Raw genomic sequence first — 72,089 nt, 5'->3', positions numbered from 1 at the left:
TGCGGGCTTGTATACAGCTTTTGGAAAAGTTACATAGTTTTCGCACAGTAAGCATTTGAAGTTTCATCTTAACTCCCATAGGAATGAATGGAAAAATGTCCATAAACTTTTGTCAAACTTTCAAACTGCTGTCACACGGTCAGTTTTCGAGCTAGAGACACCAGAACTCAAACGGTCAGACCCGAGAGTCCACGGTCCCACCACGTAAAATTATGGGCCGATAGGCCACCCGCTTCATGACCTTTGACCCCGTTTTCCATTCACGGCCTACACAGCTCCATAGAGTCCAATGTAAACTGCTGTGGGACAGTGCTCTATTAACATCCCACTACCGACAGCTTAGCAGTAAACTCTTTCACCATAAGCGTCGCCTAGTGACCCACGCGGGTTTACCGTATCGAGGACCTCGCTTTAAGCGGGAAAGACGCGGATCGGGGGACGGGGGTTTCGGCGGCGCAACATCTCGCGTTTCCTCCTGGAAATGCAGACCTCTAGTGTTACGTTTGCTGCCCTTCATTCTGAGGATCGTTCGTTCTTGTCCGGTTAACTCCGCCCACAGTTTTCGAGATATCGACTCCGTTCAAAGTTTGTTTCGTAGAGCTTCCCTGTGGGATGCGGGCTTGTATACAGCTTTTGGAAAAGTTGCATAGTTTTCGCACAGTAACCATTTGAAGTTTCATCTTTACTGCCATAGGAATGAATGGAAAAATGTCCATAAACTTTTGTCAAACTTTCAAACTGCTGTCACACGCTCAGTTTTCGAGCTAGAGACACCAGAATTCAAACGGGCAGACCCGAGAGTCCAAGGTCCCACCACGTGAAACTATGGGCCGATAGCCCACCCGCTTCATGACCTTTGACCCCGTTTTCCTTTCACGGCCTACAGAGCTCCATAGAGTCCAATGTAAACTGCTGTGGGAGAGTGCTCTCTTAACATCCCACTACCGACAGCTTAGCAGTAAACTCCTTCACCATAAGCGTCGCCTAGTGACCCACGCTGGTTTACCGTATCGAGGACCTCGCTTTAAGCGGGAAAGACGCGGATCGGGGGGCGGGGGTTTAGGCGGCGCAACATCTCGCGTTTCCTCCTGGAAATGCAGACCTCTAGTGTTACGTTTGCTGCCCTTCATTCTGAGGATCGTTCATTCCTTGTCCGGTTAACTCCGCCCACAGTTTTCGAGATATCGACTCCGTTCAAAGTTTCATTCGTAGAGCTGCCCTGTGTGATGCGGGCTTGTATACAGCTTTTGGAAAAGTTACATAGTTTTCGCACAGTAAGCATTTGAAGTTTCATCTTAACTCCCATAGGAATGAATGGAAAAATGTCCATAAACTTTTGTCAAACTTTCAAACTGCTGTCACACGGTCAGTTTTCGAGCTAGAGACACCAGAACTCAAACGGTCAGACCCGAGAGTCCACGGTCCCACCACGTAAAATTATGGGCCGATAGGCCACCCGCTTCATGACCTTTGACCCCGTTTTCCATTCACGGCCTACACAGCTCCATAGAGTCCAATGTAAACTGCTGTGGGACAGTGCTCTATTAACATCCCACTACCGACAGCTTAGCAGTAAACTCTTTCACCATAAGCGTCGCCTAGTGACCCACGCGGGTTTACCGTATCGAGGACCTCGCTTTAAGCGGGAAAGACGCGGATCGGGGGACGGGGGTTTCGGCGGCGCAACATCTCGCGTTTCCTCCTGGAAATGCAGACCTCTAGTGTTACGTTTGCTGCCCTTCATTCTGAGGATCGTTCGTTCTTGTCCGGTTAACTCCGCCCACAGTTTTCGAGATATCGACTCCGTTCAAAGTTTGTTTCGTAGAGCTTCCCTGTGGGATGCGGGCTTGTATACAGCTTTTGGAAAAGTTGCATAGTTTTCGCACAGTAACCATTTGAAGTTTCATCTTTACTGCCATAGGAATGAATGGAAAAATGTCCATAAACTTTTGTCAAACTTTCAAACTGCTGTCACACGCTCAGTTTTCGAGCTAGAGACACCAGAATTCAAACGGGCAGACCCGAGAGTCCAAGGTCCCACCACGTGAAACTATGGGCCGATAGCCCACCCGCTTCATGACCTTTGACCCCGTTTTCCTTTCACGGCCTACAGAGCTCCATAGAGTCCAATGTAAACTGCTGTGGGAGAGTGCTCTCTTAACATCCCACTACCGACAGCTTAGCAGTAAACTCCTTCACCATAAGCGTCGCCTAGTGACCCACGCTGGTTTACCGTATCGAGGACCTCGCTTTAAGCGGGAAAGACGCGGATCGGGGGGCGGGGGTTTAGGCGGCGCAACATCTCGCGTTTCCTCCTGGAAATGCAGACCTCTAGTGTTACGTTTGCTGCCCTTCATTCTGAGGATCGTTCATTCCTTGTCCGGTTAACTCCGCCCACAGTTTTCGAGATATCGACTCCGTTCAAAGTTTCATTCGTAGAGCTTCCCTGTGGGATGCGGGCTTGTATACAGCTTTTGGAAAAGTTACATAGTTTTTGCACAGTAAGCATTTGAAGTTTCATCTTTACTCCCATAGGAATGAATGGAAAAATGTCCATAAACTTTTGTCAAACTTTCAAACTGCTGTCACACGGTCAGTTTTCGAGCTAGAGACACCAGAACTCAAACGGGCAGACCCGAGGGTCCACGGTCCCAGCACGTGAAACTATGGGCCGATAGCCCACCCGCTTCATGACCTTTGACCCCGTTTTCCTTTCACGGCCTACAGAGCTCCATAGAGTCCAATGTAAACTGCTGTGGGAGAGTGCTCTCTTAACATCCCACTACCAACAGCTTAGCAGTAAACTCCTTCACCATAAGCGTCGCCTAGTGACCCACGAGGGTTTACCTACAGACGGCCTCGCTTTAAGCGGAAAAGACGCGGATCGGGGGGCGGGGGTTTAGGCGGCGCAACATCTCGCGTTTCCTCCTGGAAATGCAGACCTCTAGTGTTACGTTTGCTGCCCTTCATTCTGAGGATCGTTCATTCTTGTCCGGTTAACTCCGCCCACAGTTTTCGAGATATCGACTCCGTTCAAAGTTTCATTCGTAGAGCTTCCCTGTGGGATGCGGGCTTGTATACAGCTTTTGGAAAAGTTGCATAGTTTTCGCACAGTAAGCATTTGAAGTTTCATCTTTTCTCCCATAGGAATGAATGGAAAAATGTCCATAAACTTTTGTCAAACTTTCAAACTGCTGTCACACGCTCAGTTTTCGAGCTAGAGACACCAGAACTCAAACGGGCAGACCCGAGAGTCCAAGGTCCCACCACGTGAAATTATGGGCCGATAGCCCACCCGCTTCATGACCTTTGACCCCGTTTTCCATTCACGGCCTACACAGCTCCACATAGTCCAATGTAAACTGCTGTGGGACAGTGCTCTCTTAACATCCCACTACCAACAGCTTAGCAGTAAACTCCTTCACCATAAGCGTCGCCTAGTGACCCACGCGGGTTTACCGTGTCGAGGACCTCGCTTTAAGCGGGAAAGACGCGGATCGGGGGGCAGGGGTTTAGGCGGCGCAACATCTCGCGTTTCCTCCTGGAAATGCAGACCTCTAGTGTTACGTTTGCTGCCCTTCATTCTGAGGATCGTTCGTTCTTGTCCGGTTAACTCCGCCCACAGTTTTCGAGATATCGACTCCGTTCAAAGTTTGTTTCGTAGAGCTGCCCTGTGGGATGCGGGCTTGTATACAGCTTTTGGAAAAGTTGCATAGTTTTCGCACAGTAAGCATTTGAAGTTTCATCTTTACTCCCATAGGAATGAATGGAAAAATGTCCATAAACTTTTGTCAAACTTTCAAACTGCTGTCACACGGTCAGTTTTCGAGCTAGAGACACCAGAATTCAAACGGGCAGACCCGAGAGTCCACGGTCCCGCCACATGAAATTATAGGCCGATAGCCCACCCGCTTCATGACCTTTGACCCCGTTTTCCTTTCACGGCCTACAGAGCTCCATAGAGTCCAATGTAAACTGCTGTGGGAGAGTGCTCTCTTAACATCCCACTACCAACAGCTTAGCAGTAAACTCCTTCACCATAAGCGTCGCCTAGTGACCCACGCGGGTTTACCGTGTCGAGGACCTCGCTTTAAGCGGAAAAGACGCGGATCGGGGGGCGGGGGTTTAGGCGGCGCAACATCTCGCGTTTCCTCCTGGAAATGCAGACCTCTAGTGTTACGTTTGCTGCCCTTCATTCTGAGGATCGTTCATTCTTGTCCGGTTAACTCCGCCCACAGTTTTCGAGATATGGACTCCGTTCCAAGTTTCATTCGTAGAGCTGCCCTGTGGGATGCGGGCTTGTATACAGCTTTTGGAAAAGTTGCATAGTTTTTGCACAGTAAGCATTTGAAGTTTCATCTTTTCTCCCATAGGAATGAATGCAAAAATGTCCATAAACTTTTGTCAAACATTCAAACTGCTGTCACACGCTCAGTTTTCGAGCTAGAGACACCAGAATTCAAACGGGCAGACCCGAGAGTCCACGGTCCCGCCACGTGAAATTATGGGCCGATAGCCCACCCGCTTCATGACCTTTGACCCCGTTTTCCATTCACGGCCTACAGAGCTCCATAGAGTCCAATGTAAACTGCTGTGGGAGAGTGCTCTCTTAACATCCCACTACCGACAGCTTAGCAGTAAACTCCTTCACCATAGGCGTCGCCTAGTGACCCACGCGGGTTTACCGTACCGACAGCCTCTCTTTAAGCGGGAAAGACGCGGATCGGGGGGCGGGGGTTTAGGCGGCGCAACATCTCGCGTTTCCTCCTGGTGTTACGTTTGCTGCCCTTCATTCTGAGGATCGTTCGTTCTTGTCCGGTTAACTCCGCCCACAGTTTTCGAGATATCGACTCCGTTCAAAGTTTGTTTCGTAGAGCTGCCCTGTGGGATGCGGGCTTGTATACAGCTTTTGGAAAAGTTGCATAGTTTTTGCACAGTAAGCATTTGAAGTTTCATCTTTTCTCCCATAGGAATGAATGGAAAAATGTCCATAAACCTTTGTCAAACTTTCAAACTGCTGTCACACGCTCAGTTTTCGAGCTAGAGACACCAGAATTCAAACGGGCAGACCCGAGAGTCCACGGTCCCGCCACGTGAAATTATGGGCCGATAGCCCACCCGCTTCATGACCTTTGACCCCGTTTTCCATTCACGGCCTACAGAGCTCCATAGAGTCCAATGTAAACTGCTGTGGGAGAGTGCTCTCTTAACATCCCACTACCGACAGCTTAGCAGTAAACTCCTTCACCATAAGCGTCGCCTAGTGACCCACGCGGGTTTACCGTATCGAGGACCTCGCTTTAAGCGGGAAAGACGCGGATCGGGGGACGGGGGTTTAGGCGGCGCAACATCTCGCGTTTCCTCCTGGAAATGCAGACCTCTAGTGTTACGTTTGCTGCCCTTCATTCTGAGGATCGTTCGTTCTTGTCCGGTTAACTCCGCCCACAGTTTTCGAGATATCGACTCCGTTCAAAGTTTGTTTCGTAGAGCTGCCCTGTGGGATGCGGGCTTGTATACAGCTTTTGGAAAAGTTGCATAGTTTTTGCACAGTAAGCATTTGAAGTTTCATCTTTTCTCCCATAGGAATGAATGCAAAAATGTCCATAAACTTTTGTCAAACTTTCAAACTGCTGTCACACGCTCAGTTTTCGAGCTAGAGACACCAGAATTCAAACGGGCAGACCCGAGAGTCCACGGTCCCGCCACGTGAAATTATGGGCCGATAGCCCACCCGCTTCATGACCTTTGACCCCGTTTTCCATTCACGGCCTACAGAGCTCCATAGAGTCCAATGTAAACTGCTGTGGGAGAGTGCTCTCTTAACATCCCACTACCGACAGCTTAGCAGTAAACTCCTTCAACATAAGCGTCGCCTAGTGACCCACGCGGGTTTACCGTATCGAGGACCTCGCTTTAAGCGGGAAAGACGCGGATCGGGGGACGGGGGTTTAGGCGGCGCAACATCTCGCGTCTCCTCCTGGAAATGCAGACCTCTAGTGTTACGTTTGCTGCCCTTCATTCTGAGGATCGTTCGTTCTTGTCCGGTTAACTCCGCCCACAGTTTTCGAGATATCGACTCCGTTCAAAGTTTCATTCGTACAGCTTCCCTGTGGGATGCGGGCTTGTATACAGCTTTTGGAAAAGTTACATAGTTTTAGCACAGTAAGCATTTGAAGTTTCGTGTTTTCTCCCATAGGAATGAATGGAAAAATGTCCATAAACTTTTGTCAAACTTTCAAACTGCTGTCACACGCTCAGTTTTCGAGCTAGAGACACCAGAACTGAAACCGTCAGACCCGAGAGTCCACGGTCCCACCACGTGAAATTATAGGCCGATAGCCCACCCGCTTCATGACCTTTGACCCCGTTTTCCATTCACGGCCTACAGAGCTCCATAGAGTCCAATGTAAACTGCTGTGGGAGAGTGCTCTCTTAACATCCCACTACCAACAGCTTAGCAGTAAACTCCTTCACCATAAGCGTCGCCTAGTGACCCACGCGGGTTTACCGTATCGAGGATCTCGCTTTAAGCGAGAAACACGCGGATCGGGGGGCAGGGGTTTAGGCGGCGCAACATCTCGCGTTTCCTCCTGGAAATGCAGACCTCTAGTGTTACGTTTGCTGCCCTTCATTCTGAGGATCGTTCATTCTTGTCCGGTTAACTCCGCCCACAGTTTTCGAGATATCGACTCCGTTCAAAGTTTCATTCGTAGAGCTTCCCTGTGGGATGCGGGCTTGTATACAGCTTTTGGAAAAGTTACATAGTTTTAGCACAGTAAGCATTTGAAGTTTCAACTTTTCTCCCATAGGAATGAATGGAAAAGTGTCCATAAACTTTTGTCAAACTTTTAAACTGCTGTCACACGGTCAGTTTTCGAGCTAGAGACACCAGAACTCAAACGGGCAGACCCGAGGGTCCACGGTCCCACCACGTGAAACTATAGGCCGATAAGCGTCGCCTAGTGACCCACGCGGGTTTACCGTATCGAGGACCTCGCTTTAAGCGTGAAAGACGCGGATCGGGGGGCAGGGGTTTAGGCGGCGCAACATCTCGCGTTTCCTCCTGGAAATGCAGACCTCTAGTTATGTTGCGCCTGCTGCTTTAAGCAGCGGCGCAATCATGTTGCGCCTGCTGCTTTAAGCAGCGGCGCAATATATTGTTATCCGTAAGTCATATTATTATTATTATTATTCTTATTATTCCGCGTTTCCTTGTCCGCCTAACTAGTCCCGCAGCTTTCGAGCTATCGACTCCGTTCCACCTGGAAATCGTGCGTCCTATAGTGACGATGTGGGCTTGTATACAGCTTTCCGATACCCGCACTCGTTCGTCCGCTACACTCGTTTATCGCTCCGTTTTTCCCCAGTCATTTCTATGGAATTAATTTTCAAAGTGCTCTAACTCGGTCATTTTTCAAGCTACGGACACGGGATTTCAGACGGTCGGACCCGGGCGTACCGGCTCCCATCACTTCCGTTTTCGGAATTTTTGCACTCATCCTTCCCTTTCTATCACTCCTTCAAAATCCCTCCATTCATTTCAATGGGAGGCTCTTAGAGTGGGTGACATCATAAACTGTAGATTCCTTCTCAGAAAACGGGTTTTTCACTTTTCAGCCGAACAAATTGCCATAACTTCCTCATACTTTCACCTAGAAACTTCATTTAAATTTTAAATGGTAGAGAAACTTGTCCTTTCTAAGACCTCTAAATTTGAACATTATTGAAAATACGGTTTTTGAGTTATGAATTTTTGTTCGGCACTAGGGAGGGTTTCGGCTCCCATAGGGTTCAATGTATTTTTGGAGCAGCTCAGAGTGCGGTTTCTAAAATTTTCTCCTGTTTTTAACTCGTCATAACATACTCAATTCTCACTTAATCTGCAAATTTTTTATACCATATCGATCCCCAGACTCTCCTTGTCGCAACGGTATATACGGTTAAGTGATGTGGGGAAAACTTTCCGAGCTATAAGCATTTGTTCGGAGGGTGGGTACGCTCCCATAGGAACCCATTGAAATTATTTTTTTTCTTTTTCAATTTTCTGCCGAACATTTCACCATAACTTCCTTATACTTTCACCTACAGACTTCATTTAAACTTTAAATGGTAGAGAAATTTCCCCTTTCTCACACTTGTAAGTTTCAGACCGTTTGAGAATACCGTTCTTGAGTTATGAATTTTTGTTTGACACTTGGGAGGGTTTTCCTCCCATAGAGCTCAATGTATTTTAAGAGCGGCTCGGCACGCAGATTTTCAAAACTTTGCCTGTTTTTAACTCGTAATTACACCATCAAATCTCGCTCAAAGTGCAAAAATTTTTACACCATCTCGAGCACCAGACTCTCCTTGTCGCTACGGTATGCTTCGTTCATTTTTGGACCTGGAAAAGTTTTTGAGATATTTGAGGTTTTTTGGAAGGTGCGCAACCGGTCGAAATTCATTGAATCCTGAGTCTGTCAGTTGTATTCTGTGAGCGTGCGTGTGAGAGAGACAGAGGGGGGAGGGGGAGGGGCAGAGGCAGAGACTGACGGGGAAGAGGTGTGAGGGCCACAGAAATACACAGGCAGTCTGTAACACTTTAAAGGTCATTTTTAAGGGGGACATCTTAATTATCCAGGGTTTCTTAAGGTGGAATTTTTTAAGAATACCTCATTCACAATATACTGCCTGTCTTTTAGACATTTTAAGCTTTATTTAAAGTGGTCATTTTTAAAGGTGGACGTGTCAATACAACTGTGGGTTTCTTAAGGTGGAATTTTTATTAAGGTGGTATTTAAAATGTATTGGCCATCTTTTTTGCTTTTAAGATTCTTTTGGCCTGTAATGTGGACATTTCAATACAATTCTGGGTTTCTTAAGGTGGAATTGTTTTTAAAGGTGGAATTCAAAATGTATCGTTTTCTATTCACGCCCTACTGAGCTCCATAGAGTCCAATGTAAACTGCTGTGGGAGAGTGCTCTCTTAACATCCCACTACCAACAGCTTAGCAGTAAACTCCTTCACCATAAGCGTCGCCTAGTGACCCACGCGGGTTTACCGTATCGAGGACCTCGCTTTAAGCGGGAAAGACGCGGATCGGGGGGCAGGGGTTTAGGCGGCGCAACATCTCGCGTTTCCTCCTGGAAATGCAGACCTCTAGTTATGTTGCGCCTGCTGCTGTAAGCAGCGGCGCGATATATTGTTATCCGTAAGTCATATTATTATTATTTTTATTATTATTTTTATTATTCCGCGTTTCCTTGTCCGCTTAACTAGTCCCTCAGCTTTTGAGCTATCGACTCCGTTCCACCTGGAAATCGTGCGTCCTATAGCGACGATGTGGGCTTGTATACAGCTTTCCGATACCCGCACTCGTTCGTCCGCTACACTCGTTTTTCGCTCTGTTTTTCCCCAGTCATTTCTATGGAATTAATTTTCAAAGTGCTCTAACTCGGTCATTTTTCAAGCTACGGACACGGGATTTCAGACGGTCGGACCCGGGCGTACCGGCTCCCATCACTTCCGTTTTTGGAATTTTTGCACTCATCCTTCCCTTTCTTTTCCTCCTTCAAAATCCCTCCATTCATTTCAATGGGAGGCTCTTAGAGTGGGGGTGATGTCATCCACTGTAGTTTCAGTGGCAAAAAGCCGTTTTTTCACTTTTCAGCCGAACAATTCACCATAACTTCCTCATACTTTCACCTAGAAACTTCATTTAAATTTTAAATGGTAGAGAAACTTGTCCTTTCTAACACCTCTAAATTTCAACATTATTGAGAATACGGTTTTTGAGTTATGAATTTTTGTTCGGCACTAGGGAGGGTTTCGGCTCCCATAGGGTTCAATGTATTTTTGGAGCAGCTCAGAGTGCGGTTTCTAAAATTTTCTCCTGTTTTTAACTCGTCATAACATGCTCAATTCTCACTTAATCTGCAAATTTTTATACCATATCGATCCCCAGACTCTCCTTGTCGCAACGGTATATACGGTTAAGTGATGTGGGGAAAACTTTCCGAGCTATAAGCATTTGTTCGGAGGGTGGGTACGCTCCCATAGGAACCCATTGAAATTATTTTTTTTCTTTTTCAATTTTCTGCCGAACATTTCACCATAACTTCCTTATACTTTCACCTACAGACTTCATTTAAACTTTAAATGGTAGAGAAATTTCCCCTTTCTCACACTTGTAAGTTTCAGACCGTTTGAGAATACCGTTCTTGAGTTATGAATTTTTGTTTGACACTTGGGAGGGTTTTCCTCCCATAGAGCTCAATGTATTTTAAGAGCGGCTCGGCACGCAGATTTTCAAAACTTTGCCTGTTTTTAACTCATAATTACACCATCAAATCTCGCTCAAAGTGCAAAAATTTTTACACCATCTCGAGCACCAGACTCTCCTTGTCGCTACCGTATGCTTTGTTCATTTTTGGACCTGGAAAAGTTTTTGAGATATTTGAGGTTTTTTGGAAGGTGCGCCACCGGTCGAAATTCATTGAATCCTGAGTCTGTCAGTTGTATTCTGTGAGCGTGCGTGTGAGAGAGAGAGAGGGGGGAGGGGGAGGGGCAGAGGCAGAGACTGACGGGGAAGAGGTGTGAGGGCCACAGAAATACACAGGCAGTCTGTAACACTTTAAAGGTCATTTTTAAGGGGGACATCTTAATTATCCAGGGTTTCTTAAGGTGGAGTTTTTTAAGAATACCTCATTCACAATATACTGCCTGTCTTTTCGACATTTTAAGCTTTATTTAAAGTGGTCATTTTTAAAGGTGGACGTGTCAATACAACTGTGGGTTTCTTAAGGTGGAAATTTTATTAAGGTGGTATTTAAAATGTATTGGCCATCTTTTTTGCTTTTAAGATTCTTTTGGCCTGTGATGTGGACATTTCAATACAATTCTGGGTTTCTTAAGGTGGAATTGTTTTTAAAGGTGGAATTCAAAATGTATCGTTTTCTATTCACGTCCTACTGAGCTCCATAGAGTCCAATGTAAACTGCTGTGGGAGAGTGCTCTCTTAACATCCCACTACCAACAGCTTAGCAGTAAACTCCTTCACCATAAGCGTCGCCTAGTGACCCACGCGGGTTTACCGTGTCGAGGACCTCACTTTAAGCGGGAAAGACGCGGATCGGGGGGCAGGGGTTTAGGCGGCGCAACATCTCGCGTTTCCTCCTGGAAATGCAGACCTCTAGTGTTACGTTTGCTGCCCTTCATTCTGAGGATCGTTCGTTCTTGTCCGGTTAACTCCGCCCACAGTTTTCGAGATATCGACTCCGTTCAAAGTTTGTTTCGTAGAGCTGCCCTGTGTGATGCGGGCTTGTATACAGCTTTTGGAAAAGTTACATAGTTTTCGCACAGTAAGCATTTGAACTTTCATCTTTACTCCCATAGGAATGAATGGAAAAATGTCCATAAACTTTTGTCAAACTTTCAAACTGCTGTCACACGGTCAGTTTTCCAGCTAGAGACACCAGAACTCAAACGGGCAGACCCGAGGGTCCACGGTCCCAGCACGTGAAACTATGGGCCGATAGCCCACCCGCTTCATGACCTTTGACCCCGTTTTCCATTCACGGCCTACAGAGCTCCATAGAGTCCAATGTAAACTGCTGTGGGAGAGTGCTCTCTTAACATCCCACTACCGACAGCTTAGCAGTAAACTCCTTCACCATAAGCGTCGCCTAGTGACCCACGTGGGTTTACCGTATCGAGGACCTCGCTTTAAGCGGGAAAGACGCGGATCGTGGGGCAGGGGTTTAGGCGGCGCAACATCTCGCGTTTCCTCCTGGAAATGCAGACCTCTAGTGTTACGTTTGCTGCCCTTCATTCTGAGGATCGTTCATTCTTGTCCGGTTAACTCCGCCCACAGTTTTCGAGATATCGACTCCGTTCAAAGTTTGTTTCGTAGAGCTGTCCTGTGGGATGCGGGCTTGTATACAGCTTTTGGAAAAGTTGCATAGCTTTTGCACAGTAAGCATTTGAAGTTTCATCTTTACTCCTATAGGAATGAATATAAAAATGTCCATAAACTTTTGTCAAACTTTCAAAGTGCTGTCACACGGTCAGTTTTCGAGCTAGAGACACCAGAATTCAAACGGGTAGACCCGAGGGTCCACGGTCCCACCACGTAAAATTATGGGCCGATAGCCCGCCCGCTTCATGACCTTTGACCCCGTTTTCCTTTCACGGCCTACACAGCTCCATAGAGTCCAATGTAAACTGCTGTGGGAGAGTGCTCTCTTAACATCCCACTACCGACAGCTTAGCAGTAAACTCCTTCACCATAAGCGTCGCCTAGTGACCCACGCGGGTTTACCGTGTCGAGGACCTCACTTTAAGCGGGAAAGACGCGGATCGGGGGGCAGGGGTTTAGGCGGCGCAACATCTCGCGTTTCCTCCTGGAAATGCAGACCTCTAGTGTTACGTTTGCTGCCCTTCATTCTGAGGATCGTTCATTCTTGTCCGGTTAACTCCGCCCACAGTTTTCGAGATATCGACTCCGTTCAAAGTTTCATTCGTAGAGCTTCCCTGTGGGATGCGGGCTTGTATACAGCTTTTGGAAAAGTTGCATAGTTTTAGCACAGTAAGCATTTGAAGTTTCATCTTTTGTCCCATAGGAATGAATGGAAATATGTCCATAAACTTTTGTCAAACTTTCAAACTGCTGTCACACGCTCAGTTTTCGAGCTAGAGACACCAGAATTCAAACGGGCAGACCCGAGAGTCCAAGGTCCCACCACGTGAAATTATAGGCCGATACCCCGCCCGCTTCATGACCTTTGACCCCGTTTTCCATTCACGGCCTACAGAGCTCCACATAGTCCAATGTAAACTGCTGTGGGACAGTGCTCTCTTAACATCCCACTACCGACAGCTTAGCAGTAAACTCCTTCACCATAAGCATCGCCTAGTGACCCACGCGGGTTTACCGTATCGAGGACCTCGCTTTAAGCGGGAAAGACGCGGATCGGGGGGCAGGGGTTTAGGCGGCGCAACATCTCGCGTTTCCTCCTGGAAATGCAGACCTCTAGTTATTATAATAATAATATGACTTACGGATAACAATATATTGCGCCGCTGCTTAAAGCAGCAGGCGCAATATATTGTTATCCGTAAGTCATATTATTATTATTTTTATTATTATTTTTATTATTCCGCGTTTCCTTGTCCGCTTAACTAGTCCCACAGCTTTCGAGCTATCGACTCCGTTCCACCTGGAAATCGTGCGTCCTATAGCGACGATGTGGGCTTGTATACAGCTTTCCGATACCCGCACTCGTTCGTCCGCTACACTCGTTTTTCGCTCTGTTTTTCCCCAGTCATTTCTATGGAATTAATTTTCAAAGTGCTCTAACTCGGTCATTTTTCAAGCTACGGACACGGGATTTCAGACGGTCGGACCCGGGCGTACCGGCTCCCATCACTTCCGTTTTCGGAATTTTTGCACTCATCCTTCCCTTTCTTTTCCTCCTTCAAAATCCCTCCATTCATTTCAATGGGAGGCTCTTAGAGTGGGGGTGATGTCATCCACTGTAGTTTCAGTGGCAAAAAGCCGTTTTTTCACTTTTCAGCCGAACAAATCGCCATAACTTCCTCATACTTTCACCTAGAAACTTCATTTAAATTTTAAATGGTAGAGAAACTTGTCCTTTCTAAGACCTCTAAATTTGAACATTATTGAAAATACGGTTTTTGAGTTATGAATTTTTGTTCGGCACTAGGGACGGTTTCGGCTCCCATAGGGTTCAATGTATTTTTGGAGCAGCTCAGAGTGCGGTTTCTAAAATTTTCTCCTGTTTTTAACTCGTCATAACATGCTCAATTCTCACTTAATCTGAATTTTTTTATACCATATCGATCCCCAGACTCTCCTTGTCGCAACGGTATATACGGTTAAGTGATGTGGGGAAAACTTTCCGAGCTATAAGCATTTGTTCGGAGGGTGGGTACGCTCCCATAGGAACCCATTGAAATTATTTTTTTTCTTTTTCAATTTTCTGCCGAACATTTCACCATAACTTCCTTATACTTTCACCTACAGACTTCATTTAAATTTTAAATGGTAGAGAAATGTCCCCTTTCTCAAACTTGTAAGTTTCAGACCGTTTGAGAATACCGTTCTTGAGTTATGAATTTTTGTTCCACACTTGGGAGGGTTTTCCTCCCATAGAGCTCAATGTATTTTAAGAGCGGGTCGGCACGCAGATTTTCAAAACTTTGCCTGTTTTTAACTCGTAATTACACCATCAAATCTCGCTCAAAGTGCAAAAATTTTTACACCATCTCGAGCACAAGACTCTCCTTGTCGCTACGGTATGCTTCGTTCAATTTTGGTTGGGAAAAGTTTTCGAGCTACGGGTGATTTTTTGGAGGGTGCTCCCCGGTCGAAATTCATTGAATCATGAGTCTGTCAGTTGTATTCTGTGAGCGTGCGTGTGAGAGAGACAGAGAGGGGGGAGGGGGAGGGGCAGAGGCAGACACTGACGGGGAGAGCTGTGAGGGCCACAGAAATACACAGGCAGTCTGTAACACTTTAAAGGTCATTTTTAAGGGGGACGTCTTAATTATCCAGGGTTTCTTAAGGTGGAATTTTTAAAAAAGACCTCATTCACAATATACTGGCTGTCTTTTCAACATTTTAAGACGCGGATCGGGGGACGGGGGTTTAGGCGGCGCAACATCTCGCGTTTCCTCCTGGAAATGCAGACCTCTAGTTATGTTGCGCCTGCTGCTGTAAGCAGCGGCGCGATATATTGTTATCCGTAAGTCATATTATTATTATTATTATTATTCTTATTATTCCGCGTTTCCTTGTCCGCCTAACTAGTCCCGCAGCTTTCGAGCTATCGACTCCGTTCCACCTGGAAATCGTGCGTCCTATAGCGACGATGTGGGCTTGTATACAGCTTTCCGATACCCGCACTCGTTCGTCCGCTACACTCGTTTATCGCTCCGTTTTTCCCCAGTCATTTCTATGGAATTAATTTTCGAACTGCTCTAACTCGGTCAATTTTCAAGCTACGGACACGAGATTTCAGACGGTCGGACCCGGGCGCACCGTGACCCGTCACTTCTGTTTTCGGACCTCTCGCACTCATCCCTCTCTTTCTATTCCTCCTTGAATATCCCTCCATTCACTTGTATGGAAGACATTTAGAGTGGGTGACATCATAGACACTCTGGGTTCACTGGCCAAAACCGTTTTTTCACTTTTCAGCCGAACAATTCACCATAACGTTCTCATACTTTCACCTAAAAACTTCATTTAAATTTTAAATGATAGAGAAACTTGTCCTTTCTAGCATCTGTAAATTTGAACGTAATCGATAATACGGTTTTTGAGTTATGAATTTTTGTTCGGCACTAGGGAGGGTTTTGGCTCCCATAGAGTTCAATGTATTTTTGGAGCGGCTCAGAGTGCGGTTTCTAAATTTTTCTCCTGTTTTTAACTCGTCATAACATGGTCAATTCTCGCTCAAACTGCTAATTTTTTATACCAGCTTCTTCCTTGGACTCTCCTTGTCGCAACGGTATATGCAGTTTAGCCATTTGGGATATCTTTTCTGAGCTATAAGCATTTGTTCGGAGGGTGGGTACGCTCCCATAGGAATACATTGAAATGAATATGCCTGTCCTTTTTCGATATTCAACTTTTAGCCGAACATTTTGCCATAACTTCCTTATACTTTCACCTACAGACTTCATTTTACTTTCAAATGGTAGAGAAACTTCCCCTTTCTAAAATATGTAGATTTGAAATCATTTGAAGATACGGTTCTGGAGTTATGAAGATTTGTTTGGCAGTAGGACGTTTCGGCTCCCATAGAGTTCAATGTATTTTCAGAAAGCCAAATTTTCTCAAATTTGCCCTTTTTTAACTCATCTTTACACCATCAATTCTCGCTCAAACTGAAAAAATTTTTACACCATCTCGAGTGCCAGACTCTCCTTGTCGCTACGGTATGCTTCGTTCAATTTTGGTTGGGAAAAGTTTTCGAGGTACGGGTCATTTTTTGAAGGGTGCTCCCCGGTCGAAATTCATTGAATCATGAGTCTGTCAGTTGTATTCTGTGAGCGTGCGTGTGAGAGACAGAGGGGGGAGGGGGAGGGGCAGAGGCAGAGACTGAGGGGAAGAGCTGTGAGGGCCACAGAAATACACAGGCAGTCTGTAACACTTTAAAGGTCATTTTTAAGGGGGACGTCTTAATTATCCAGGGTTTCTTAAGGTGGAATTTTTTAAGAATACCTCATTCACAATACACTGGCTGTCTTTTCGACATTTTAAGCTTTATTTCAACTGGTCATTTTTAAAGGTGGACGTGTCAATACAACTGTGTGTTTCTTAAGGTGGTATTTAAAATGTATTGGCCATCTTTTTTTGCTTTTAAGACTCTTTTGGCCTGTGATGTGGACATTTCAATACAATTCTGGGTTTCTTAAGGTGGAATTGTTTTTAAAGGTGGAATTCAGAATGTATCGTTTTCTATTCACACCCTACTGAGCTCCATAGAGTCCAATGTAAACTGCTGTGGGAGAGTGCTCTCTTAACATCCACCTACCAACAGCTTAGCAGTAAACTCCTTCACCATAAGCGTCGCCTAGTGACCCACGCGGGTTTACCGTACCGAGGACCTCGCTTTAAGCGGTAAAGACGCGGATCGGGGGACGGGGGTTTAGGCGGCGCAACATCTCGCGTTTCCTCCTGGAAATGCAGACCTCTAGTGTTACGTTTGCTGCCCTTCATTTTGAGGATCGTTCATTCTTGTCCGGTTAACTCCGCCCAGAGTTTTCGAGATATCGACTCCGTTCAAAGTTTGTTTCGTAGAGCTTCCCTGTGGGATGCGGGCTTGTATACAGCTTTTGGAAAAGTTGCATAGTTTTCGCACAGGAAGCATTTGAAGTTTCATCTTTACTCCCATAGGAATGAATGGGAAAATGTCCATAAACTTTTGTCAAACTTTCAAACTGCTGTCACACGCTCAGTTTTCGAGCTAGAGACACCAGAATTCAAACGGGCAGACCCGAGAGTCCAAGGTCCCACCACGTGAAATTATAGGCCGATAGCCCACCCGCTTCATGACCTTTGACCCCGTTTTCCATTCACGGCCTACAGAGCTCCATAGAGTCCAATGTAAACTGCTGTGGGAGAGTGCTCTCTTAACATCCCACTACCGACAGCTTAGCAGTAAACTCCTTCACCATAAGCGTCGCCTAGTGACCCACGCGGGTTTACCGTATCGAGGACCTCGCTTTAAGCGGGAAAGACGCGGATCGGGGGGCAGGGGTTTAGGCGGCGCAACATCTCGCGTTTCCTCCTGGAAATGCAGACCTCTAGTTATGTTGCGCCTGCTGCTGTAAGCAGCGGCGCGATATATTGTTATCCGTAAGTCATATTATTATTATTTTTATTATTATTTTTATTATTCCGCGTTTCCTTGTCCGCTTAACTAGTCCCGCAGCTTTCGAGCTATCGACTCCGTTCCACCTGGAAATCGTGCGTCCTATAGCGACGATGTGGGCTTGTATACAGCTTTCCGATACCCGCACTCGTTCGTCCGCTACACTCGTTTTTCGCTCTGTTTTTCCCCAGTCATTTCTATGGAATTAATTTTCAAAGTGCTCTAACTCGGTCATTTTTCAAGCTACGGACACGGGATTTCAGACGGTCGGACCCGGGCGTACCGGCTCCCATCACTTCCGTTTTCGGAATTTTTGCACTCATCCTTCCCTTTCTTTTCCTCCTTCAAAATCCCTCCATTCATTTCAATGGGAGGCTCTTAGAGTGGGGGTGATGTCATCCACTGTAGTTTCAGTGGCAAAAAGCCGTTTTTTCACTTTTCAGCCGAACAAATCGCCATAACTTCCTCATAGTTTCACCTAGAAACTTCATTTAAATTTTAAATGGTAGAGAAACTTGTCCTTTCTGAGACCTCTAAATTTGAACATTATTGAAAATACGGTTTTTGAGTTATGAATTTTTGTTCGACACTAGGGACGGTTTCGGCTCCCATAGGGTTCAATGTATTTTTGGAGCAGCTCAGAGTGCGGTTTCTAAAATTTTCTCCTGTTTTTAACTCGTCATAACATGCTCAATTCTCACTTAATCTGCAAATTTTTTATACCATATCGATCCCCAGACTCTCCTTGTCGCAACGGTATATACGGTTAAGTGATGTGAGGAAAACTTTCCGAGCTATAAGCATTTGTTCGGAGGGTGGGTACGCTCCCATAGGAACCCATTGAAATTATTTTTTTTCTTTTTCAATTTTCTGCCGAACATTTCACCATAACTTCCTAATACTTTCACCTACAGACTTCATTTAAATTGTAAATGGTAGAGAAATTTCCCCTTTCTCAAACTTGTAAGTTTCAGACCGTTTGAGAATACCGTTCTTGAGTTATGAATTTTTGTTTGACACTTGGGAGGGTTTTCCTCCCATAGAGCTCAATGTATTTTAAGAGCGGGTCGGCACGCAGATTTTCAAAACTTTGCCTGTTTTTAACTCGTAATTACACCATCAAATCTCGCTCAAAGTGCAAAAATTTTTACACCATCTCGAGCACAAGACTCTCCTTGTCGCTACGGTATGCTTCGTTCAATTTTGGTTGGGAAAAGTTTTCGAGCTACGGGTGATTTTTTGGAGGGTGCTCCCCGGTCGAAATTCATTGAATCATGAGTCTGTCAGTTGTATTCTGTGAGCATGCGTGTGAGAGAGACAGAGGGGGGAGGGGGAGGGGCAGAGGCAGAGACTGAGGGGAAGAGCTGTGAGGGCCACAGAAATACACAGGCAGTCTGTAACACTTTAAAGGTCATTTTTAAGGGGGACGTCTTAATTATCCAGGGTTTCTTAAGGTGGAATTTTTAAAGAATACCTCATTCACAATATACTGGCTGTCTTTTCGACATTTTAAGCTTTATTTAAAGTGGTCATTTTTAAAGGTGGACGTGTCAATACAACTGTGGGTTTCTTAAGGTGGAATTTTTATTAAAGTGGTATTTAAAATGTATTGGCCATCTTTTTTTGCTTTTGGCCTGTGATGTGGAAATTTCAATACAATTCTGGGTTTCTTAAGGTGGAATTGTTTTTAAAGGTGGAATTCAAAATTTATCGTTTTCTATTCACGCCCTACTGAGCTCCATAGAGTCCAATGTGAACTGCTGTGGGACAGTGCTCTCTTAACATCCCACTACCAACAGCTTAGCAGTAAACTCCTTCACCATAAGCGTCGCCTAGTGACCCACGCGGGTTTACCGTATCGAGGACCTCGCTTTAAGCGGTAAAGACGCGGATCGGGGGGCGGGGGTTTAGGCGGCGCAACATCTCGCGTTTCCTCCTGGAAATGCAGACCTCTAGTGTTACGTTTGCTGCCCTTCATTCTGAGGATCGTTCATTCTTGTCCGGTTAACTCCGCCCACAGTTTTCGAGATATCGACTCCGTTCAAAGTTTCATTCGTAGAGCTTCCCTGTGGGATGCGGGCTTGTATACAGCTTTTGGAAAATTTGCATAGTTTTCGCACAGTAAGCATTTGAAGTTTCATCTTTTCTCCCATAGGAATGAATGGAAAAATGTCCATAAACTTTTGTCAAACTTTCAAACTGCTGTCACACGCTCAGTTTTCGAGCTAGAGACACCAGAACTCAAACGGGCAGACCCGAGAGTCCAAGGTCCCACCACGTGAAATTATGGGCCGATAGCCCACCCGCTTCATGACCTTTGACCCCGTTTTCCATTCACGGCCTACACAGCTCCACATAGTCCAATGTAAACTGCTGTGGGACAGTGCTCTCTTAACATCCCACTACCAACAGCTTAGCAGTAAACTCCTTCACCATAAGCGTCGCCTAGTGACCCACGCGGGTTTACCGTGTCGAGGACCTCGCTTTAAGTGGGAAAGACGCGGATCGGGGGGCAGGGGTTTAGGCGGCGCAACATCTCGCGTTTCCTCCTGGAAATGCAGACCTCTAGTGTTACGTTTGCTGCCCTTCATTCTGAGGATCGTTCGTTCTTGTCCGGTTAACTCCGCCCACAGTTTTCGAGATATGGACTCCGTTCAAAGTTTGTTTCGTAGAGCTTCCCTGTGGGATGCGGGCTTGTATACAGCTTTTTGAAAAGTTACATAGTTTTCGCACAGTAAGCATTTGAAGTTTCATCTTTACTCCCATAGGAATGAATGGGAAAATGTCCATAAACTTTTGTCAAACTTTCAAACTGCTGTCACACGGTCAGTTTTCGAGCTAGAGACACCAGAATTCAAACGGGCACACCCGAGGGTCCACGGTCCCAGCACGTGAAACTATAGGCCGATAGCCCACCCGCTTCATGACCTTTGACCCCGTTTTCCTTTCACGGCCTACTGAGCTCCATAGAGTCCAATGTAAACTGCTGTGGGAGAGAGCTCTCTTAACATCCCACTACCGACAGCTTAGCAGTAAACTTCTTCACCATAAGCGTCGCCTAGTGACCCACGCGGGTTTACCGTATCGAGGACCTCGCTTTAAGCGGGAAAGACGCGGATCGGGGGACGGGGGTTTAGGCGGCGCAACATCTCGCGTTTCCTCCTGGAAATGCAGACCTCTAGTGTTACGTTTGCTGCCCTTCATTCTGAGGATCGTTCATTCTTGTCCGGTTAACTCCGCCCACAGTTTTCGAGATATAGACTCCGTTTAAAGTTTGTCTCGTAGAGCTGCCCTGTGGGATGCGGGCTTGTATACAGCTTTTGGAAAAGTTACATAGTTTTCGCACAGTAAGCATTTGAAGTTTCATCCTTTCTCCCATAGGAATGAATGGAAAAATGTCCATAAACTTTTGTCAAACTTTAAAACTGCTGTCACACGGTCAGTTTTCGAGCTAGAGACACCAGAATTCAAACGGGCAGACCCGAGAGTCCACGGTCCCACCACGTGAATTTATGGGCCGATAGCCCACCCGCTTTATGACCTTTGACCCCGTTTTCCTTTCACGGCCTACAGAGCTCCATAGAGTCCAATGTAAACTGCTGTGGGAGAGTGCTCCCTTAACATCCCACTACCGACAGCTTAGCAGTAAACTCCTTCACCATAAGCGTCGCCTAGTGACCCACGCGGGTTTACCGTATCGAGGACCTCGCTTTAAGCGGGAAAGATGCGGATCGGGGGGCGGGGGTTTAGGCGGCGCAACATCTCGCGTTTCCTCCTGGAAATGCAGACCTCTAGTGTTACGTTTGCTGCCCTTCATTCTGAGGATCGTTCATTCTTGTCCGGTTAACTCCGCCCACAGTTTTCGAGATATCGACTTCGTTCAAAGTTTCATTCGTAGAGCTTCCCTGTGGGATGCGGGCTTGTATACAGCTTTTGGAAAAGTTACATAGTTTTTGCACAGTAAGCATTTGAAGTTTCATATTTTCTCCCATAGGAATGAATGGAAAAATGTCCATAAACTTTTCTCAAACTTTCAAACTGCTGTCACACGGTCAGTTTTCGAGCTAGAGACACCAGAACTCAAACGGGCAGACCCGAGGGTCCACGGTCCCACCACGTAAAATTATGGGCCGATAGCCCACCCGCTTCATGACCTTTGACCCCGTTTTCCATTCACGGCCTACAGAGCTCCATAGAGTCCAATGTAAACTGCTGTGGGACAGTGCTCTCTTAACATCCCACTACCGACAGCTTAGCAGTAAACTCCTTCACCATAAGCGTCGCCTAGTGACCCACGCGGGTTTACCGTATCGAGGACCTCGCTTTAAGCGGGAAAGACACGGATCGGGGGACGGGGGTTTAGGCGGCGCAACATCTCGCGTTTCCTCCTGGAAATGCAGACCTCTAGTTATGTTGCGCCTGCTGCTTTAAGCAGCGGCGCAATATATTGTTATCCGTAAGTCCTATTATTATTATTTTTATTATTATTTTTATTATTCCGCGTTTCCTTGTCCGCTTAACTAGTCCCGCAGCTTTCGAGCTATCGACTCCGTTCCACCTGGAAATCGTGCGTCCTATAGCGACGATGTGGGCTTGTATACAGCTTTCCGATACCCGCACTCGTTCGTCCGCTACACTCGTTTTTCGCTCTGTTTTTCCCCAGTCATTTCTATGGAATTAATTTTCAAAGTGCTCTAACTCGGTCATTTTTCAAGCTACGGACACGGGATTTCAGACGGTCGGACCCGGGCGTACCGGCTCCCATCACTTCCGTTTTCGGAATTTTTGCACTCATCCTTCCCTTTCTTTTCCTCCTTCAAAATCCCTCCATTCATTTCAATGGGAGGCTCTTAGAGTGGGGGTGATGTCATCCACTGTAGTTTCAGTGGCAAAAAGCCGTTTTTTCACTTTTCAGCCGAACAAATCGCCATAACTTCCTCATAGTTTCACCTAGAAACTTCATTTAAATTTTAAATGGTAGAGAAACTTGTCCTTTCTGAGACCTCTAAATTTGAACATTATTGAAAATACGGTTTTTGAGTTATGAATTTTTGTTCGACACTAGGGACGGTTTCGGCTCCCATAGGGTTCAATGTATTTTTGGAGCAGCTCAGAGTGCGGTTTCTAAAATTTTCTCCTGTTTTTAACTCGTCATAACATGCTCAATTCTCACTTAATCTGCAAATTTTTTATACCATATCGATCCCCAGACTCTCCTTGTCGCAACGGTATATACGGTTAAGTGATGTGAGGAAAACTTTCCGAGCTATAAGCATTTGTTCGGAGGGTGGGTACGCTCCCATAGGAACCCATTGAAATTATTTTTTTTCTTTTTCAATTTTCTGCCGAACATTTCACCATAACTTCCTAATACTTTCACCTACAGACTTCATTTAAATTGTAAATGGTAGAGAAATTTCCCCTTTCTCAAACTTGTAAGTTTCAGACCGTTTGAGAATACTGTTCTTGAGTTATGAATTTTTGTTTGACACTTGGGAGGGTTTTCCTCCCATAGAGCTCAATGTATTTTAAGAGCGGGTCGGCACGCAGATTTTCAAAACTTTGCCTGTTTTTAACTCGTAATTACACCATCAAATCTCGCTCAAAGTGCAAAAATTTTTACACCATCTCGAGCACAAGACTCTCCTTGTCGCTACGGTATGCTTCGTTCAATTTTGGTTGGGAAAAGTTTTCGAGCTACGGGTGATTTTTTGGAGGGTGCTCCCCGGTCGAAATTCATTGAATCATGAGTCTGTCAGTTGTATTCTGTGAGCATGCGTGTGAGAGAGACAGAGGGGGGAGGGGGAGGGGCAGAGTCAGAGACTGACGGGGAGAGCTGTGAGGGCCACAGAAATACACAGGCAGTCTGTAACACTTTAAAGGTCATTTTTAAGGGGGACGTCTTAATTATCCAGGGTTTCTTAAGGTGGAATTTTTAAAGAATACCTCATTCACAATATACTGGCTGTCTTTTCGACATTTTAAGCTTTATTTAAAGTGGTCATTTTTAAAGGTGGACGTGTCAATACAACTGTGGGTTTCTTAAGGTGGAATTTTTATTAAGGTGGTATTTAAAATGTATTGGCCATCTTTTTTTGCTTTTGGCCTGTGATGTGGACATTTCAATACAATTCTGGGTTTCTTAAGGTGGAATTGTTTTTAAAGGTGGAATTCAAAATTTATCGTTTTCTATTCACGCCCTACTGAGCTCCATAGAGTCCAATGTGAACTGCTGTGGGACAGTGCTCTCTTAACATCCCACTACCAACAGCTTAGCAGTAAACTCCTTCACCATAAGCGTCGCCTAGTGACCCACGCGGGTTTACCGTATCGAGGACCTCGCTTTAATCGGTAAAGACGCGGATCGGGGGGCGGGGGTTTAGGCGGCGCAACATCTCGCGTTTCCTCCTGGAAATGCAGACCTCTAGTGTTACGTTTGCTGCCCTTCATTCTGAGGATCGTTCATTCTTGTCCGGTTAACTCCGCCCACAGTTTTCGAGATATCGACTCCGTTCAAAGTTTCATTCGTAGAGCTTCCCTGTGGGATGCGGGCTTGTATACAGCTTTTGGAAAATTTGCATAGTTTTCGCACAGTAAGCATTTGAAGTTTCATCTTTTCTCCCATAGGAATGAATGGAAAAATGTCCATAAACTTTTGTCAAACTTTCAAACTGCTGTCACACGCTCAGTTTTCGAGCTAGAGACACCAGAACTCAAACGGGCAGACCCGAGGGTCCACGGTCCCACCACGTAAAATTATGGGCCGATAGCCCACCCGCTTCATGACCTTTGACCCCGTTTTCCATTCACGGCCTACAGAGCTCCATAGAGTCCAATGTAAACTGCTGTGGGACAGTGCTCTCTTAACATCCCACTACCGACAGCTTAGCAGTAAACTCCTTCACCATAAGCGTCGCCTAGTGACCCACGCGGGTTTACCGTATCGAGGACCTCGCTTTAAGCGGGAAAGACACGGATCGGGGGACGGGGGTTTAGGCGGCGCAACATCTCGCGTTTCCTCCTGGAAATGCAGACCTCTAGTTATGTTGCGCCTGCTGCTTTAAGCAGCGGCGCAATATATTGTTATCCGTAAGTCCTATTATTATTATTTTTATTATTATTTTTATTATTCCGCGTTTCCTTGTCCGCTTAACTAGTCCCGCAGCTTTCGAGCTATCGACTCCGTTCCACCTGGAAATCGTGCGTCCTATAGCGACGATGTGGGCTTGTATACAGCTTTCCGATACCCGCACTCGTTCGTCCGCTACACTCGTTTTTCGCTCTGTTTTTCCCCAGTCATTTCTATGGAATTAATTTTCAAAGTGCTCTAACTCGGTCATTTTTCAAGCTACGGACACGGGATTTCAGACGGTCGGACCCGGGCGTACCGGCTCCCATCACTTCCGTTTTCGGAATTTTTGCACTCATCCTTCCCTTTCTTTTCCTCCTTCAAAATCCCTCCATTCATTTCAATGGGAGGCTCTTAGAGTGGGGGTGATGTCATCCACTGTAGTTTCAGTGGCAAAAAGCCGTTTTTTCACTTTTCAGCCGAACAAATCGCCATAACTTCCTCATAGTTTCACCTAGAAACTTCATTTAAATTTTAAATGGTAGAGAAACTTGTCCTTTCTGAGACCTCTAAATTTGAACATTATTGAAAATACGGTTTTTGAGTTATGAATTTTTGTTCGACACTAGGGACGGTTTCGGCTCCCATAGGGTTCAATGTATTTTTGGAGCAGCTCAGAGTGCGGTTTCTAAAATTTTCTCCTGTTTTTAACTCGTCATAACATGCTCAATTCTCACTTAATCTGCAAATTTTTTATACCATATCGATCCCCAGACTCTCCTTGTCGCAACGGTATATACGGTTAAGTGATGTGAGGAAAACTTTCCGAGCTATAAGCATTTGTTCGGAGGGTGGGTACGCTCCCATAGGAACCCATTGAAATTATTTTTTTTCTTTTTCAATTTTCTGCCGAACATTTCACCATAACTTCCTAATACTTTCACCTACAGACTTCATTTAAATTGTAAATGGTAGAGAAATTTCCCCTTTCTCAAACTTGTAAGTTTCAGACCGTTTGAGAATACTGTTCTTGAGTTATGAATTTTTGTTTGACACTTGGGAGGGTTTTCCTCCCATAGAGCTCAATGTATTTTAAGAGCGGGTCGGCACGCAGATTTTCAAAACTTTGCCTGTTTTTAACTCGTAATTACACCATCAAATCTCGCTCAAAGTGCAAAAATTTTTACACCATCTCGAGCACAAGACTCTCCTTGTCGCTACGGTATGCTTCGTTCAATTTTGGTTGGGAAAAGTTTTCGAGCTACGGGTGATTTTTTGGAGGGTGCTCCCCGGTCGAAATTCATTGAATCATGAGTCTGTCAGTTGTATTCTGTGAGCATGCGTGTGAGAGAGACAGAGGGGGGAGGGGGAGGGGCAGAGTCAGAGACTGACGGGGAGAGCTGTGAGGGCCACAGAAATACACAGGCAGTCTGTAACACTTTAAAGGTCATTTTTAAGGGGGACGTCTTAATTATCCAGGGTTTCTTAAGGTGGAATTTTTAAAGAATACCTCATTCACAATATACTGGCTGTCTTTTCGACATTTTAAGCTTTATTTAAAGTGGTCATTTTTAAAGGTGGACGTGTCAATACAACTGTGGGTTTCTTAAGGTGGAATTTTTATTAAGGTGGTATTTAAAATGTATTGGCCATCTTTTTTTGCTTTTGGCCTGTGATGTGGACATTTCAATACAATTCTGGGTTTCTTAAGGTGGAATTGTTTTTAAAGGTGGAATTCAAAATTTATCGTTTTCTATTCACGCCCTACTGAGCTCCATAGAGTCCAATGTGAACTGCTGTGGGACAGTGCTCTCTTAACATCCCACTACCAACAGCTTAGCAGTAAACTCCTTCACCATAAGCGTCGCCTAGTGACCCACGCGGGTTTACCGTATCGAGGACCTCGCTTTAATCGGTAAAGACGCGGATCGGGGGGCGGGGGTTTAGGCGGCGCAACATCTCGCGTTTCCTCCTGGAAATGCAGACCTCTAGTGTTACGTTTGCTGCCCTTCATTCTGAGGATCGTTCATTCTTGTCCGGTTAACTCCGCCCACAGTTTTCGAGATATCGACTCCGTTCAAAGTTTCATTCGTAGAGCTTCCCTGTGGGATGCGGGCTTGTATACAGCTTTTGGAAAATTTGCATAGTTTTCGCACAGTAAGCATTTGAAGTTTCATCTTTTCTCCCATAGGAATGAATGGAAAAATGTCCATAAACTTTTGTCAAACTTTCAAACTGCTGTCACACGCTCAGTTTTCGAGCTAGAGACACCAGAACTCAAACGGGCAGACCCGAGAGTCCAAGGTCCCACCACGTGAAATTATGGGCCGATAGCCCACCCGCTTCATGACCTTTGACCCCGTTTTCCATTCACGGCCTACACAGCTCCACATAGTCCAATGTAAACTGCTGTGGGACAGTGCTCTCTTAACATCCCACTACCAACAGCTTAGCAGTAAACTCCTTCACCATAAGCGTCGCCTAGTGACCCACGCGGGTTTACCGTGTCGAGGACCTCGCTTTAAGTGGGAAAGACGCGGATCGGGGGGCAGGGGTTTAGGCGGCGCAACATCTCGCGTTTCCTCCTGGAAATGCAGACCTCTAGTGTTACGTTTGCTGCCCTTCATTCTGAGGATCGTTCGTTCTTGTCCGGTTAACTCCGCCCACAGTTTTCGAGATATCGACTCCGTTCAAAGTTTCATTCGTAGAGCTTCCTTGTGGGATGCGGGCTTGTATACAGCTTTTGGAAAAGTTGCATAGTTTTAGCACAGTAAGCATTTGAAGTTTCATCTTTTGTCCCATAGGAATGAATGGAAATATGTCCATAAACTTTTGTCAAACTTTCAAACTGCTGTCACACGGTCAGTTTTCCAGCTACAGACACCAGAACTCAAACGGGCAGACCCGAGAGTCCACGGTCCCACCACGTGAAATTATAGGCCGATAGCCCACCCGCTTCATGACCTTTGACCCCGTTTTCCATTCAAGGCCTACACAGCTCCATAGAGTCCAATGTAAACTGCTGTGGGAGAGTGCTCTCTTAACATCCCACTACCGACAACTTAGCAGTAAACTCCTTCACCATAAGCGTCGCCTAGTGACCCACGCGGGTTTACCGTATCGAGGACCTCGCTTTAAGCGGGAAAGACACGGATCGGGGGACGGGGGTTTAGGCGGCGCAACATCTCGCGTTTCCTCCTGGAAATGCAGACCTCTAGTTATGTTGCGCCTGCTGCTTTAAGCAGCGGCGCAATATATTGTTATCCGTAAGTCATATTATTATTATTTTTATTATTATTTTTATTATTCCGCGTTTCCTTGTCCGCTTAACTAGTCCCGCAGCTTTCGAGCTATCGACTCCGTTCCACCTGGAAATCGTGCGTCCTATAGCGACGATGTGGGCTTGTATACAGCTTTCCGATACCCACACTCGTTCGTCCGCTACACTCGTTTTTCGCTCTGTTTTTCCCCAGTCATTTCTATGGAATTAATTTTCAAAGTGCTCTAACTCGGTCATTTTTCAAGCTACAGACACGGGATTTCAGACGGTCGGACCCGGGCGTACCGGCTCCCATCACTTCCGTTTTCGGAATTTTTGCACTCATCCTTCCCTTTCTTTTCCTCCTTCAAAATCCCTCCATTCATTTCAATGGGAGGCTCTTAGAGTGGGGGTGATGTCATCCACTGTAGTTTCAGTGGCAAAAAGCCGTTTTTTCACTTTTCAGCCGAACAAATCGCCATAACTTCCTCATAGTTTCACCTAGAAACTTCATTTAAATTTTAAATGGTAGAGAAACTTGTCCTTTCTGAGACCTCTAAATTTGAACATTATTGAAAATACGGTTTTTGAGTTATGAATTTTTGTTCGGCACTAGGGACGGTTTCGGCTCCCATAGGGTTCAATGTATTTTTGGAGCAGCTCAGAGTGCGGTTTCTAAAATTTTCTCCTGTTTTTAACTCGTCATAACATGCTCAATTCTCACTTAATCTGCAAATTTTTTATACCATATCGATCCCCAGACTCTCCTTGTCGCAACGGTATATACGGTTAAGTGATGTGAGGAAAACTTTCCGAGCTATAAGCATTTGTTCGGAGGGTGGGTACGCTCCCATAGGAACCCATTGAAATTATTTTTTTTCTTTTTCAATTTTCTGCCGAACATTTCACCATAACTTCCTTATACTTTCACCTACAGACTTCATTTAAATTTTAAATGGTAGAGAAATTTCCCCTTTCTCAAACTTGTAAGTTTCAGACCGTTTGAGAATACCGTTCTTGAGTTATGAATTTTTGTTTGACACTTGGGAGGGTTTTCCTCCCATAGAGCTCAATGTATTTTAAGAGCGGGTCGGCACGCAGATTTTCAAAACTTTGCCTGTTTTTAACTCGTAATTACACCATCAAATCTCGCTCAAAGTGCAAAAATTTTTACACCATCTCGAGCACAAGACTCTCCTTGTCGCTACGGTATGCTTCGTTCAATTTTGGTTGGGAAAAGTTTTCGAGCTACGGGTGATTTTTTGGAGGGTGCTCCCCGGTCGAAATTCATTGAATCATGAGTCTGTCAGTTGTATTCTGTGAGCATGCGTGTGAGAGAGACAGAGGGGGGAGGGGGAGGGGCAGAGGCAGAGACTGACGGGGAAGAGCTGTGAGGGCCACAGAAATACACAGGCAGTCTGTAACACTTTAAAGGTCATTTTTAAGGGGGACGTCTTAATTATCCAGGGTTTCTTAAGGTGGAATTTTTAAAGAATACCTCATTCACAATATACTGGCTGTCTTTTCGACATTTTAAGCTTTATTTAAAGTGGTCATTTTTAAAGGTGGACGTGTCAATACAACTGTGGGTTTCTTAAGGTGGAATTTTTATTAAGGTGGTATTTAAAATGTATTGGCCATCTTTTTTTGCTTTTGGCCTGTGATGTGGACATTTCAATACAATTCTGGGTTTCTTAAGGTGGAATTGTTTTTAAAGGTGGAATTCAAAATGTATCGTTTTCCATTCACGGCCTACAGAGCTCCATAGAGTCCAATGTAAACTGCTGTGGGAGAGTGCTCTCTTAACATCCCACTACCGACAGCTTAGCAGTAAACTCCTTCACCATAAGCGTCGCCTAGTGACCCACGCGGGTTTACCGTATCGAGGACCTCGCTTTAAGCGGGAAAGACGCGGATCGGGGGACAGGGGTTTAGGCGGCGCAACATCTCGCGTTTCCTCCTGGAAATGCAGACCTCTAGTGTTACGTTTGCTGCCCTTCATTCTGAGGATCGTTCACTCTTGTCCGGTTAACTCCGCCCACAGTTTTCGAGATATGGACTCCGTTCAAAGTTTGTTTCGTAGAGCTTCCCTGTGGGATGCGGGCTTGTATACAGCTTTTTGAAAAGTTACATAGTTTTCGCACAGTAAGCATTTGAAGTTTCATCTTTACTCCCATAGGAATGAATGGGAAAATGTCCATAAACTTTTGTCAAACTTTCAAACTGCTGTCACACGGTCAGTTTTCGAGCTAGAGACACCAGAATTCAAACGGGCACACCCGAGGGTCCACGGTCCCAGCACGTGAAACTATAGGCCGATAGCCCACCCGCTTCATGACCTTTGACCCCGTTTTCCTTTCACGGCCTACTGAGCTCCATAGAGTCCAATGTAAACTGCTGTGGGAGAGAGCTCTCTTAACATCCCACTACCGACAGCTTAGCAGTAAACTTCTTCACCATAAGCGTCGCCTAGTGACCCACGCGGGTTTACCGTATCGAGGACCTCGCTTTAAGCGGGAAAGACGCGGATCGGGGGACGGGGGTTTAGGCGGCGCAACATCTCGCGTTTCCTCCTGGAAATGCAGACCTCTAGTGTTACGTTTGCTGCCCTTCATTCTGAGGATCGTTCATTCTTGTCCGGTTAACTCCGCCCACAGTTTTCGAGATATAGACTCCGTTTAAAGTTTGTCTCGTAGAGCTGCCCTGTGGGATGCGGGCTTGTATACAGCTTTTGGAAAAGTTACATAGTTTTCGCACAGTAAGCATTTGAAGTTTCATCCTTTCTCCCATAGGAATGAATGGAAAAATGTCCATAAACTTTTGTCAAACTTTAAAACTGCTGTCACACGGTCAGTTTTCGAGCTAGAGACACCAGAATTCAAACGGGCAGACCCGAGAGTCCACGGTCCCACCACGTGAATTTATGGGCCGATAGCCCACCCGCTTTATGACCTTTGACCCCGTTTTCCTTTCACGGCCTACAGAGCTCCATAGAGTCCAATGTAAACTGCTGTGGGAGAGTGCTCCCTTAACATCCCACTACCGACAGCTTAGCAGTAAACTCCTTCACCATAAGCGTCGCCTAGTGACCCACGCGGGTTTACCGTATCGAGGACCTCGCTTTAAGCGGGAAAGATGCGGATCGGGGGGCGGGGGTTTAGGCGGCGCAACATCTCGCGTTTCCTCCTGGAAATGCAGACCTCTAGTGTTACGTTTGCTGCCCTTCATTCTGAGGATCGTTCATTCTTGTCCGGTTAACTCCGCCCACAGTTTTCGAGATATCGACTCCGTTCAAAGTTTCATTCGTAGAGCTTCCCTGTGGGATGCGGGCTTGTATACAGCTTTTGGAAAAGTTACATAGTTTTTGCACAGTAAGCATTTGAAGTTTCATATTTTCTCCCATAGGAATGAATGGAAAAATGTCCATAAACTTTTCTCAAACTTTCAAACTGCTGTCACACGGTCAGTTTTCGAGCTAGAGACACCAGAACTCAAACGGGCAGACCCGAGGGTCCACGGTCCCACCACGTAAAATTATGGGCCGATAGCCCACCCGCTTCATGACCTTTGACCCCGTTTTCCATTCACGGCCTACAGAGCTCCATAGAGTCCAATGTAAACTGCTGTGGGACAGTGCTCTCTTAACATCCCACTACCGACAGCTTAGCAGTAAACTCCTTCACCATAAGCGTCGCCTAGTGACCCACGCGGGTTTACCGTATCGAGGACCTCGCTTTAAGCGGGAAAGACACGGATCGGGGGACGGGGGTTTAGGCGGCGCAACATCTCGCGTTTCCTCCTGGAAATGCAGACCTCTAGTGTTACGTTTGCTGCCCTTCATTCTGAGGATCGTTCATTCTTGTCCGGTTAACTCCGCCCACAGTTTTCGAGATATCGACTCCGTTCAAAGTTTGTTTCGTAGAGCTTCCCTGTGGGATGCGGGCTTGTATACAGCTTTTGGAAAAGTTGCATAGTTTTCGCACAGTAAGCATTTGAAGTTTCGTGTTTTCTCCCATAGGAATGAATGGAAAAATGTCCATAAACTTTTGTCAAACTTTCAAACTGCTGTCACACGGTCAGTTTTCCAGCTACAGACACCAGAACTCAAACGGGCAGACCCGAGAGTCCACGGTCCCACCACGTGAAATTATAGGCCGATAGCCCACCCGCTTCATGACCTTTGACCCCGTTTTCCATTCAAGGCCTACACAGCTCCATAGAGTCCAATGTAAACTGCTGTGGGAGAGTGCTCTCTTAACATCCCACTACCGACAACTTAGCAGTAAACTCCTTCACCATAAGCGTCGCCTAGTGACCCACGCGGGTTTATCGTATCGAGGACCTCGCTTTAAGCGGGAAAGACACGGATCGGGGGACGGGGGTTTAGGCGGCGCAACATCTCGCGTTTCCTCCTGGAAATGCAGACCTCTAGTTATGTTGCGCCTGCTGCTTTAAGCAGCGGCGCAATATATTGTTATCCGTAAGTCATATTATTATTATTTTTATTATTATTTTTATTATTCCGCGTTTCCTTGTCCGCTTAACTAGTCCCGCAGCTTTCGAGCTATCGACTCCGTTCCACCTGGAAATCGTGCGTCCTATAGCGACGATGTGGGCTTGTATACAGCTTTCCGATACCCGCACTCGTTCGTCCGCTACACTCGTTTTTCGCTCTGTTTTTCCCCAGTCATTTCTATGGAATTAATTTTCAAAGTGCTCTAACTCGGTCATTTTTCAAGCTACGGACACGGGATTTCAGACGGTCGGACCCGGGCGTACCGGCTCCCATCACTTCCGTTTTCGGAATTTTTGCACTCATCCTTCCCTTTCTTTTCCTCCTTCAAAATCCCTCCATTCATTTCAATGGGAGGCTCTTAGAGTGGGGGTGATGTCATCCACTGTAGTTTCAGTGGCAAAAAGCCGTTTTTTCACTTTTCAGCCGAACAAATCGCCATAACTTCCTCATAGTTTCACCTAGAAACTTCATTTAAATTTTAAATGGTAGAGAAACTTGTCCTTTCTGAGACCTCTAAATTTGAACATTATTGAAAATACGGTTTTTGAGTTATGAATTTTTGTTCGGCACTAGGGACGGTTTCGGCTCCCATAGGGTTCAATGTATTTTTGGAGCAGCTCAGAGTGCGGTTTCTAAAATTTTCTCCTGTTTTTAACTCGTCATAACATGCTCAATTCTCACTTAATCTGCAAATTTTTTATACCATATCGATCCCCAGACTCTCCTTGTCGCAACGGTATATACGGTTAAGTGATGTGAGGAAAACTTTCCGAGCTATAAGCATTTGTTCGGAGGGTGGGTACGCTCCCATAGGAACCCATTGAAATTATTTTTTTTCTTTTTCAATTTTCTGCCGAACATTTCACCATAACTTCCTTATACTTTCACCTACAGACTTCATTTAAATTTTAAATGGTAGAGAAATTTCCCCTTTCTCAAACTTGTAAGTTTCAGACCGTTTGAGAATACCGTTCTTGAGTTATGAATTTTTGTTTGACACTTGGGAGGGTTTTCCTCCCATAGAGCTCAATGTATTTTAAGAGCGGGTCGGCACGCAGATTTTCAAAACTTTGCCTGTTTTTAACTCGTAATTACACCATCAAATCTCGCTCAAAGTGCAAAAATTTTTACACCATCTCGAGCACAAGACTCTCCTTGTCGCTACGGTATGCTTCGTTCAATTTTGGTTGGGAAAAGTTTTCGAGCTACGGGTGATTTTTTGGAGGGTGCTCCCCGGTCGAAATTCATTGAATCATGAGTCTGTCAGTTGTATTCTGTGAGCATGCGTGTGAGAGAGACAGAGGGGGGAGGGGGAGGGGCAGAGGCAGAGACTGACGGGGAAGAGCTGTGAGGGCCACAGAAATACACAGGCAGTCTGTAACACTTTAAAGGTCATTTTTAAGGGGGACGTCTTAATTATCCAGGGTTTCTTAAGGTGGAATTTTTAAAGAATACCTCATTCACAATATACTGGCTGTCTTTTCGACATTTTAAGCTTTATTTAAAGTGGTCATTTTTAAAGGTGGACGTGTCAATACAACTGTGGGTTTCTTAAGGTGGAATTTTTATTAAGGTGGTATTTAAAATGTATTGGCCATCTTTTTTTGCTTTTGGCCTGTGATGTGGACATTTCAATACAATTCTGGGTTTCTTAAGGTGGAATTGTTTTTAAAGGTGGAATTCAAAATGTATCGTTTTCCATTCACGGCCTACAGAGCTCCATAGAGTCCAATGTAAACTGCTGTGGGAGAGTGCTCTCTTAACATCCCACTACCGACAGCTTAGCAGTAAACTCCTTCACCATAAGCGTCGCCTAGTGACCCACGCGGGTTTACCGTATCGAGGACCTCGCTTTAAGCGGGAAAGACGCGGATCGGGGGACAGGGGTTTAGGCGGCGCAACATCTCGCGTTTCCTCCTGGAAATGCAGACCTCTAGTGTTACGTTTGCTGCCCTTCATTCTGAGGATCGTTCACTCTTGTCCGGTTAACTCCGCCCACAGTTTTCGAGATATGGACTCCGTTCAAAGTTTGTTTCGTAGAGCTTCCCTGTGGGATGCGGGCTTGTATACAGCTTTTTGAAAAGTTACATAGTTTTCGCACAGTAAGCATTTGAAGTTTCATCTTTACTCCCATAGGAATGAATGGGAAAATGTCCATAAACTTTTGTCAAACTTTCAAACTGCTGTCACACGGTCAGTTTTCGAGCTAGAGACACCAGAATTCAAACGGGCACACCCGAGGGTCCACGGTCCCAGCACGTGAAACTATAGGCCGATAGCCCACCCGCTTCATGACCTTTGACCCCGTTTTCCTTTCACGGCCTACTGAGCTCCATAGAGTCCAATGTAAACTGCTGTGGGACAGTGCTCTCTTAACATCCCACTACCGACAGCTTAGCAGTAAACTCCTTCACCATAAGCGTCGCCTAGTGACCCACGCGGGTTTACCGTATCGAGGACCTCGCTTTAAGCGGGAAAGACGCGGATCGGGGGACAGGGGTTTAGGCGGCGCAACATCTCGCGTTTCCTCCTGGAAATGCAGACCTCTAGTGTTACGTTTGCTGCCCTTCATTCTGAAGATCGTTCATTCTTGTCCGGTTAACTCCGCCCACAGTTTTCGAGATATAGACTCCGTTTAAAGTTTGTCTCGTAGAGCTGCCCTGTGGGATGCGGGCTTGTATACAGCTTTTGGAAAAGTTACATAGTTTTCGCACAGTAAGCATTTGAAGTTTCATCCTTTCTCCCATAGGAATGAATGGAAAAATGTCCATAAACTTTTGTCAAACTTTAAAACTGCTGTCACACGGTCAGTTTTCGAGCTAGAGACACCAGAATTCAAACGGGCAGACCCGAGAGTCCACGGTCCCACCACGTGAATTTATGGGCCGATAGCCCACCCGCTTTATGACCTTTGACCCCGTTTTCCTTTCACGGCCTACAGAGCTCCATAGAGTCCAATGTAAACTGCTGTGGGAGAGTGCTCCCTTAACATCCCACTACCGACAGCTTAGCAGTAAACTCCTTCACCATAAGCGTCGCCTAGTGACCCACGCGGGTTTACCGTATCGAGGACCTCGCTTTAAGCGGGAAAGATGCGGATCGGGGGGCGGGGGTTTAGGCGGCGCAACATCTCGCGTTTCCTCCTGGAAATGCAGACCTCTAGTGTTACGTTTGCTGCCCTTCATTCTGAGGATCGTTCATTCTTGTCCGGTTAACTCCGCCCACAGTTTTCGAGATATCGACTCCGTTCAAAGTTTCATTCGTAGAGCTTCCCTGTGGGATGCGGGCTTGTATACAGCTTTTGGAAAAGTTACATAGTTTTTGCACAGTAAGCATTTGAAGTTTCATATTTTCTCCCATAGGAATGAATGGAAAAATGTCCATAAACTTTTCTCAAACTTTCAAACTGCTGTCACACGGTCAGTTTTCGAGCTAGAGACACCAGAACTCAAACGGGCAGACCCGAGGGTCCACGGTCCCACCACGTAAAATTATGGGCCGATAGCCCACCCGCTTCATGACCTTTGACCCCGTTTTCCATTCACGGCCTACAGAGCTCCATAGAGTCCAATGTAAACTGCTGTGGGACAGTGCTCTCTTAACATCCCACTACCGACAGCTTAGCAGTAAACTCCTTCACCATAAGCGTCGCCTAGTGACCCACGCGGGTTTACCGTATCGAGGACCTCGCTTTAAGCGGGAAAGACACGGATCGGGGGACGGGGGTTTAGGCGGCGCAACATCTCGCGTTTCCTCCTGGAAATGCAGACCTCTAGTGTTACGTTTGCTGCCCTTCATTCTGAGGATCGTTCATTCTTGTCCGGTTAACTCCGCCCACAGTTTTCGAGATATCGACTCCGTTCAAAGTTTGTTTCGTAGAGCTTCCCTGTGGGATGCGGGCTTGTATACAGCTTTTGGAAAAGTTGCATAGTTTTCGCACAGTAAGCATTTGAAGTTTCGTGTTTTCTCCCATAGGAATGAATGGAAAAATGTCCATAAACTTTTGTCAAACTTTCAAACTGCTGTCACACGGTCAGTTTTCCAGCTACAGACACCAGAACTCAAACGGGCAGACCCGAGAGTCCACGGTCCCACCACGTGAAATTATAGGCCGATAGCCCACCCGCTTCATGACCTTTGACCCCGTTTTCCATTCAAGGCCTACACAGCTCCATAGAGTCCAATGTAAACTGCTGTGGGAGAGTGCTCTCTTAACATCCCACTACCGACAACTTAGCAGTAAACTCCTTCACCATAAGCGTCGCCTAGTGACCCACGCGGGTTTACCGTATCGAGGACCTCGCTTTAAGCGGGAAAGACGCGGATCGGGGGACGGGGGTTTAGGCGGCGCAACATCTCGCGTTTCCTCCTGGAAATGCAGACCTCTAGTGTTACGTTTGCTGCCCTTCATTCTGAGGATCGTTCGTTCTTGTCCGGTTAACTCCGCCCACAGTTTTTGAGATATCGACTCCGTTCAAAGTTTCATTCGTAGAGCTTCCCTGTGGGATGCGGGCTTGTATACAGCTTTTGGAAAAGTTGCATAGTTTTAGCACAGTAAGCATTTGAAGTTTCATCTTTTGTCCCATAGGAATGAATGGAAATATGTCCATAAACTTTTGTCAAACTTTCAAACTGCTGTCACACGCTCAGTTTTCGAGCTAGAGACACCAGAATTCAAACGGGCAGACCCGAGAGTCCAAGGTCCCACCACGTGAAATTATAGGCCGATACCCCGCCCGCTTCATGACCTTTGACCCCGTTTTCCATTCACGGCCTACAGAGCTCCATAGAGTCCAATGTAAACTGGTGTGGGAGAGTGCTCTCTTAACATCCCACTACCGACAGCTTAGCAGTAAACTCCTTCACCATAAGCGTCGCCTAGTGACCCACGCGGGTTTACCGTATCGAGGACCTCGCTTTAAGCGGGAAAGACGCGGATCGGGGGGCAGGGGTTTAGGCGGCGCAACATCTCGCGTTTCCTCCTGGAAATGCAGACCTCTAGTGTTACGTTTGCTGCCCTTCATTCTGAGGATCGTTCATTCTTGTCCGGTTAACTCCGCCCACAGTTTTCGAGATATCGACTCCGTTCAAACTTTGTTTTGTAGAGCTGCCCTGTGGGATGCGGGCTTGTATACAGCTTTTGGAAAAGTTACATAGTTTTCGCACAGTAAGCATTTGAACTTTCATCTTTACTCCCATAGGAATGAATGGAAAAATGTCCATAAACTTTTGTCAAACTTTCAAACTGCTGTCACACGGTCAGTTTTCGAGCTACAGACACCAGAATTCAAACGGGCAGACCCGAGAGTCCACGGTCCCACCACGTGAATTTATGGGCCGATAGCCCACCCGCTTCATGACCTTTGACCCCGTTTTCCTTTCACGGCCTACAGAGCTCCATAGAGTCCAATGTAAACTGCTGTGGGAGAGTGCTCTCTTAACATCCCACTACCGACAGCTTAGCAGTAAACTCCTTCACCATAAGCGTCGCCTAGTGACCCACGCGGGTTTACCGTGTCGAGGACCTCGCTTTAAGCGGGAAAGACGCGGATCGGGGGGCAGGGGTTTAGGCGGCGCAACATCTCGCGTTTCCTCCTGGAAATGCAGACCTCTAGTGTTACGTTTGCTGCCCTTCATTCTGAGGATCGTTCATTCTTGTCCGGTTAACTCCGCCCACAGTTTTCGAGATATCGACTCCGTTCAAAGTTTCATTCGTAGAGCTTCCCTGTGGGATGCGGGCTTGTATACAGCTTTTGGAAAAGTTGCATAGTTTTCGCACAGTAAGCATTTGAAGTTTCATCTTTTCTCTCATAGGAATGAATGGAAAAATGTCCATAAACTTTTGTCAAACTTTTAAATTGCTGTCACACGGTCATTTTTCGAGCTACAGACACCAGAATTCAAACGGTCAGACCCGAGGGTCCACGGTCCCACCACCTGAAATTATAGGCCGATAGCCCACCCGCTTCATGACCTTTGACCCCGTTTTCCATTCACGGCCTACTGAGCTCCATAGAGTCCAATGTAAACTGCTGTGGGAGAGTGCTCTCTTAACATCCCACTACCGACAGCTTAGCAGTAAACTCCTTCACCATAAGCGTCGCCTAGTGACCCACGCGGGTTTACCGTATCGAGGACCTCGCTTTAAGCGGGAAAGACGCGGATCGGGGGGCGGGGGTTTAGGCGGCGCAACATCTCGCGTTTCCTCCTGGAAATGCAGACCTCTAGTGTTACGTTTGCTGCCCTTCATTCTGAGGATCGTTCATTATTGTCCGGTTAACTCCGCCCACAGTTTTCGAGATATCGACTCCGTTCAAAGTTTGTTTCGTAGAGCTTCCCTGTGGGATGCGGGCTTGTATACAGCTTTTGGAAAAGTTACATAGTTTTCGCACAGTAAGCATTTGAAGTTTCATGTTTACTCCCATAGGAATGAATGGAAAAATGTCCATAAACTTTTGTCAAACTTTAAAACTGCTGTCACACGCTCAGTTTTCGAGCTACAGACACCAGAACTCAAACGGTCAGACCCGAGAGTCCACGGTCCCACCACGTGAAACTATAGGCCGATAGCCCACCCGCTTCATGACCTTTGACCCCGTTTTCCATTCACGGCCTACAGTGCTCCATAGAGTCCAATGTAAACTGCTGTGGGACAGTGCTCTATTAACATCCCACTACCGACAGCTTAGCAGTAAACTCCTTCACCATAAGCGTCGCCTAGTGACCCACGCGGGTTTACCGTATCGAGGACCTCGCTTTAAGCGGGAAAGACGCGGATCGGGGGGCAGGGGTTTAGGCGGCGCAACATCTCGCGTTTCCTCCTGGAAATGCAGACCTCTAGTTATGTTGCGCCTGCTGCTTTAAGCAGCGGCGCAATATATTGTTATCCGTAAGTCATATTATTATTATTTTTATTATTATTTTTATTATTCCGCGTTTCCTTGTCCGCTTAACTAGTCCCGCAGCTTTCGAGCTATCGACTCCGTTCCACCTGGAAATCGTGCGTCCTATAGCGACGATGTGGGCTTGTATACAGCTTTCCGATACCCGCACTCGTTCGTCCGCTACACTCGTTTTTCGCTCTGTTTTTCCCCAGTCATTTCTATGGAATTAATTTTCAAAGTGCTCTAACTCGGTCATTTTTCAAGCTACGGACACGGGATTTCAGACGGTCGGACCCGGGCGTACCGGCTCCCATCACTTCCGTTTTCGGAATTTTTGCACTCATCCTTCCCTTTCTTTTCCTCCTTCAAAATCCCTCCATTCATTTCAATGGGAGGCTCTTAGAGTGGGGGTGATGTCATCCACTGTAGTTTCAGTGGCAAAAAGCCGTTTTTTCACTTTTCAGCCGAACAAATCGCCATAACTTCCTCATAGTTTCACCTAGAAACTTCATTTAAGCTTTAAATGGTAGAGAAACTTGTCCTTTCTGAGACCTCTAAATTTGAACATTATTGAAAATACGGTTTTTGAGTTATGAATTTTTGTTCGGCACTAGGGACGGTTTCGGCTCCCATAGGGTTCAATGTATTTTTGGAGCAGCTCAGAGTGCGGTTTCTAAAATTTTCTCCTGTTTTTAACTCGTCATAACATGCTCAATTCTCACTTAATCTGCAAATTTTTTATACCATATCGATCCCCAGACTCTCCTTGTCGCAACGGTATATACGGTTAAGTGATGTGAGGAAAACTTTCCGAGCTATAAGCATTTGTTCGGAGGGTGGGTACGCTCCCATAGGAACCCATTGAAATTATTTTTTTTCTTTTTCAATTTTCTGCCGAACATTTCACCATAACTTCCTTATACTTTCACCTACAGACTTCATTTAAATTTTAAATGGTAGAGAAATTTCCCCTTTCTCAAACTTGTAAGTTTCAGACCGTTTGAGAATACCGTTCTTGAGTTATGAATTTTTGTTTGACACTTGGGAGGGTTTTCCTCCCATAGAGCTCAATGTATTTTAAGAGCGGGTCGGCACGCAGATTTTCAAAACTTTGCCTGTTTTTAACTCGTAATTACACCATCAAATCTCGCTCAAAGTGCAAAAATTTTTACACCATCTCGAGCACAAGACTCTCCTTGTCGCTACGGTATGCTTCGTTCAATTTTGGTTGGGAAAAGTTTTCGAGCTACGGGTGATTTTTTGGAGGGTGCTCCCCGGTCGAAATTCATTGAATCATGAGTCTGTCAGTTGTATTCTGTGAGCATGCGTGTGAGAGAGACAGAGGGGGGAGGGGGAGGGGCAGAGGCAGAGACTGACGGGGAAGAGCTGTGAGGGCCACAGAAATACACAGGCAGTCTGTAACACTTTAAAGGTCATTTTTAAGGGGGACGTCTTAATTATCCAGGGTTTCTTAAGGTGGAATTTTTAAAGAATACCTCATTCACAATATACTGGCTGTCTTTTCGACATTTTAAGCTTTATTTAAAGTGGTCATTTTTAAAGGTGGACGTGTCAATACAACTGTGGGTTTCTTAAGGTGGAATTTTTATTAAGGTGGTATTTAAAATGTATTGGCCATCTTTTTTTGCTTTTGGCCTGTGATGTGGACATTTCAATACAATTCTGGGTTTCTTAAGGTGGAATTGTTTTTAAAGGTGGAATTCAAAATGTATCGTTTTCCATTCACGGCCTACAGAGCTCCATAGAGTCCAATGTAAACTGCTGTGGGAGAGTGCTCTCTTAACATCCCACTACCGACAGCTTAGCAGTAAACTCCTTCACCATAAGCGTCGCCTAGTGACCCACGCGGGTTTACCGTATCGAGGACCTCGCTTTAAGCGGGAAAGACGCGGATCGGGGGACGGGGGTTTAGGCGGCGCAACATCTCGCGTTTCCTCCTGGAAATGCAGACCTCTAGTTATGTTGCGCCTGCTGCTTTAAGCAGCGGCGCAATATATTGTTATCCGTAAGTCATATTATTATTATTTTTATTATTATTTTTATTATTCCGCGTTTCCTTGTCCGCTTAACTAGTCCCGCAGCTTTCGAGCTATCGACTCCGTTCCACCTGGAAATCGTGCGTCCTATAGCGACGATGTGGGCTTGTATACAGCTTCCCGATACCCGCACTCGTTCGTCCGCTACACTCGTTTTTCGCTCTGTTTTTCCCCAGTCATTTCTATGGAATTAATTTTCAAAGTGCTCTAACTCGGTCATTTTTCAAGCTACGGACACGGGATTTCAGACGGTCGGACCCGGGCGTACCGGCTCCCATCACTTCCGTTTTCGGAATTTTTGCACTCATCCTTCCCTTTCTTTTCCTCCTTCAAAATCCCTCCATTCATTTCAATGGGAGGCTCTTAGAGTGGGGGTGATGTCATCCACTGTAGTTTCAGTGGCAAAAAGCCGTTTTTTCACTTTTCAGCCGAACAAATCGCCATAACTTCCTCATAGTTTCACCTAGAAACTTCATTTAAATTTTAAATGGTAGAGAAACTTGTCCTTTCTGAGACCTCTAAATTTGAACATTATTGAAAATACGGTTTTTGAGTTATGAATTTTTGTTCGGCACTAGGGACGGTTTCGGCTCCCATAGGGTTCAATGTATTTTTGGAGCAGCTCAGAGTGCGGTTTCTAAAATTTTCTCCTGTTTTTAACTCGTCATAACATGCTCAATTCTCACTTAATCTGCAAATTTTTTATACCATATCGATCCCCAGACTCTCCTTGTCGCAACGGTATATACGGTTAAGTGATGTGAGGAAAACTTTCCGAGCTATAAGCATTTGTTCGGAGGGTGGGTACGCTCCCATAGGAACCCATTGAAATTATTTTTTTTCTTTTTCAATTTTCTGCCGAACATTTCACCATAACTTCCTTATACTTTCACCTACAGACTTCATTTAAATTTTAAATGGTAGAGAAATTTCCCCTTTCTCAAACTTGTAAGTTTCAGACCGTTTGAGAATACCGTTCTTGAGTTATGAATTTTTGTTTGACACTTGGGAGGGTTTTCCTCCCATAGAGCTCAATGTATTTTAAGAGCGGGTCGGCACGCAGATTTTCAAAACTTTGCCTGTTTTTAACTCGTAATTACACCATCAAATCTCGCTCAAAGTGCAAAAATTTTTACACCATCTCGAGCACAAGACTCTCCTTGTCGCTACGGTATGCTTCGTTCAATTTTGGTTGGGAAAAGTTTTCGAGCTACGGGTGATTTTTTGGAGGGTGCTCCCCGGTCGAAATTCATTGAATCATGAGTCTGTCAGTTGTATTCTGTGAGCATGCGTGTGAGAGAGACAGAGGGGGGAGGGGGAGGGGCAGAGGCAGAGACTGAGGGGAAGAGCTGTGAGGGCCACAGAAATACACAGGCAGTCTGTAACACTTTAAAGGTCATTTTTAAGGGGGACGTCTTAATTATCCAGGGTTTCTTAAGGTGGAATTTTTAAAGAATACCTCATTCACAATATACTGGCTGTCTTTTCGACATTTTAAGCTTTATTTAAAGTGGTCATTTTTAAAGGTGGACGTGTCAATACAACTGTGGGTTTCTTAAGGTGGAATTTTTATTAAGGTGGTATTTAAAATGTATTGGCCATCTTTTTTTGCTTTTGGCCTGTGATGTGGACATTTCAATACAATTCTGGGTTTCTTAAGGTGGAATTGTTTTTAAAGGTGGAATTCAAAATTTATCGTTTTCTATTCACGCCCTACTGAGCTCCATAGAGTCCAATGTAAACTGCTGTGGGAGAGTGCTCTCTTAACATCCCACTACCAACAGCTTAGCAGTAAACTCCTTCACCATAAGCGTCGCCTAGTGACCCACGCGGGTTTACCGTATCGAGGACCTCGCTTTAAGCGGGAAAGACGCGGATCGGGGGACGGGGGTTTAGGCGGCGCAACATCTCGTGTTACGTTTGCTGCCCTTCATTCTGAGGATCGTTCATTCTTGTCCGGTTAACTCCGCCCACAGTTTTCGAGATATCGACTCCGTTCAAAGTTTGTTTCGTAGAGCTGCCCTGTGGGATGCGGGCTTGTATACAGCTTTTGGAAAAGTTGCATAGTTTTCGCACAGTAAGCCTTTGAAGTTTCATCTTTTCTCCCATAGGAATGAATGGGAAAATGTCCATAAACTTTTGTCAAACTTTAAAACTGCTGTCACACAGTCAGTTTTCGAGCTAGAGACACCAGAATTCAAACGGGCACACCCGAGAGTCCCCGGTCCCACCACGTGAATTTATGGGCCGATAGCCCACCCGCTTCATGACCTTTAACCCCGTTTTCCTTTCACGGCCTACAGAGCTCCATAGAGTCCAATGTAAACTGCTGTGGGAGAGAGCTCTCTTAACATCCCACTACCGACAGCTTAGCAGTAAACTCCTTCACCATAAGCGTCGCCTAGTGACCCACGTGGGTTTACCGTACCGAGGACCTCGCTTTAAGCGGGAAAGACGCGGATCGGAGGACGGGGGTTTAGGCGGCGCAACATCTCGCGTTTCCTCCTGGAAATGCAGACCTCTAGTGTTACGTTTGCTGCCCTTCATTCTGAGGATCGTTCGTTCTTGTCCGGTTAACTCCGCCCACAGTTTTCGAGATATCGACTCCGTTCAAAGTTTCATTCGTAGAGCTTCCCTGTGGGATGCGGGCTTGTATACAGCTTTTGGAAAAGTTGCATAGTTTTAGCACAGTAAGCATTTGAAGTTTCATCTTTCGTCCCATAGGAATGAATGGAAATGTGTCCATAAACTTTTGTCAAACTTTCAAACTGCTGTCACACGCTCAGTTTTCGAGCTAGAGACACCAGAATTCAAACGGGCAGACCCGAGAGTCCAAGGTCCCACCACGTGAAATTATAGGCCGATACCCCGCCCGCTTCATGACCTTTGACCCCGTTTTCCATTCACGGCCTACAGAGCTCCATAGAGTCCAATGTAAACTGCTGTGGGAGAGTGCTCTCTTAACATCCCACTACCGACAGCTTAGCAGTAAACTCCTTCACCATAAGCGTCGCCTAGTGACCCACGCGGGTTTACCGTATCGAGGACCTCGCTTTAAGCGGGAAAGACGCGGATCGGGGGACGGGGGTTTAGGCGGCGCAACATCTCGCGTTTCCTCCTGGAAATGCAGACCTCTAGTGTTACGTTTGCTGCCCTTCATTCTGAGGATCTTCATTCCTTGTCCGGTTAACTCCGCCCACAGTTTTCGAGATATCGACTCCGTTCAAATTTTGTTTCGTAGAGCTTCCCTGTGGGATGCGGGCTTGTATACAGCTTTTGGAAAAGTTGCATAGTTTTTGCACAGGAAGCCTTTGAACTTTCATCTTTACTCCCATAGGAATGAATGGATAAATGTCCATAAACTTTTGTCAAACTTTCAAACTGCTGTCACACGCTCAGTTTTCGAGCTAGAGACACCAGAACTCAAACGGGCAGACCCGAGGGTCCAAGGTCCCACCACGTGAATTTATAGGCCGATAGCCCACCCGCTTCATGACCTTTGACCCCGTTTTCCATTCACGGCCTACACAGCTCCATAGAGTCCAATGTAAACTGCTGTGGGAAAGTGCTCTCTTAACATCCCACTACCAACAGCTTAGCAGTAAACTCCTTCACCATAAGCGTCGCCTAGTGACCCACGCGGGTTTACCGTATCGAGGACCTCGCTTTAAGCGGGAAAGACGCGGATCGGGGGGCAGGGGTTTAGGCGGCGCAACATCTCGCGTTTCCTCCTGGAAATGCAGACCTCTAGTGTTACGTTTGCTGCCCTTCATTCTGAGGATCGTTCGTTCTTGTCCGGTTAACTCCGCCCACAGTTTTTGAGATATCGACTCCGTTCAAAGTTTGTTTCGTAGAGCTTCCCTGTGGGATGCGGGCTTGTATACAGCTTTTGGAAAAGTTACATAGTTTTCGCACAGGAAGCATTTGAAGTTTCATCTTTACTCCCATAGGAATGAATGGAAAAATGTCCATAAACTTTTGTCAAACTTTCAAACTGCTGTCACACGGTCAGTTTTCGAGCTAGAGACACCAGAACTCAAACGGGCAGACCCGAGAGTCCACGGTCCCCCCACGTGAAATTATGGGCCGATAGCCCACCCGCTTCATGACCTTTGACCCCGTTTTCCTTTCACGGCCTACAGAGCTCCATAGAGTCCAATGTAAACTGCTCTGGGAGAGTGCTCTCTTAACATCCCACTACCAACAGCTTAGCAGTAAACTCCTTCACCATAAGCGTCGCCTAGTGACCCACGCGGGTTTACCGTATCGAGGACCTCGCTTTAAGCGGTAAAGACGCGGATCGGGGGGCAGGGATTTAGGCGGCGCAACATCTCGCGTTTCCTCCTGGAAATGCAGACCTCTAGTGTTACGTTTGCTGCCCTTCATTCTGAGGATAGTTCATTCTTGTCCGGTTAACTCCGCCCACAGTTTTCGAGATATAGACTCCGTTCAAAGTTTGTCTCGTAGAGCTGCCCTGTGGGATGCGGGCTTGTATACAGGTTTTGGAAAAGTTACATAGTTTTTGCACAGTAAGCATTTGAAGTTTCGTGTTTTCTCCCATAGGAATGAATGGAAAAATGTCCATAAACTTTTGTCAAACTTTCAAAGTGCTGTCACACGGTCAGTTTTCGAGCTAGAGACACCAGAACTCAAACGGGCAGACCCGAGGGTCCACGGTCCCACCACGTGAAATTATGGGCCGATACCCCGCCCGCTTCATGACCTTTGACCCCGTTTTCCATTCACGGCCTACAGAGCTCCATAGAGTCCAATGTAAACTGCTGTGGGAGAGTGCTCTCTTAACATCCCACTACCAACAGCTTAGCAGTAAACTCCTTCACCATAAGCGTCGCCTAGTGACCCACGCGGGTTTACCGTATCGAGGACCTCGCTTTAAGCGGGAAAGACGCGGATCGGAGGGCGGGGCTTTAGGCGGCGCAACATCTCGCGTTTCCTCCTGGAAATGCAGACCTCTAGTGTTACGTTTGCTGCCCTTCATTCTGAGGATCGTTCATTCTTGTCCGGTTAACTCCGCCCACAGTTTTCGAGATATCGACTCCGTTCAAAGTTTGTTTCGTAGAGCTTCCCTGTGGGATGCGGGCTTGTATACAGCTTTTGGAAAAGTTGCATAGTTTTCGCACAGTAAGCATTTGAAGTTTCATCTTTTCTCTCATAGGAATGAATGGAAAAATGTCCATAAACTTTTGTCAAACTTTCAAATTGCTGTCACACGGTCATTTTTCGAGCTACAGACACCAGAATTCAAATGGGCCCACCCGAGAGTCCACGGTCCCACCACGTGAATTTATGGGCCGATAGCCCACCCGCTTCATGACCTTTGACCCCGTTTTCCTTTCACGGCCTACAGAGCTCCATAGAGTCCAATGTAAACTGCTGTGGGAGAGTGCTCTCTTAACATCCCACTACCGACAGCTTAGCAGTAAACTCCTTCACCATAAGCGTCGCCTAGTGACCCACGCGGGTTTACCGTATCGAGGACCTCGCTTTAAGCGGGAAAGACGCGGATCGGGGGACGGGGGTTTAGGCGGCGCAACATCTCGCGTTTCCTCCTGGAAATGCAGACCTCTAGTGTTACGTTTGCTGCCCTTCATTCTGAGGATCGTTCGTTCTTGTCCGGTTAACTCCGCCCACAGTTTTCGAGATATCGACTCCGTTCAAAGTTTGTTTCGTAGAGCTGCCCTGTGGGATGCGGGCTTGTATACAGCTTTTGGAAAAGTTGCATAGTTTTCGCACAGGAAGCATTTGAAGTTTCATCTTTACTCCCATAGGAATGAATGGAAAAATGTCCATAAACTTTTGTCAAACTTTCAAACTGCTGTCACACGGTCAGTTTTCGAGCTAGAGACACCAGAATTCAAACGGGCAGACCCGAGAGTCCACGGTCCCACCACGTGAATTTATGGGCCGATAGCCCACCCGCTTCATGACCTTTGACCCCGTTTTCCATTCACGGCCTACAGAGCTCCATAGAGTCCAATGTAAACTGCTGTGGGAGAGTGCTCTCTTAACATCCCACTACCGACAGCTTAGCAGTAAACTCCTTCACCATAAGCGTCGCCTAGTGACCCACGCGGGTTTACCGTATCGAGGACCTCGCTTTAAGCGGGAAAGACGCGGATCGGGGGGCGGGGGTTTAGGCGGCGCAACATCTCGCGTTTCCTCCTGGAAATGCAGACCTCTAGTGTTACGTTTGCTGCCCTTCATTCTGAGGATCGTTCGTTCTTGTCCGGTTAACTCCGCCCACAGTTTTTGAGATATCGACTCCGTTCAAAGTTTGTTTCGTAGAGCTTCCCTGTGGGATGCGGACTTGTATACAGCTTTTGGAAAAGTTACATAGTTTTCGCACAGGAAGCATTTGAAGTTTCATCTTTACTCCCATAGGAATGAATGGAAAAATGTCCATAAACTTTTGTCAAACTTTCAAACTGCTGTCACACGGTCAGTTTTCGAGCTAGAGACACCAGAACTCAAACGGGCAGACCCGAGAGTCCACGGTCCCCCCACGTGAAATTATGGGCCGATAGCCCACCCGCTTCATGACCTTTGACCCCGTTTTCCTTTCACGGCCTACAGAGCTCCATAGAGTCCAATGTAAACTGCTCTGGGAGAGTGCTCTCTTAACATCCCACTACCAACAGCTTAGCAGTAAACTCCTTCACCATAAGCGTCGCCTAGTGACCCACGCGGGTTTACCGTATCGAGGACCTCGCTTTAAGCGGTAAAGACGCGGATCGGGGGGCAGGGATTTAGGCGGCGCAACATCTCGCGTTTCCTCCTGGAAATGCAGACCTCTAGTGTTACGTTTGCTGCCCTTCATTCTGAGGATAGTTCATTCTTGTCCGGTTAACTCCGCCCACAGTTTTCGAGATATAGACTCCGTTCAAAGTTTGTCTCGTAGAGCTGCCCTGTGGGATGCGGGCTTGTATACAGGTTTTGGAAAAGTTACATAGTTTTTGCACAGTAAGCATTTGAAGTTTCGTGTTTTCTCCCATAGGAATGAATGGAAAAATGTCCATAAACTTTTGTCAAACTTTCAAAGTGCTGTCACACGGTCAGTTTTCGAGCTAGAGACACCAGAACTCAAACGGGCAGACCCGAGGGTCCACGGTCCCACCACGTGAAATTATGGGCCGATACCCCGCCCGCTTCATGACCTTTGACCCCGTTTTCCATTCACGGCCTACAGAGCTCCATAGAGTCCAATGTAAACTGCTGTGGGAGAGTGCTCTCTTAACATCCCACTACCAACAGCTTAGCAGTAAACTCCTTCACCATAAGCGTCGCCTAGTGACCCACGCGGGTTTACCGTATCGAGGACCTCGCTTTAAGCGGGAAAGACGCGGATCGGAGGGCGGGGCTTTAGGCGGCGCAACATCTCGCGTTTCCTCCTGGAAATGCAGACCTCTAGTGTTACGTTTGCTGCCCTTCATTCTGAGGATCGTTCATTCTTGTCCGGTTAACTCCGCCCACAGTTTTCGAGATATCGACTCCGTTCAAAGTTTGTTTCGTAGAGCTTCCCTGTGGGATGCGGGCTTGTATACAGCTTTTGGAAAAGTTGCATAGTTTTCGCACAGTAAGCATTTGAAGTTTCATCTTTTCTCTCATAGGAATGAATGGAAAAATGTCCATAAACTTTTGTCAAACTTTCAAATTGCTGTCACACGGTCATTTTTCGAGCTACAGACACCAGAATTCAAATGGGCCCACCCGAGAGTCCACGGTCCCACCACGTGAATTTATGGGCCGATAGCCCACCCGCTTCATGACCTTTGACCCCGTTTTCCTTTCACGGCCTACAGAGCTCCATAGAGTCCAATGTAAACTGCTGTGGGAGAGTGCTCTCTTAACATCCCACTACCGACAGCTTAGCAGTAAACTCCTTCACCATAAGCGTCGCCTAGTGACCCACGCGGGTTTACCGTATCGAGGACCTCGCTTTAAGCGGGAAAGACGCGGATCGGGGGACGGGGGTTTAGGCGGCGCAACATCTCGCGTTTCCTCCTGGAAATGCAGACCTCTAGTGTTACGTTTGCTGCCCTTCATTCTGAGGATCGTTCGTTCTTGTCCGGTTAACTCCGCCCACAGTTTTCGAGATATCGACTCCGTTCAAAGTTTGTTTCGTAGAGCTGCCCTGTGGGATGCGGGCTTGTATACAGCTTTTGGAAAAGTTGCATAGTTTTCGCACAGGAAGCATTTGAAGTTTCATCTTTACTCCCATAGGAATGAATGGAAAAATGTCCATAAACTTTTGTCAAATTTTCAAACTGCTGTCACACGGTCAGTTTTCGAGCTAGAGACACCAGAATTCAAACGGGCAGACCCGAGAGTCCACGGTCCCACCACGTGAATTTATGGGCCGATAGCCCACCCGCTTCATGACCTTTGACCCCGTTTTCCATTCACGGCCTACAGAGCTCCATAGAGTCCAATGTAAACTGCTGTGGGAGAGTGCTCTCTTAACATCCCACTACCGACAGCTTAGCAGTAAACTCCTTCACCATAAGCGTCGCCTAGTGACCCACGCGGGTTTACCGTATCGAGGACCTCGCTTTAAGCGGGAAAGACGCGGATCGGGGGGCGGGGGTTTAGGCGGCGCAACATCTCGCGTTTCCTCCTGGAAATGCAGACCTCTAGTGTTACGTTTGCTGCCCTTCATTCTGAGGATCGTTCGTTCTTGTCCGGTTAACTCCGCCCACAGTTTTTGAGATATCGACTCCGTTCAAAGTTTGTTTCGTAGAGCTTCCCTGTGGGATGCGGGCTTGTATACAGCTTTTGGAAAAGTTACATAGTTTTCGCACAGGAAGCATTTGAAGTTTCATCTTTACTCCCATAGGAATGAATGGAAAAATGTCCATAAACTTTTGTCAAACTTTCAAACTGCTGTCACACGGTCAGTTTTCGAGCTAGAGACACCAGAACTCAAACGGGCAGACCCGAGAGTCCACGGTCCCCCCACGTGAAATTATGGGCCGATAGCCCACCCGCTTCATGACCTTTGACCCCGTTTTCCTTTCACGGCCTACAGAGCTCCATAGAGTCCAATGTAAACTGCTCTGGGAGAGTGCTCTCTTAACATCCCACTACCAACAGCTTAGCAGTAAACTCCTTCACCATAAGCGTCGCCTAGTGACCCACGCGGGTTTACCGTATCGAGGACCTCGCTTTAAGCGGTAAAGACGCGGATCGGGGGGCAGGGATTTAGGCGGCGCAACATCTCGCGTTTCCTCCTGGAAATGCAGACCTCTAGTGTTACGTTTGCTGCCCTTCATTCTGAGGATAGTTCATTCTTGTCCGGTTAACTCCGCCCACAGTTTTCGAGATATAGACTCCGTTCAAAGTTTGTCTCGTAGAGCTGCCCTGTGGGATGCGGGCTTGTATACAGGTTTTGGAAAAGTTACATAGTTTTTGCACAGTAAGCATTTGAAGTTTCGTGTTTTCTCCCATAGGAATGAATGGAAAAATGTCCATAAACTTTTGTCAAACTTTCAAAGTGCTGTCACACGGTCAGTTTTCGAGCTAGAGACACCAGAACTCAAACGGGCAGACCCGAGGGTCCACGGTCCCACCACGTGAAATTATGGGCCGATACCCCGCCCGCTTCATGACCTTTGACCCCGTTTTCCATTCACGGCCTACAGAGCTCCATAGAGTCCAATGTAAACTGCTGTGGGAGAGTGCTCTCTTAACATCCCACTACCAACAGCTTAGCAGTAAACTCCTTCACCATAAGCGTCGCCTAGTGACCCACGCGGGTTTACCGTATCGAGGACCTCGCTTTAAGCGGGAAAGACGCGGATCGGAGGGCGGGGCTTTAGGCGGCGCAACATCTCGCGTTTCCTCCTGGAAATGCAGACCTCTAGTGTTACGTTTGCTGCCCTTCATTCTGAGGATCGTTCTTTCTTGTCCGGTTAACTCCGCCCACAGTTTTCGAGATATCGACTCCGTTCAAAGTTTGTCTCGTAGAGCTTCCCTGTGGGATGCGGGCTTGTATACAGCTTTTGGAAAAGTTGCATAGTTTTCGCACAGTAAGCATTTGAAGTTTCGTGTTTTCTCCCATAGGAATGAATGGAAAAATGTCCATAAACTTTTGTCAAACTTTCAAACTGCTGTCACACGCTCAGTTTTCGAGCTAGAGACACCAGAATTCAAACGGGCAGACCCGAGAGTCCACGGTCCCGCCACATGAAATTATGGGCCGATAGCCCACCCGCTTCATGACCTTTGACCCCGTTTTCCATTCACGGCCTACAGAGCTCCACAGAGTCCAATGTAAACTGCTGTGGGAGAGTGCTCTCTTAACATCCCACTACCAACAGCTTAGCAGTAAACTCCTTCACCATAAGCGTCGCCTAGTGACCCACGTGGGTTTACCGTATCGAGGACCTCGCTTTAAGCGGGAAAGACGCGGATCGGGGGGCAGGGGTTTAGGCGGCGCAACATCTCGCGTTTCCTCCTGGAAATGCAGACCTCTAGTGTTACGTTTGCTGCCCTTCATTCTGAGGATCGTTCATTCTTGTCCGGTTAACTCCGCCCACAGTTTTCGAGATATCGACTCCGTTCAAAGTTTGTTTCGTAGAGCTTCCCTGTGGGATGCGGGCTTGTATACAGCTTTTGGAAAAGTTACATAGTTTTCGCACAGTAAGCATTTGAAGTTTCATCTTTACTCCCATAGGAATGAATGGAAAAATGTCCATAAACTTTTGTCAAACTTTCAAACTGCTGTCACACGGTCAGTTTTCGAGCTACAGACACCAGAATTCAAACGGGCAGACCCGACAGTCCACGGTCCCACCACGTAAAATTATGGGCCGATAGGCCACCCGCTTCATGACCTTTGACCCCGTTTTCCATTCACGGCCTACAGAGCTCCATAGAGTCCAATGTAAACTGCTGTGGGAGAGTGCTCTCTTAACATCCCACTACCGACAGCTTAGCAGTAAACTCCTTCACCATAAGCGTCGCCTAGTGACCCACGCGGGTTTACCGTATCGAGGACCTCGCTTTAAGCGGGAAAGACGCGGATCGGGGGAAGGGGGTTTAGGCGGCGCAACATCTCGCGTTTCCTCCTGGAAATGCAGACCTCTAGTGTTACGTTTGCTGCCCTTCATTCTGAGGATCGTTCATTCTTGTCCGGTTAACTCCGCCCACAGTTTTCGAGATATCGACTCCGTTCAAAGTTTGTTTCGTAGAGCTTCCCTGTGGGATGCGGGCTTGTATACAGCTTTTGGAAAAGTTGCATAGTTTTCGCACAGTAAGCTATTGAAGTTTCGTGTTTTCTCCCATAGGAATGAATGGAAAAATGTCCATAAACTTTTGTCAAACTTTCAAACTGCTGTCACACGGTCAGTTTTATAGCTACAGACACCAGAACTCAAACGGGCAGACCCGAGAGTCCACGGTCCCACCACGTGAAATTATAGGCCGATAGCCCACCCGCTTCATGACCTTTGACCCCGTTTTCCATTCACGGCCTACAGAGCTCCATAGAGTCCAATGTAAACTGCTGTGGGAGAGTGCTCTCTTAACATCCCACTACCAACAGCTTAGCAGTAAACTCCTTCACCATAAGCGTCGCCTAGTGACCCACGTGGGTTTACCGTATCGAGGACCTCGCTTTAAGCGGGAAAGACGCGGATCGGGGGGCAGGGGTTTAGGCGGCGCAACATCTCGCGTTTCCTCCTGGAAATGCAGACCTCTAGTGTTACGTTTGCTGCCCTTCATTCTGAGGATCGTTCATTCTTGTCCGGTTAACTCCGCCCACAGTTTTCGAGATATCGACTCCGTTCAAAGTTTGTTTCGTAGAGCTTCCCTGTGGGATGCGGGCTTGTATACAGCTTTTGGAAAAGTTACATAGTTTTCGCACAGTAACCATTTGAAGTTTCATCTTTTGTCCCTTAGGACTGAATGGTAAAATGTCCATAAACTTTTGTCAAACTTTCAAACTGCTGTCACACGGTCAGTTTTCGAGCTAGAGACACCAGAACTCAAACGGGCAGACCCAAGGGTCCACGGTCCCACCACGTGAAACTATAGGCCGATACCCCACCCGCTTCATGACCTTTGACCCCGTTTTCCTTTCACGGCCTACAGAGCTCCATAGAGTCCAATGTAAACTGCTGTGGGAGAGTGCTCTCTTAACATCCCACTACCGACAGCTTAGCAGTAAACTCCTTCACCATAAGCGTCGCCTAGTGACCCACGCGGGTTTACCGTATCGAGGACCTCGCTTTAAGCGGGAAAGACGCGGATCGGGGGGCAGGGGTTTAGGCGGCGCAACATCTCGCGTTTCCTCCTGGAAATGCAGACCTCTAGTTATGTTGCGCCTGCTGCTTTAAGCAGCGGCGCAATATATTGTTATCCGTAAGTCATATTATTATTATTTTTATTATTATTTTTATTATTCCGCGTTTCCTTGTCCGCTTAACTAGTCCCGCAGCTTTCGAGCTATCGACTCCGTTCCACCTGGAAATCGTGCGTCCTATAGCGACGATGTGGGCTTGTATACAGCTTTCCGATACCCGCACTCGTTCGTCCGCTACACTCGTTTATCGCTCCGTTTTTCCCCAGTCATTTCTATGGAATTAATTTTCAAAGTGCTCTAACTCGGTCATTTTTCAAGCTACGGACACGGGATTTCAGACGGTCGGACCCGGGCGTACCGGCTCCCATCACTTCCGTTTTCGGAATTTTTGCACTCATCCTTCCCTTTCTTTTCCTCCTTCAAAATCCCTCCATTCATTTGAATGGAGGATGGGTACAGTGCGTGACATCATCGCCACTCTAGATTTCATGGCCAAAACCGTTTTTTCAGTTTTCAGCCAAACAATTCGCCATAACTTCCTCATACTTTCACCTAGAACCTTCATTTAAATTTTAAATGGTAGAGAAACTTGTCCTTTCTAAGACCTCTAAATTTGAACATTATTGAAAATACGGTTTTTGAGTTATGAATTTTTGTTCGGCACTAGGGAGGGTTTCGGCTCCCATAGGGTTCAATGTATTTTTGGAGCAGCTCAGAGTGCGGTTTCTAAAATTTTCTCCTGTTTTTAACTCGTCATAACATGCTCAATTCTCACTTAATCTGCAAATTTTTTATACCATATCGATCCCCAGACTCTCCTTGTCGCAACGGTATATACGGTTAAGTGATGTGGGGAAAACTTTCCGAGCTATAAGCATTTGTTCGGAGGGTGGGTACGCTCCCATAGGAACCCATTGAAATTTTTTTTTTTCTTTTTCAATTTTCTGCCGAACATTTCACCATAACTTCCTTATACTTTCACCTACAGACTTCATTTAAATTTTAAATGGTAGAGAAATGTCCCCTTTCTCAAACTTGTAAGTTTCAGACCGTTTGAGAATACCGTTCTTGAGTTATGAATTTTTGTTCCACACTTGGGAGGGTTTTCCTCCCATAGAGCTCAATGTATTTTAAGAGCGGGTCGGCACGCAGATTTTCAAAACTTTGCCTGTTTTTAACTCGTAATTACACCATCAAATCTCGCTCAAAGTGCAAAAATTTTTACACCATCTCGAGCACAAGACTCTCCTTGTCGCTACGGTATGCTTCGTTCAATTTTGGTTGGGAAAAGTTTTCGAGCTACGGGTGATTTTTTGGAGGGTGCTCCCCGGTCGAAATTCATTGAATCATGAGTCTGTCAGTTGTGTTCTGTGAGCGTGCGTGTGAGAGAGACAGAGAGGGGGGAGGGGGAGGGGCAGAGGCAGACACTGACGGGGAGAGCTGTGAGGGCCACAGAAATACACAGGCAGTCTGTAACACTTTAAAGGTCATTTTTAAGGGGGACGTCTTAATTATCCAGGGTTTCTTAAGGTGGAATTTTTAAAAAAGACCTCATTCACAATATACTGGCTGTCTTTTCAACATTTTAAGACGCGGATCGGGGGACGGGGGTTTAGGCGGCGCAACATCTCGCGTTTCCTCCTGGAAATGCAGACCTCTAGTGTTACGTTTGCTGCCCTTCATTCTGAGGATCGTTCATTCTTGTCCGGTTAACTCCGCCCACAGTTTTCCAGATATCGACTCCGTTCAAAGTTTGTTTCGTAGAGCTTCCCTGTGGGATGCGGGCTTGTATACAGCTTTTGGAAAAGTTACATAGTTTTCGCACAGTAAGCCTTTGAAGTTTCATCTTTTCTCCCATAGGAATGAATGGAAAAATGTCCATAAACTTTTGTCAAACTTTCAAACTGCTGTCACACGGTCAGTTTTGGAGCTAGAGACACCAGAACTCAAACGGGCAGACCCGAGGGTCCACGGTCCCCCCACCTGAAATTATAGGCCGATAGCCCACCCGCTTCATGACCTTTGACCCCGTTTTCCATTCACGGTCTACACAGCTCCATAGAGTCCAATGTAAACTGCTGTGGGAGAGTGCTCTCTTTACATCCCACTACCGACAGCTTAGCAGTAAACTCCTTCACCATAAGCGTCGCCTAGTGACCCACGCGGGTTTACCGTATCGAGGACCTCGCTTTAAGCGGGAAAGACGCGGATCGGGGGACGGGGGTTTAGGCGGCGAAACATCTCGCGTTTCCTCCTGGAAATGCAGACCTCTAGTGTTACGTTTGCTGCCCTTCATTCTGAGGATCGTTCATTCTTGTCCGGTTAACTCCGCCCACAGTTTTCGAGATATCGACTCCGTTCAAAGTTTCATTCGTAGAGCTTCCCTGTGGGATGTGGGCTTGTATACAGCTTTTGGAAAAGTTACATAGTTTTTGCACAGTAAGCATTTGAAGTTTCATCTTTACTCTCATAGGAATGAATGGAAAAATGTCCATAAACTTTTGTCAAACTTTCAAACTGCTGTCACACGCTCAGTTTTCGAGCTACAGACACCAGAATTCAAACGGGCAGACCCGAGAGTCCACGGTCCCGCCACGTGAAATTATAGGCCGATACCCCGCCCGCTTCATGACCTTTGACCCCGTTTTCCATTCACGGCCTACACAGCTCCATAGAGTCCAATGTAAACTGCTGTGGGACAGTGCTCTCTTAACATCCCACTACCAACAGCTTAGCAGTAAACTCCTTCACCATAAGCGTCGCCTAGTGACCCACGCGGGTTTACCGTATCGAGGACCTCGCTTTAAGCGGTAAAGACGCGGATCGGGGGGCGGTAGTTTAGGCGGCGCAACATCTCGCGTTTCCTCCTGGAAATGCAGACCTCTAGTTATGTTGCGCCTGCTGCTTTAAGCAGCGGCGCAATATATTGTTCTTCTTAAGTCATATTATTATTATTTTTATTCTTATTATTCCGCGTTTCCTTGTCCGCCTAACTAGTCCCGCAGCTTTCGAGCTATCGACTCCGTTCCACCTGGAAATCGTGCGTCCTATAGCGACGATGTGGGCTTGTATACAGCTTTCCGATACCCGCACTCGTTCGTCCGCTACACTCGTTTATCGCTCCGTTTTTCCCCAGTCATTTCTATGGAATTAATTTTCAAAGTGCTCTAACTCTGTCATTTTTCAAGCTACGGACACGGGATTTCAGAAGGTCGGACCCGGGCGTACCGGCTCCCATCACTTCCGTTTTCGGAATTTTTGCACTCATCCTTCCCTTTCTATTCCTCCTTCAAAATCCCTCCATTCATTTGAATGGAGGATGGGTACAGTGCGTGACATCATCGCCACTCTAGATTTCATGGCCAAAACCGTTTTTTCAGTTTTCAGCCAAACAATTCGCCATAACTTCCTCATACTTTCACCTAGAACCTTCATTTAAATTTTAAATGGTAGAGAAACTTGTCCTTTCTAAGACCTCTAAATTTGAACATTATTGAAAATACGGTTTTTGAGTTATGAATTTTTGTTCGGCACTAGGGAGGGTTTCGGCTCCCATAGGGTTCAATGTATTTTTGGAGCAGCTCAGAGTGCGGTTTCTAAAATTTTCTCCTGTTTTTAACTCGTCATAACATGCTCAATTCTCACTTAATCTGCAAATTTTTTATACCATATCGATCCCCAGACTCTCCTTGTCGCAACGGTATATACGGTTAAGTGATGTGGGGAAAACTTTCCGAGCTATAAGCATTTGTTCGGAGGGTGGGTACGCTCCCATAGGAACCCATTGAAATTTTTTTTTTTCTTTTTCAATTTTCTGCCGAACATTTCACCATAACTTCCTTATACTTTCACCTACAGACTTCATTTAAACTTTAAATGCTAGAGAAATTTCCCCTTTCTCACACTTGTAAGTTTCAGACCGTTTGAGAATACCGTTCTTGAGTTATGAATTTTTGTTTGACACTTGGGAGGGTTTTCCTCCCATAGAGCTCAATGTATTTTAAGAGCGGGTCTGCACGCAGATTTTCAAAACTTTGCCTGTTTTTAACTCGTAATTACACCATCAAATCTCGCTCAAAGTGCAAAAATTTTTACACCATGTCGAGCACCAGACTCTCCTTGTCGCTACGGTATGCTTCGTTCAATTTTGGTTGGGAAAAGTTTTCGAGCTACGGGTGATTTTTTGGAGGGTGCTCCCCGGTCGAAATTCATTGAATCGTGAGTTTGTCAGTTGTATTCTGTGAGCGTGCGTGTGAGAGAGACAGAGAGGGGGGAGGGGGAGGGGCAGAGGCAGACACTGACGGGGAGAGCTGTGAGGGCCACAGAAATACACAGGCAGCCTGTAACACTTTAAAGGTCATTTTTAAGGGGGACGTCTTAATTATCCAGGGTTCCTTAAGGTGGAATTTTTAAAAAAGACCTCATTCACAATATACTGGCTGTCTTTTCAACATTTTAAGACGCGGATCGGGGGACGGGGGTTTAGGCGGCGCAACATCTCGCGTTTCCTCCTGGAAATGCAGACCTCTAGTGTTACGTTTGCTGCCCTTCATTCTGAGGATCGTTCCTTCTTGTCCGGTTAACTCCGCCCACAGTTTTCGAGATATCGACTCCGTTCAAAGTTTCATTCGTAGAGCTTCCCTGTGGGATGCGGGCTTGTATACAGCTTTTGGAAAAGTTACATAGTTTTCGCACAGGAAGCATTTGAAGTTTCATCTTTACTCCCATAGGAATGAATGGAAAAATGTCCATAAACTTTTGTCAAACTTTAAAACTGCTGTTACACGGTCAGTTTTCTAGCTAGAGACACCAGAACTCAAACGGGCAGACCCGAGGGTCCACGGTCCCAGCACGTGAAACTATGGGCCGATAGCCCACCCGCTTCATGACCTTTGACCCCGTTTTCCTTTCACGGCCTACAGAGCTCCATAGAGTCCAATGTAAACTGCTGTGGGAGAGTGCTCTCTTAACATCCCACTACCGACAGCTTAGCAGTAAACTCCGTCACCATAAGCGTCGCCTAGTGACCCACGCGGGTTTACCGTATCGAGGACCTCGCTTTAAGCGGGAAAAACGCGGATCGGGGGACGGGGGTTTAGGCGGCGCAACATCTCGCGTTTCCTCCTGGAAATGCAGACCTCTAGTGTTACGTTTGCTGCCCTTCATTCTGAGGATCTTCATTCCTTGTCCGGTTAACTCCGCCCACAGTTTTCGAGATATCGACTCCGTTCAAAGTTTCATTCGTAGAGCTTCCCTGTGGGATGCGGGCTTGTATACAGCTTTTGGAAAAGTTGCATAGTTTTCGCACAGTAAGCATTTGAAGTTTCATCTTTTCTCCCATAGGAATGAATGGAAAAATGTCCATAAACTTTTGTCAAACTTTCAAACTGCTGTCACACGGTCAGTTTTCGAGCTAGAGACACCAGAACTCAAACGGGCAGACCCGAGAGTCCACGGTCCCCCCACGTGAAATTATGGGCCGATAGCCCACCCGCTTCATGACCTTTGACCCCGTTTTCCATTCACGGCCTACAGAGCTCCATAGAGTCCAATGTAAACTGCTGTGGGAGACTGCTCTCTTAACATCCCACTACCGACAGCTTAGCAGTAAACTCCTTCACCATAAGCGTGGCCTAGTGACCCACGCGGGTTTACCGTATCGAGGACCTCGCTTTAAGCGGGAAAGACGCGGATCGGGGGGCAGGGGTTTAGGCGGCGCAACATCTCGCGTTTCCTCCTGGAAATGCAGCCCTCTAGTGTTACGTTTGCTGCCCTTCATTCTGAGGATCGTTCGTTCTTGTCCGGTTAACTCCGCCCACAGTTTTCGAGATATCGACTCCATTCAAAGTTTCATTCGTAGAGCTTCCCTGTGGGATGCGGGCTTGTATACAGCTTTTGGAAAATTTGCATAGTTTTAGCACAGTAAGCATTTGAAGTTTCATCTTTTGTCCCATAGGAATGAATGGAAATATGTCCATAAACTTTTGTCAAACTTTCAAACTGCTGTCACACGCTCAGTTTTCGAGCTAGAGACACCAGAATTCAAACGGGCAGACCCGAGAGTCCAAGGTCCCACCACGTGAAATTATAGGCCGATACCCCGCCCGCTTCATGACCTTTGACCCCGTTTTCCATTCACGGCCTACAGAGCTCCATAGAGTCCAATGTAAACTGCTGTGGGAGAGTGCTCTCTTAACATCCCACTACCGACAGCTTAGCAGTAAACTCCTTCACCATAAGCGTCGCCTAGTGACCCACGCGGGTTTACCGTATCGAGGACCTCGCTTTAAGCGGGAAAGACGCGGATCGGGGGGCAGGGGTTTAGGCGGCGCAACATCTCGCGTTTCCTCCTGGTGTTACGTTTGCTGCCCTTCATTCTGAGGATCTTCATTCCTTGTCCGGTTAACTCCGCCCACAGTTTTCGAGATATCGACCCCGTTCAAAGTTTGTTTCGTAGAGCTTCCTTGTGGGATGCGGGCTTGTATACAGCTTTTGGAAAAGTTACATAGTTTTCGCACAGTAAGCATTTGAAGTTTCAACTTTTCTCCCATAGGAATGAATGGAAAAATGTCCATAAACTTTTGTCAAACTTTCAAAGTGCTGTCACACGGTCAGTTTTCGAGCTAGAGACACCAGAACTCAAACGGGCAGACCCGAGGGTCCACGGTCCCACCACGTAAAACTATGGGCCGATAGCCCACCCGCTTCATGACCTTTGACCCCTTTTCCATTCACGGCCTACAGAGCTCCATAGAGTCGAATGTAAACTGCTGTGGGAGAGTGCTCTATTAACATCCCACTACCAACAGCTTAGCAGTAAACTCCTTCACCATAAGCGTCGCCTAGTGACCCACACGGGTTTACCGTATCGAGGACCTCGCTTTAAGCGGGAAAGACGCGGATCGGGGGGCGGGGGTTTAGGCGGCGCAACATCTCGCGTTTCCTCCTGGAAATGCAGACCTCTAGTGTTACGTTTGCTGCCCTTCATTCTGAGGATCTTCATTCCTTGTCCGGTTAACTCCGCTCACAGTTTTCGAGATATCGACTCCGTTCTAAGTTTGTTTCGTAGAGCTGCCCTGTGGGATGCGGGCTTGTATACAGCTTTTGGAAAAGTTGCATAGTTTTTGCACAGTAAGCATTTGAAGTTTCATCTTTACTCCCATAGGAATGAATGGAAAAATGTCCATAAACTTTTGTCAAACTTTCAAACTGCTGTCACACGGTCAGTTTTCGAGCTAGAGACACCAGAACTCAAACGGCCAGACCCGAGAGTCCACGGTCCCGCCACGTGAAATTATGGGCCGATAGCCCGCCCGCTTCATGACCTTTGACCCCGTTTTCCATTCACGGCCTACAGAGCTCCATAGAGTCCAATGTAAACTGCTGTGGGAGAGTGCTCTCTTAACATCCCACTACCGACAGCTTAGCAGTAAACTCCTTCACCATAAGCGTCGCCTAGTGACCCACGCGGGTTTACCGTATCGAGGACCTCGCTTTAAGCGGGAAAGACGCGGATCGGGGGACGGGGGTTTCGGCGGCGCAACATCTCGCGTTTCCTCCTGGAAATGCAGACCTCTAGTGTTACGTTTGCTCCCCTTCATTCTGAGGATCTTCATTCCTTGTCCGGTTAACTCCGCCCACAGTTTTCGAGATATCGACTCCGTTCAAAGTTTCTTTCGTAGAGCTTCCTTGTGGGATGCGGGCTTGTATACAGCTTTTGGAAAAGTTACATAGATTTCGCACAGTAAGCATTTGAAGTTTCGTGTTTTCTCCCATAGGAATGAATGGAAAAGTGTCCATAAACTTTTGTCAAACATTCAAACTGCTGTCACACGGTCAGTTTTCGAGCTACAGACACCAGAACTCAAACGGGCAGACCCGAGGGTCCACGGTCCCACCACGTAAAATTATGGGCCGATAGGCCACCCGCTTCATGACCTTTGACCCCGTTTTCCATTCACGGCCTACAGAGCTCCATAGAGTCCAATGTAAACTGCTGTGGGACAGTGCTCTATTAACATCCCACTACCGACAGCTTAGCAGTAAACTCCTTCACCATAAGCGTCGCCTAGTGACCCACGCGGGTTTACCGTATCGAGGACCTCGCTTTAAGCGGGAAAGACGCGGATCGGGGGGCAGGGGTTTAGGCGGCGCAACATCTCGCGTTTCCTCCTGGAAATGCAGACCTCTAGTGTTACGTTTGCTGCCCTTCATTCTGAGGATCGTTCATTCTTGTCTGGTTAACTCCGCCCACAGTTTTCGAGATATCGACTCCGTTCAAAGTTTGTTTCGTAGAGCTGTCCTGTGGGATGCGGGCTTGTATACAGCTTTTGGAAAAGTTGCATAGTTTTTGCACAGGAAGCCTTTGAACTTTCATCTTTACTCCCATAGGAATGAATGGAAAAATGTCCATAAACTTTTGTCAAACTTTCAAACTGCTGTCACACGGTCAGTTTTCGAGCTAGAGACACCAGAATTCAAACGGGCAGACCCGAGGGTCCACGGTCCCACCACGTAAAATTAAGAGCCGATAGCCCACCCGCTTCATGACCTTTGACTCCGTTTTCCATTCACGGCCTACAGAGCTCCACAGAGTCCAATGTAAACTGCTGTGGGAGAGTGCTCTCTTAACATCCCACTACCGACAGCTTAGCAGTAAACTCCTTCACCATAAGCGTCGCCTAGTGACCCACGTGGGTTTGCCGTATCGAGGACCTCGCTTTAAGCGGGAAAGACGCGGATCGGGGGGCAGGGGTTTAGGCGGCGCAACATCTCGCGTTTCCTCCTGGTGTTACGTTTGCTGCCCTTCATTCTGAGGATCGTTCATTCTTGTCCGGTTAACTCCGCCCACAGTTTTCGAGATATCGACTCCGTTCAAAGTTTCATTCGTAGAGCTTCCCTGTGGGATGCGGGCTTGTATACAGCTTTTGGAAAAGTTGCATAGTTTTTGCACAGTAAGCATTTGAAGTTTCATCTTTACTCCCATAGGAATGAATGGGAAAATGTCCATAAACTTTTGTCAAACTTTCAAACTGCTGTCACACGCTCAGTTTTCGAGCTAGACACACCAGAACTCAAACGGTCAGACCCGAGAGTCCACGGTCCCACCACCTGAAATTATAGGCCGATAGCCCATCCGCTTCATGACCTTTGACCCCGTTTTCCATTCACGGCCTACAGAGCTCCATAGAGTCCAATGTAAACTGCTGTGGGACAGTGCTCTATTAACATCCCACTACCGACAGCTTAGCAGTAAACTCCTTCACCATAAGCGTCGCCTAGTGACCCACGCGGGTTTACCGTACCGAGGACCTCGCTTTAAGCGGGAAAGACGCGGATCGGGGGGCAGGGGTTTAGGCGGCGCAACATCTCGCGTTTCCTCCTGGAAATGCAGACCTCTAGTTATGTTGCGCCTGCTGCTTTAAGCAGCGGCGCAATATATTGTTATCCGTAAGTCATATTATTATTATTTTTATTATTATTTTTATTATTCCGCGTTTCCTTGTCCGCTTAACTAGTCCCGCAGCTTTCGAGCTATCGACTCCGTTCCACCTGGAAATCGTGCGTCCTATAGCGACGATGTGGGCTTGTATACAGCTTTCCGATACCCGCACTCGTTCGTCCGCTACACTCGTTTTTCGCTCTGTTTTTCCCCAGTCATTTCTATGGAATTAATTTTCAAAGTGCTCTAACTCGGTCATTTTTCAAGCTACGGACACGGGATTTCAGACGGTCGGACCCGGGCGTACCGGCTCCCATCACTTCCGTTTTCGGAATTTTTGCACTCATCCTTCCCTTTCTTTTCCTCCTTCAAAATCCCTCCATTCATTTCAATGGGAGGCTCTTAGAGTGGGGGTGATGTCATCCACTGTAGTTTCAGTGGCAAAAAGCCGTTTTTTCACTTTTCAGCCGAACAAATCGCCATAACTTCCTCATAGTTTCACCTAGAAACTTCATTTAAATTTTAAATGGTAGAGAAACTTGTCCTTTCTGAGACCTCTAAATTTGAACATTATTGAAAATACGGTTTTTGAGTTATGAATTTTTGTTCGACACTAGGGACGGTTTCGGCTCCCATAGGGTTCAATGTATTTTTGGAGCAGCTCAGAGTGCGGTTTCTAAAATTTTCTCCTGTTTTTAACTCGTCATAACATGCTCAATTCTCACTTAATCTGCAAATTTTTTATACCATATCGATCCCCAGACTCTCCTTGTCGCAACGGTATATACGGTTAAGTGATGTGAGGAAAACTTTCCGAGCTATAAGCATTTGTTCGGAGGGTGGGTACGCTCCCATAGGAACCCATTGAAATTATTTTTTTTCTTTTTCAATTTTCTGCCGAACATTTCACCATAACTTCCTAATACTTTCACCTACAGACTTCATTTAAATTGTAAATGGTAGAGAAATTTCCCCTTTCTCAAACTTGTAAGTTTCAGACCGTTTGAGAATACCGTTCTTGAGTTATGAATTTTTGTTTGACACTTGGGAGGGTTTTCCTCCCATAGAGCTCAATGTATTTTAAGAGCGGGTCGGCACGCAGATTTTCAAAACTTTGCCTGTTTTTAACTCGTAATTACACCATCAAATCTCGCTCAAAGTGCAAAAATTTTTACACCATCTCGAGCACAAGACTCTCCTTGTCGCTACGGTATGCTTCGTTCAATTTTGGTTGGGAAAAGTTTTCGAGCTACGGGTGATTTTTTGGAGGGTGCTCCCCGGTCGAAATTCATTGAATCATGAGTCTGTCAGTTGTATTCTGTGAGCATGCGTGTGAGAGAGACAGAGGGGGGAGGGGGAGGGGCAGAGGCAGAGACTGAGGGGAAGAGCTGTGAGGGCCACAGAAATACACAGGCAGTCTGTAACACTTTAAAGGTCATTTTTAAGGGGGACGTCTTAATTATCCAGGGTTTCTTAAGGTGGAATTTTTAAAGAATACCTCATTCACAATATACTGGCTGTCTTTTCGACATTTTAAGCTTTATTTAAAGTGGTCATTTTTAAAGGTGGACGTGTCAATACAACTGTGGGTTTCTTAAGGTGGAATTTTTATTAAGGTGGTATTTAAAATGTATTGGCCATCTTTTTTTGCTTTTGGCCTGTGATGTGGACATTTCAATACAATTCTGGGTTTCTTAAGGTGGAATTGTTTTTAAAGGTGGAATTCAAAATTTATCGTTTTCTATTCACGCCCTACTGAGCTCCATAGAGTCCAATGTGAACTGCTGTGGGACAGTGCTCTCTTAACATCCCACTACCAACAGCTTAGCAGTAAACTCCTTCACCATAAGCGTCGCCTAGTGACCCACGCGGGTTTACCGTATCGAGGACCTCGCTTTAAGCGGTAAAGACGCGGATCGGGGGGCGGGGGTTTAGGCGGCGCAACATCTCGCGTTTCCTCCTGGAAATGCAGACCTCTAGTGTTACGTTTGCTGCCCTTCATTCTGAGGATCGTTCATTCTTGTCCGGTTAACTCCGCCCACAGTTTTCGAGATATCGACTCCGTTCAAAGTTTCATTCGTAGAGCTTCCCTGTGGGATGCGGGCTTGTATACAGCTTTTGGAAAATTTGCATAGTTTTCGCACAGTAAGCATTTGAAGTTTCATCTTTTCTCCCATAGGAATGAATGGAAAAATGTCCATAAACTTTTGTCAAACTTTCAAACTGCTGTCACACGCTCAGTTTTCGAGCTAGAGACACCAGAACTCAAACGGGCAGACCCGAGAGTCCAAGGTCCCACCACGTGAAATTATGGGCCGATAGCCCACCCGCTTCATGACCTTTGACCCCGTTTTCCATTCACGGCCTACACAGCTCCACATAGTCCAATGTAAACTGCTGTGGGACAGTGCTCTCTTAACATCCCACTACCAACAGCTTAGCAGTAAACTCCTTCACCATAAGCGTCGCCTAGTGACCCACGCGGGTTTACCGTGTCGAGGACCTCGCTTTAAGTGGGAAAGACGCGGATCGGGGGGCAGGGGTTTAGGCGGCGCAACATCTCGCGTTTCCTCCTGGAAATGCAGACCTCTAGTGTTACGTTTGCTGCCCTTCATTCTGAGGATCGTTCGTTCTTGTCCGGTTAACTCCGCCCACAGTTTTCGAGATATGGACTCCGTTCAAAGTTTGTTTCGTAGAGCTTCCCTGTGGGATGCGGGCTTGTATACAGCTTTTTGAAAAGTTACATAGTTTTCGCACAGTAAGCATTTGAAGTTTCATCTTTACTCCCATAGGAATGAATGGGAAAATGTCCATAAACTTTTGTCAAACTTTCAAACTGCTGTCACACGGTCAGTTTTCGAGCTAGAGACACCAGAATTCAAACGGGCACACCCGAGGGTCCACGGTCCCAGCACGTGAAACTATAGGCCGATAGCCCACCCGCTTCATGACCTTTGACCCCGTTTTCCTTTCACGGCCTACTGAGCTCCATAGAGTCCAATGTAAACTGCTGTGGGAGAGAGCTCTCTTAACATCCCACTACCGACAGCTTAGCAGTAAACTTCTTCACCATAAGCGTCGCCTAGTGACCCACGCGGGTTTACCGTATCGAGGACCTCGCTTTAAGCGGGAAAGACGCGGATCGGGGGACGGGGGTTTAGGCGGCGCAACATCTCGCGTTTCCTCCTGGAAATGCAGACCTCTAGTGTTACGTTTGCTGCCCTTCATTCTGAGGATCGTTCATTCTTGTCCGGTTAACTCCGCCCACAGTTTTCGAGATATAGACTCCGTTTAAAGTTTGTCTCGTAGAGCTGCCCTGTGGGATGCGGGCTTGTATACAGCTTTTGGAAAAGTTACATAGTTTTCGCACAGTAAGCATTTGAAGTTTCATCCTTTCTCCCATAGGAATGAATGGAAAAATGTCCATAAACTTTTGTCAAACTTTAAAACTGCTGTCACACGGTCAGTTTTCGAGCTAGAGACACCAGAATTCAAACGGGCAGACCCGAGAGTCCACGGTCCCACCACGTGAATTTATGGGCCGATAGCCCACCCGCTTTATGACCTTTGACCCCGTTTTCCTTTCACGGCCTACAGAGCTCCATAGAGTCCAATGTAAACTGCTGTGGGAGAGTGCTCCCTTAACATCCCACTACCGACAGCTTAGCAGTAAACTCCTTCACCATAAGCGTCGCCTAGTGACCCACGCGGGTTTACCGTATCGAGGACCTCGCTTTAAGCGGGAAAGATGCGGATCGGGGGGCGGGGGTTTAGGCGGCGCAACATCTCGCGTTTCCTCCTGGAAATGCATACCTCTAGTGTTACGTTTGCTGCCCTTCATTCTGAGGATCGTTCATTCTTGTCCGGTTAACTCCGCCCACAGTTTTCGAGATATCGACTTCGTTCAAAGTTTCATTCGTAGAGCTTCCCTGTGGGATGCGGGCTTGTATACAGCTTTTGGAAAAGTTACATAGTTTTTGCACAGTAAGCATTTGAAGTTTCATATTTTCTCCCATAGGAATGAATGGAAAAATGTCCATAAACTTTTCTCAAACTTTCAAACTGCTGTCACACGGTCAGTTTTCGAGCTAGAGACACCAGAACTCAAACGGGCAGACCCGAGGGTCCACGGTCCCACCACGTAAAATTATGGGCCGATAGCCCACCCGCTTCATGACCTTTGACCCCGTTTTCCATTCACGGCCTACAGAGCTCCATAGAGTCCAATGTAAACTGCTGTGGGACAGTGCTCTCTTAACATCCCACTACCGACAGCTTAGCAGTAAACTCCTTCACCATAAGCGTCGCCTAGTGACCCACGCGGGTTTACCGTATCGAGGACCTCGCTTTAAGCGGGAAAGACACGGATCGGGGGACGGGGGTTTAGGCGGCGCAACATCTCGCGTTTCCTCCTGGAAATGCAGACCTCTAGTGTTACGTTTGCTGCCCTTCATTCTGAGGATCGTTCATTCTTGTCCGGTTAACTCCGCCCACAGTTTTCGAGATATCGACTCCGTTCAAAGTTTCATTCGTAGAGCTTCCCTGTGGGATGTGGGCTTGTATACAGCTTTTGGAAAAGTTACATAGTTTTTGCACAGTAAGCATTTGAAGTTTCATCTTTACTCTCATAGGAATGAATGGAAAAATGTCCATAAACTTTTGTCAAACTTTCAAACTGCTGTCACACGCTCAGTTTTCGAGCTACAGACACCAGAATTCAAACGGGCAGACCCGAGAGTCCACGGTCCCGCCACGTGAAATTATAGGCCGATACCCCGCCCGCTTCATGACCTTTGACCCCGTTTTCCATTCACGGCCTACACAGCTCCATAGAGTCCAATGTAAACTGCTGTGGGACAGTGCTCTCTTAACATCCCACTACCAACAGCTTAGCAGTAAACTCCTTCACCATAAGCGTCGCCTAGTGACCCACGCGGGTTTACCGTATCGAGGACCTCGCTTTAAGCGGTAAAGACGCGGATCGGGGGACGGGGGTTTAGGCGGCGCAACATCTCGCGTTTCCTCCTGGAAATGCAGACCTCTAGTGTTACGTTTGCTGCCCTTAATTCTGAGGATCGTTCATTCTTGTCCGGTTAACTCCGCCCACAGTTTTCGAGATATCGACTCCGTTCAAAGTTTCATTCGTAGAGCTGCGGGATGCGGGCTTGTATACAGCTTTTGGAAAAGTTACATAGTTTTCGCACAGGAAGCATTTGAAGTTTCATCTTTACTCCCATAGGAATGAATGGAAAAATGTCCATAAAGTTTTGTCAAACTTTCAAACTGCTGTCACACGCTCAGTTTTCGAGCTAGAGACACCAGAATTCAAACGGGCAGACCCGAGAGTCCAAGGTCCCACCACGAGAAATTATAGGCCGATAGCCCACCCGCTTCATGACCTTTCACCCCGTTTTCCATTCACGGCCTACAGAGCTCCATAGAGTCCAATGTAAACTGCTGTGGGAGAGTGCTCTCTTAACATCCCACTACCGACAGCTTAGCAGTAAACTCCTTCACCATAAGCGTCGCCTAGTGACCCACGCGGGTTTACCGTACCGAGGACCTCGCTTTAAGCGGGAAAGACGCGGATCGGGGGGCAGGGGTTTCGGCGGCGCAACATCTCGTGTTTCCTCCTGGAAATGCAGACCTCTAGTGTTACGTTTGCTGCCCTTCATTCTGAGGATCGTTCATTCTTGTCCGGTTAACTCCGCCCACAGTTTTCGAGATATCGACTTCGTTCAAAGTTTGTTTCGTAGAGCTTCCCTGTGGGATGCGGGCTTGTATACAGCTTTTGGAAAAGTTACATAGTTTTCGCACAGGAAGCATTTGAAGTTTCATCTTTACTCCCATAGGAATGAATGGAAAAATGTCCATAAACTTTTGTCAAACTTTAAAACTGCTGTCACACGGTCAGTTTTCGAGCTAGAGACACCAGAACTCAAACGGGCAGACCCGAGGGTCCACGGTCCCAGCACGTGAAACTATGGGCCGATAGCCCACCCGCTTCATGACCTTTGACCCCGTTTTCCTTTCACGGCCTACAGAGCTCCATAGAGTCCAATGTAAACTGCTGTGGGAGAGTGCTCTCTTAACATCCCACTACCGACAGCTTAGCAGTAAACTCCTTCACCATAAGCGTCGCCTAGTGACCCACGCGGGTTTACCGTATCGAGGACCTCGCTTTAAGCGGGAAAGACGCGGATCGGGGGACGGGGGATTCGGCGGCGCAACATCTCGCGTTTCCTCCTGGAAATGCAGACCTCTAGTGTTACGTTTGCTGCCCTTCATTCTGAGGATCGTTCGTTCTTGTCCGGTTAACTCCGCCCACAGTTTTCGAGATATCGACTCCGTTCAAAGTTTGTTTCGTAGAGCTTCCCTGTGGGATGCGGGCTTGTATACAGCTTTTGGAAAAGTTACATAGTTTTCGCACAGGAAGCATTTGAAGTTTCATCTTTACTCCCATAGGAATGAATGGAAAAATGTCCATAAACTTTTGTCAAACTTTAAAACTGCTGTTACACGGTCAGTTTTCTAGCTAGAGACACCAGAACTCAAACGGGCAGACCCGAGGGTCCACGGTCCCAGCACGTGAAACTATGGGCCGATAGCCCACCCGCTTCATGACCTTTGACCCCGTTTTCCTTTCACGGCCTACAGAGCTCCATAGAGTCCAATGTAAACTGCTGTGGGAGAGTGCTCTCTTAACATCCCGCTACCGACAGCTTAGCAGTAAACTCCTTCACCATAAGCGTCGCCTAGTGACCCATGTGGGTTTACCGTACCGAGGACCTCGCTTTAAGCGGGAAAGACGCGGATCAGGGGGCAGGGGTTTCGGCGGCGCAACATCTCGCGTTTCCTCCTGGAAATGCAGACCTCTAGTGTTACGTTTGCTGCCCTTCATTCTGAGGATCGTTCATTCTTGTCCGGTTAACTCCGCCCACAGTTTTTGAGATATCGACTCCGTTCAAAGTTTGTTTCGTAGAGCTTCCCTGTGGGATGCGGGCTTGTATACAGCTTTTGGAAAAGTTACATAGGTTTCGCACAGTAAGCATTTGAAGTTTCATCTTAACTCCCATAGGAATGAATGGAAAAATGTCCATAAACTTTTGTCAAACTTTAAAACTGCTGTCACATGGTCAGTTTTCGAGCTAGAGACACCAGAACTCAAACGGGCAGACCCGAGGGTCCACGGTCCCACCACGTAAAATTATGGGCCGATAGCCCACCCGCTTCATGACCTTTGACCCCGTTTTCCATTCACGGCCTACAGAGCTCCATAGAGTCCAATGTAAACTGCTGTGGGAGAGTGCTCTCTTAACATCCCACTACCGACAGCTTAGCAGTAAACTCCTTCACCATAAGCGTCGCCTAGTGACCCACGCGGGTTTACCGTATCGAGGACCTCGCTTTAGAGTCCAATGTAAACTGCTGTGGGAGAGTGCTCTCTTAACATCCACCTACCAACAGCTTAGCAGTAAACTCCTTCACCATAAGCGTCGCCTAGTGACCCACGCGGGTTTACCGTATCGAGGACCTCGCTTTAAGCGGGAAAGACGCGGATCGGGGGGCAGGGGTTTCGGCGGCGCAACATCTCGCGTTTCCTCCTGGAAATGCAGACCTCTAGTGTTACGTTTGCTGCCCTTCATTCTGAGGATCGTTCATTCTTGTCCGGTTAACTCCGCCCACAGTTTTCGAGATATCGACTCCGTTCAAAGTTTCATTCGTAGAGCTTCCCTGTGGGATGCGGGCTTGTATACAGCTTTTGGAAAAGTTGCATAGTTTTCGCACAGTAAGCATTTGAAGTTTCATCTTTACTCCCATAGGAATGAATGGAAAAATGTCCATAAACTTTTGTCAAACTTTCAAACTGCTGTCACACGCTCAGTTTTCGAGCTAGAGACACCAGAATTCAAACGGGCAGACCCGAGAGTCCAAGGTCCCACCACGTGAAATTATAGGCCGATAGCCCACCCGCTTCATGACCTTTGACCCCGTTTTCCATTCACGGCCTACACAGCTCCATAGAGTCCAATGTAAACTGCTGTGGGAGAGTGCTCTCTTAACATCCCACTACCGACAGCTTAGCAGTAAACTCCTTCACCATAAGCGTCGCCTAGTGACCCACGCGGGTTTACCGTACCGAGGGCCTCGCTTTAAGCAGGAAAGACGCGGATCGGGGGGCGGGGGTTTAGGCGGCGCAACATCTCGCGTTTCCTCCTGGAAATGCAGACCTCTAGTGTTACGTTTGCTGCCCTTCATTCTGAGGATCGTTCGTTCTTGTCCGGTTAACTCCGCCCACAGTTTTCGAGATATCGACTCCGTTCAAAGTTTCATTCGTAGAGCTGCCCTGTGGGATGTGGGCTTGTATACAGCTTTTGGAAAAGTTACATAGTTTTCGCACAGTAAGCATTTGAATTTCATCTTTACTCCCATAGGAATGAATGGAAAAATGTCCATAAACTTTTGTCAAACTTTCAAACTGCTGTCACACGGTCAGTTTTCGAGCTAGACACACCAGAACTCAAACGGGCAGACCCGAGGGTCCACGGTCCCAGCACGTGAAACTATGGGCCGATAGCCCACCCGCTTCATGACCTTTGACCCCGTTTTCCTTTCACGGCCTACAGAGCTCCATAGAGTCCAATGTAAACTGCTGTGGGAGAGTGCTCTCTTAACATCCCACTACCGACAGCTTAGCAGTAAACTCCTTCACCATAAGCGTCGCCTAGTGACCCACGCGGGTTTACCGTATCGAAGACCTCGCTTTAAGCGGGAAAGACGCGGATCGGGGGGCAGGGATTTAGGCGGCGCAACATCTCGCGTTTCCTCCTGGAAATGCAGACCTCTAGTTATGTTGCGCCTGCTGCTTTAAGCAGCGGCGCAATATATTGTTCTTCTTAAGTCATATTATTATTATTTTTATTCTTATTATTCCGCGTTTCCTTGTCCGCCTAACTAGTCCCGCAGCTTTCGAGCTATCGACTCCGTTCCACCTGGAAATCGTGCGTCCTATAGCGACGATGTGGGCTTGTATACAGCTTTCCGATACCCGCACTCGTTCGTCCGCTACACTCGTTTATCGCTCCGTTTTTCCCCAGTCATTTCTATGGAATTAATTTTCAAAGTGCTCTAACTCGGTCATTTTTCAAGCTACGGAC

The sequence above is a fragment of the Hoplias malabaricus genome, chromosome 1 (assembly GCF_029633855.1).
Source record: "Hoplias malabaricus isolate fHopMal1 chromosome 1, fHopMal1.hap1, whole genome shotgun sequence".
NCBI classification, from domain to species: Eukaryota; Metazoa; Chordata; class Actinopteri; order Characiformes; family Erythrinidae; genus Hoplias; species Hoplias malabaricus.
This window is presented reverse-complemented; position numbering follows the sequence as displayed.